Source organism: Leptopilina boulardi, unplaced genomic scaffold, assembly GCF_019393585.1.
Source record: "Leptopilina boulardi isolate dan_hultmark-lab unplaced genomic scaffold, ZJU_Lbou_2.1 LbouV2_269, whole genome shotgun sequence".
Classification (NCBI taxonomy): domain Eukaryota; kingdom Metazoa; phylum Arthropoda; class Insecta; order Hymenoptera; family Figitidae; genus Leptopilina; species Leptopilina boulardi.
In genome coordinates, this window is record NW_026137828.1 from 1,083,124 (window position 1) to 1,155,212 (window position 72,089).

At 31.0% G+C, this 72,089-nt stretch overlaps 2 protein-coding genes and 1 long non-coding RNA gene across 3 annotated transcripts; all 3 read left to right on the plus strand.

Moving 5' to 3' along the window:
• Nucleotides 1–15,327: 15,327 nt before the first annotated feature.
• Nucleotides 15,328–16,584, plus strand: LOC127281461 (uncharacterized). Its single transcript, XM_051305179.1, has one exon. The coding sequence runs from the start codon at nucleotides 15,328–15,330 to the stop codon at nucleotides 16,582–16,584; it is 1,257 nt and encodes a 418-aa protein (XP_051161136.1).
• An 18-nt stretch (nucleotides 16,585–16,602) lies between these two features.
• On the plus strand, nucleotides 16,603–38,154 carry LOC127281463 (uncharacterized). The gene is made up of 2 exons (XM_051305181.1): nucleotides 16,603–20,409; nucleotides 38,113–38,154. The coding sequence occupies exons 1-2, from the start codon at nucleotides 16,603–16,605 to the stop codon at nucleotides 38,152–38,154; spliced, it is 3,849 nt and encodes a 1,282-aa protein (XP_051161138.1).
• A 20,990-nt stretch (nucleotides 38,155–59,144) lies between these two features.
• On the plus strand, nucleotides 59,145–60,762 carry LOC127281442 (uncharacterized). Its single transcript, XR_007843015.1, has 3 exons — nucleotides 59,145–59,417; nucleotides 59,770–59,944; nucleotides 60,431–60,762. It is a non-coding gene; the product is annotated as an uncharacterized LOC127281442 (long non-coding RNA).
• Nucleotides 60,763–72,089: the final 11,327 nt, after the last annotated feature.

Genomic DNA, 72,089 nt, shown 5'->3' on the forward strand with positions numbered 1-72,089 from the left:
GTAAATTAACAACACCTTCTTTTTGCTCAGCGAAAAAATCACAATGTTCACCTTTATTTAACAAACATCACTCTTTATTTTTTCCTTTTTGAAAATAAAATAAATCTTTTATTGTTAATTATTTTCTATTGATATGACAAAACTTAGTATCATATATCACCTTTAATGGTGAAACTATTAAATTATACAAACTTTTAAAAAGATTTTGTTCATTTTTAACTGACATTAACTACTGATACCAATATACTGTTTGCAGATTTAAAATTTGAAACTGTAAAGTTTACTATAAATCATAATATCGTATATGATATGTAGAAAATGTGAAATATTCAACATATTTACGAACCATCAACCGTCATCTTTTCACTTCTTTCATTTCCGCTAGGTTTGTATCTATAGGTCCACCTCTTTTTACCCTTTTCGACACACTTGCCTGTCACGTCTCGTACATCACAATGACAGAGATTCGTCCTTCCAGAAGCACGTACATCCCATAATTTAAAACCGCACCACCCAGTTCTTGCTATATATATAAAAGATAGAAGATAATAGTTTTTTCCTGCTCTCGAGGAAAAGGCGATTCTTTTCCTTACTTAGATATGACTGAAATAATCTGTGGATTAATTCTCAAGTCAAATTACAATATCTCCTTTGCGGAATATCCATAATATAAAAATCGCATGAAATGTGAAGAATATGCGCCGCAAGGGAATTTAAATAATTTTTAAATATACTGACAAGTTGAAACGTGAATATTTTTAAAAATTTTTAAAAGAACAAACTCAAGGAATATTTAATGTAATGTTACATTACATGAATAAATTTAATTTAACATTAAAAATAATAGAAATATCAAAATGAAAATCAAGTTAATAGCTCATGCTCTTCTAATATCAATAGAGAAAGCAGTGAACGCTTGCATTTACGTCACTAGAAGTCATCGTGATGTAGGAAATTTATAATATGACGCAGGCTCGTGCTATTGTAGTATTGAGCCTATTAGATTAGGAGAGAGGAACAATTTCAAAATCGATCACGCCTCAACGATTTATAAGTGTAAGTTGCCAAAATTGATCGTGCAATCGTGAAACAGAATAATTTAGGTGCACGAAAATTACAACGCCCCTGCAGGAGAAAATTCAAAATATAATTGTTTGGATTGGATTCTCATGCGCCAGGTGTGATAAAAATGTGGTTAAATAGTTAAATTCGATTAAATTCTTCAATTAAAAATGAGTATTACAAACGAATTTCGTAAATTTTTAAAGTTTTCAATTTTAAATAAAAGATATTAAAATTAATTATTGTAAGATTGAAATGACATAGTGATTTAAATCCTCCTACTACTTATAACGAAGGTTAAATAGAATTATAAATCACATATAGATAAAAACATTCAATACAAACATACATTTTTAAATTAATTTATAAATAAATTAAAAACCAAGTAACTGTCCTTATTTTAGCATTGCTAAATAAATATTAAGAAAATTAAGAAATAGAAGGTGAAGAACCGCAATATAGAGTAAAAGATTTTAATTTTAATATAGTTTTGTTAATAAAATTCAATCACTTTGTAAATCAATGTGCATATTGAGCTGTCTAATTGATCAATATAAGGAGTGGCACATCGAAGTTGGATCACACCACTATCAAAAATTCTAAGTTTGCAAGAAGCAACTTAACGACAATTAAATTCATTATATTTTTCCCACTCCTATAGTTAATTAATAAAACCAATTGTTGATGAGAAATCGAGATCTTTCAAGTGACCCAATGGGAAACTGCCACGAGTAACCATTGGCGTATTAATTGGCCCAATGATGGGAGCCAATGACAAAACCATTGGCACCCAATAATGGACCATTATTGGTAAAGTCATGGTCATGGTCTGTTCACTGCTTATATACCAATCTAATAGCACCTCAACTGCGAGAAACAGTTATGATGTTCGCCCTCCCTGTGGCGTTGAGCGAACTAAAGTCCAGAGCTGAGCCATCAGCGCAGCGCGGGAACATTTGAAAAATTTGATTTTATTAGATATTTTATTTTATAATTTACGAATTATTAAGTATGACATTATGTTATTAATAATTATTTATGACATTAATTATTTATTAAGTTAATTATTTGTCATATTTAAAATATTTACTGAATACTGATTTTATCGATTGATTTATTGAATATTGATTGGAAATTTAAATTAAGTAAAAATTAAAATTAAATTTCCGATCATTCTGAATGATAATTACTACAGATGATAATTCTCTTTATATTACTTCGTGTCATTAAGTTATAATTTTATGCAATAAATAATAAAACTAAAAAATAAAATAATTGAAATTAATAAATTTTAAAATAATGTCAAAAGTAAATTAGAAATAAAAAGATCCGCTACAATATTTATTTATTTATAGAAAGAAATTTTTTTGATTAGATACACTTGAGAGGTTGCTATTTCCAATTATTAATTATTCGCAAATGAATTCGTCTTTTCTCCAATAAAGCTATATGCTGTAAGGAATTCCATCATGATTGGGTTTCCTGCAATTCTGGACTACAGACTTTTCAAATATTTGCCGATCAATATTGATTATTGGCTTTTAAAAAGTATGAATGATCATATATATATATATATATATATAATTCTTAAAGAAGTTAATGAAATTATTCAAATGATAGATATAATATTTAAATCAGTGATATTGAAATGCCGAAAGAAAACTTGAAACTGAATAGTATGAAACGAAAGAATTTTTTTTTCATTTTTCAATATATGAGGAGTTACAATATCAATTTTAAAAACTTTTATTTTTAGAAAATACAGAACATTTATGGTATTTATCGATTTCGCAAATTCCTCTTCGGAAATATCGGTATTTTTAATGGACATCATAAAAAAGCACCAATGGAGATTCTCGAGTTGTAAAGCTGCTGATTCAGGTTTGAATAGTACGAAACTCAATTTGCAGCTTCCGTAACTCTAAAACCTAAAGTACTAACAGCTAATTTATTGCTTTATAATATTTCCATAATACATACAACAACAGAATATAATATTATAATTATAACCAACATTTGTGAAGTAAATTATTATTATTATTATTATTATTATTAAACTATTCAATATTGTATAATATTTATGTTGTTAGATTAAGAATAAATTTTGTAAATGAAGACCATCCCATGTGTTACAAAACTCAAGAAAGAGAAAATATTTACTTTATAGACATACGGGGGAAATGTGAAGTTGATAAAATTTAAACAAGCAAGTTCAAGTTTCTCATCTTTGCTTTTCATAAATCGAACTCAGATTTGCATAGCGGGATATGTATGCACAAGATGACTTCACTTGTATGTTCAGCATAACCCAAGCGAATAAATTCTTTCCACTATTTGATACTTGAAAATTCATTTTTGAATATTCTTATCTTTATAATTTTAAAAGAATTGAATTAAACAACAAATTTAAATGGAAAACTATATATATAAAATTATTGTGAGAATAAATTTCCCTGAAAATTGTATTCCTATTTTATACAATTTGCATGTGAGAAAATTGAAGAATATTATTTTCTGAATAATGTAAAAATAAAGAGTAACGCTCAATGGATTTTTAAAGTAAAAAAAAGAAAAGAAATAACACAGCTAGGTGTTTAAGGCGATACTTATTTCATGCTTTCACGCGAACGAACATTTATTATCGTTGGGTGTTAAAACACAGTGGTGTTATCTAAAACAAAAACTTTTGCCTTCTTTGCTTCAAGTCCAGGGTTGATGTACTTTTTTTTTATTTGAGTATAGATATATGCATTATAAAAAAGTGTAATACTATATAAACGCGGAAATATTTATCATAATAACTGCTGTTCTCACAAACACTGAGAGTGTAGATTCCATGATTTTCAAAAATTAGAAATAGTTTGTAACACTTTTTTACATATATAAATTTTATCAAGATCTCTGATAAAAATATGATTAACTGATTTTTTAACATGTCATATATACATTTATAGTGATAAGCTCCATATTATTCAAATACCAGAGTATTTTAAATATCGTACTGTAAGTATTTTCCACATTTTAAAAAAGCAGTTGTTCCTGATTGTGTTTTTTTCCAAGCTCTATATCAATTACGTAAGCAATTCAGAATATTTGCATAATTTTACATAATTTACGTATTTTACGCAATTTGGTCAACAGACGCGTAGCATAGCTGAAGGAAAAAAGAAGGGATGAAATAAACACGGGAAAGTTCATTTTCAATCCAATAGATTAGGAAATATTTGTATAAAAATATATATATATATATGTATATTTCTGAGAGAATTTATTTTTTTATTTTAATATAATTTACAAATTGTCTTTTTATTAAAAATGTCATTCTTGAAATAGTGTGGTAAAAAAAAATTTGTGAACAATTTATATAATTCAAATCTTATATATATATATATATATATGATATATTATTTCATCCCTTATTTTATATTTACCATAGTATATTTATTTATCTTGATTTCTCATCTTTATAAATTAAAAAAAATAAGACTTATGTCAAAAGTATCAAATAATATTGGTGACAGATACAACTATAAGGGGGAAATGAAAAGACTCCCTTCCTCATTTGGAAATACATCCCAAAAGTCTCTCCCTTTTCTTGCCTTTTACATTCGGAAATCAACTATAAATCCCACTTTCATTAAATATCTTCCATGAGAATCACTATATCTGAACTTTAAAATTTAATGGATTCTTTAATAGTTACTTGCGTCGATTTTTTAACTTTTTTTTTTTGCTTAAAAAGCATTCTATTTAGTTGCACATTCGAACTTGGATTTAAATGACTTCAAACAAAGTTTACACACTCCGGAAAGAAAAAGAAAAATTATCTTCTCCTTCTTCTTTTTATTTTTTCTTTTCCGGTGGGAATTTTGTTGGGGAAAAAGAAAAAAAATATTCTTACCTCCCTCAATCATTTAACAAAAATAGCTGTTACAATTCTGATAAAAACAATATATGACCGGGAAAAAAGAAAGTTTGTAGTAATAAAAAATAATATTATTGTTTTGTGCCATTTATTTAAATTCAAATGAGAAACTAAAGCAATGAAAATTAAAAAAATTTGATCCACCGCAGGACAGATTTTACAATTGAATTTATAAACTATTGTTACATCCCGAGCGAAAGGCGAGGTTGAATTTAATTTTAATTAATAAAATCAATTCTAAAATTTTGGAGGAATGGTAGGCTGATTAAGACAAGTTTGGTAAAGCTTGAACATTTATTTTTCTGTGCAGATTCTCACAAAGAGGCTACGACATATATACAGTGTTCGCTCGCGTCGAGTCATAGCATGGAGGCAGAGACATGCGTATATATAGATATAGACACATGTAATGATATATATGAGTCAATGCTTCAATATAATATTAGAAATAATTATAATTTTGGATTATTAATTTTGAAAGATTAACAAAGCTTTGATCGGTCTAATACAAATTCTTTAGTTTCTTCGCTTTCTAAAATAATCGATAGCAGGATTTCCGTAGGTCATATCATCAGTTTTATTTGCATTAAAATCTGTGGAACATTCAGCTTCTGAAACAAATTCTTCGACCTGAAACGAAAAATTTATTTTGAGTTGAAATTTGTTGTTAAATAATATTTAATATACATTTTGTATTTTTTAAGGTGAGGTTATGTTCAATAGTAACCGAGTATAACTTAACGATAAATGATGAAATTGTCTGATCATCCATTCACTACACTTGCAATAGATTTCTCACTTTAACCAGATTCATTATTTAACAGCACTTTGTCATTTAAAAAAAAAAACTAATAATAAAAGCACGCTAGTTTGCGAGAATTCAAGATGACCACGATTATTCCATCAGTAATCGACAGAGAGTTTGCTTCTGCAACTGTACGGAATTGCGAACTAAACAAAACTGACAACAACAAAAATTCGTATTGTTGTTAAAACAACATACATTTGTGTTGACAACAATCCGAATTGAAATATTAACATTTCGTATTGTAATATCAACAAATCTACTGACAGCAATCCAAAAATTGTTTGCACCACAATCCCATTTTTCTTCGTGTATCTTAGCAATAGACGTATCAACCTCAGGAGTACCTCAGGGCTCTAATTTAGGTCCAATAATATTTGTTGTGTACATGAATGAGTTAGATTCAATAATTAGTAATGAGTTTTTGTTGTATGCTGATGATACGAAAGTATTTAGGCCAATTAATTGTCTTGATGACTGTGATGACCTTCAAAGAGATCTGCCGTCCCAACAAGAGTAGCAGTAACTACATTTTGGTTAAGTCACTTATTGGTGGCAGTGGCAGTGGCAAGTAGGTGACTCATCCTAAATGCAGATACGGTTATTCTTGTTGGGGCGGCAGAGATGTGAATAGATTAAATGAATGGTGCAACAATAATATTTTTCATCGAAATCAAAAAACGTGTTTTTATAAAGAAATTCAGTGCAGTGTAAAAATTTTTATTTTATTCGTAATAATTTCATTGCTTCAGTTATTTTGAAAAAAAAGAAAATTCATGATGCTACAATAAATTTGTGACATATTTATTGTCCAGAAGGTACATCATATGCATTTTTCGATTTATACGAAGTATATTTTTCAAAATGTAATGAAAATGGGAATTATGTATTCCGAGTGCTAGACCAGAAGGGAAATAATAGATGTTTTCATTTTAGATGTTTTGATTCGTTTAAACTGGAATAGTTTCCTTAACCTTGTATCATTTCTGCACAAGAAATGAAATGAAGTTTTACTTTTTATAAATCGGTTCGAAGCAGTGATTAGAAAAAGGTTAAAGGGACGAGGTCAAGTAAAAATAGCACAATTCCATAATGCAAGTGAGACTATTAGTCAGTTTATGCTGGAAGCTTCAGTTGAATTCATCTATTATAAGTGATTCTCCCGAAAAAATGTTTTTCATATAATCAAGTTTGACATACAAAATTATTTAAATTTAAAAAGAAGATTTTTATTTATTTTTCTAATATTATAGTGGGAATTTACAATATATATTGTGATTTTTAAGATGGAATGAAAAATTACAACAATCAATTTTGTGAAAAATATTTGTGCCTTTTTTGCAAACAGGTTTTAATTATTGGAAGTAATATTTTCAAATGTATTTGTATTGTTGAAGAAAAAACATTTCAATCCTTTCTTTCCGGATTCTCAAGAGGTCAGCTTGATGCTTGGAAGTATTTAAGAAAACTAGCGAAGGAAAGTTAGTTTTAGGTGCCATTTCCCGTTATCGCAACCAGCGATTTACGAGGTACTTTTGTTGGGAAAAATATTTGCTCGCTTCTTACTGAGAGTGAAAAATGGCGACCCATTGAGAAAATGTGTGTGACCAGTAGTGACCCCGCACCTTTAACTTATCTGACATTATCTTTCGACGTCACCAGTTCTTGTAAAAAAGTGACAGATTCCTTTCAGAGACCCAAAAAAAATCCCTACGTATGCGAGTCAGAGATTTCTGGCCATTTTTTTTCCTCAGACCTTAACTGACCTACTATATGTACTATCGTGTAAATTATATTTAACAATATTATCTCGTCTTTCCAAATTTAGCTAAATAATAATTTTTCATTACATCAATAATAAATTATAATTAATTTATAATAATAGGTATATCATAAAAAAGATACAATAAAGCTATAAAAGATTGACTTCATATTTTAAGTATAATTAAATCCCTCATATTTAGCAACTCTGAAAAGTGAAATTTGAAAGCTCTCTAAACAAATATTAATTCCCTTTGTTTAATCCTTTTCAAGTACTTTATTAATTATACAAACAAAAATATATATATATGTATAAAAGTTTTCCCTCTGCTTTATAAAATATTGCAAATATAATGTAATACAAATTAGGTTTGTAATGAAATTGATTTCTCAATTCAATATAGTCATTCAGAATTATAAACAAATTTATGGTACATAAAAAAAATAATGTTGAAACTAAAATAGAAATGCGTAAACTTCCTTGTATTGGCTTTTATGCCAGATGACAAATAAATTCATTCATACTCTTCTCTATCCAAACATAACTACACATAGAATTATTTAAATGACAATCAAATTTGAAGAGAAATGTTTAATTTCACACATCTTATACACAATCTCAGGCTCACCACACAACCATAATTTACAATTGAACAGTGTTAAGGCCCTTGCCTCTGCTAGTAATTGTTGATAAAGGAATAAATAATAATAAGTCTCCATAAATAATTTCAAGTTTCCGGAAACTTGAAATTATTTATGGAGACTCCCTTGTCTTTGTTGAAAACCCTTCTGGTTATAAATGAACAATAAACACTTCTTTTCTACAGCACTTTGTCACAGTTATAAATTTGACTAGCCATGGATCTCCAACTATTAACTGCGTCATGTCGTTGACTCAATAAGAAAAATTCTTATTCTTTAAGTTCAGTTACATTTTGTAAGAAGGAAAAATAAATAATATTTTTAGTTTTAATACATAGCATTATTCCAATATTAAACTCCTGCTCCTCTTTGAAGCATTCATAAGCTCTCAGTTCGGGGATAATTAATATATTATATAATTTCTTATTCTTATTTAATACATCGATTCTGAGAAGCAAATGAGTTCAAACATGTGGCTGATAAACTATAAACATAAATGTTTAGGGAAGTATCACCCACATTCTATTATCTCTAATACAAAAGAAACAATAGTATTGTCAAAATTTAAAGGGAGATTATATCCTTAATTTCTATTATTCAATATAATGAAACACGTGCTAACTATATCATCAGATAAGATTGTAAACATGTAGTAAAATTTATGAATAAAAATACGTTACTACACGGAAAAAACAAACTAACTATTTTAGCACCAAACTGCTTTATCCTTTATTAGTATGCGATTTCGTTTACCTATTAAAGTATGAAATAATGCTTTTTTAGTTTAAAGTAAGTCCATACTAAATAAGTATAATGGTTATACTCTTTTAGTAATAGTGACGTACTTTAAAAGCATAAAGTTGATGCCCGCGAAGTACGACATACAGTCTACCTAAAATAGCAAGAGCTTCTTCCTTTTTGGTGTATAAATTCTTGCAACCTGCGTTTTGGCCTATATCGATATATCAATGGTTGGAAGGAGAAGGAGGCGTGGCCAAAACGCAGGTTGCAAGAATTTATACACCAAAAAGGAAGAAGCTCTTGCTATTTTAGGTAGACTATATGTCGTACTTCGCGGGCATCAACTTTATGCTTTTAAAGTACGTCACTATTACTAAAAGAGTATAACCATTATACTTATTTAGTATGGACTTACTTTAAACTAAAAAAGCATTATTTCATACTTTAATAGGTAAACGAAATTGCATACTAATAAAGGATAAAGCAGTTTGGTGCTAAAATAGTTAGTTTGTTTTTTCCGTGTATTTATCTTTTTTTTTTTGCTTTTCCAAATTCTATATTATACTTATATATATTTATATTCTTCTCTTTTATTTTTAAATTATTTGTCGCTTTTCAAACTAAATGAGAGGAATCTTTCCCATAATTATTTAGTTTTTTCGCTTTTGTTATTAACTTTTCAAAATTCTTTTACTTGTTTAAACAATTGATTGTTTATCGTTTCAAACAATTTGATGCCAAAGAAAATAATGATAATAAATAAAAGAATTAGTTATTTTTATTTAAGTAATGAAAATAAACAATCAATCTGACAATATAGCTTTCTTTGTTTGTAAAAACGATTGTGAGTCCTTCCTTATTATCTCTCAGTTCTGAATAGAATAAAGTTTACTTTTAGTTTAATTTAGTAATTATAAATAAATAAAATAAATAAAAACACACCTTCACTTTGTGGTTACTTTGCTTGTCTATTAAATCGAAATATAGGTTTGTGGTTTATGAAAATCAGTTTAAAACTGTTCAGATAAAAGAGACAGAAACACGCATTTACTTGGCTTATAAAGTTGCGTCCCTACCCTTAATTTTCTGGGGTAAGTAAAATTCAAAATTTGCGAGTGTGTGAGTAAGGAATTTTAAATTCATTGAGCAAAAATCCGCGAGTTTCCCTCACCACTTTACGCAGGGCGCTTCTCCCATGTATTTCTTACCGCCAATTTCTCCCTCTATTTGGATTTTTCGCGGCGTCTATTTTTGGATAGCCAATTACATTTAAATTATTTTCTAAGGACAGAGATATATTTCTCTCTCTAATTCCGTTTCTAATGCTTGCCAAGAACAATGTCATTGTCTACCTGTCAATCACTTTCCTCTAACTGATTTTCATTTTCTAAAATCTTTAATTTCTCAAAAATTAATAATTTTAAAATTATTTAACTTTTACCATTAATTTTTAAATAATTTTTACTTTAAATTAACATATAATTTTATTTAATTATTATTAATTTCAACAATTTTTAAAATAATTTGTATTATTTTATTTTCTAAATATTTTAAAGAAAAAATATAAAATAAATTTATTCTTTAAATAATAATCTATAAATATTCTTTATTCATAAAAGAAATATTTAAATTAAATTAATAATTCTCTTAATTCGTATTTATATTTACCTTCTCTTTCTATTATTTTTTCTGTTTATATTTTCATTGTGTTATCTATAGATATCTTCTCTCTCTTTCTATTATTTTAAGGAATTCAATTTATCTAGTTTTAATTTTATTTCTTTGTGTGATTTTATTTTTAATATTTATTAATTTATAATTTTTAGATAATTTATGATTATTTTATATTAAAATTTTTGACTATTTTATCTTAGATAACAAATAAGTTTAAACAAACAGAAACAATGAATGAATATAAAGATTTACGATTTATAGTAGATTCTAAAATTTCCTAAAATTTCTATATTGAAAATTTGTACAATATCGGCTTTTACTACATTATTATATTCCTAATAGTCTTTATAATCTTTTTCTAAAATTTTAATATGAAATGAATATAATATAAAAATTATTATTTTTAAATTCTAAAATTTGCTGAATTTCGCAATCCGAAAATATTTACAATGAGCGGCTCTCAGTACATTATATTATTATATTCATTTAATTCGTGTTAATCTTGCTATGTTACTTCAACTAGAAAATTATAATTTAATAATTAAATTTCACCACATAAATCAATAATACTGTAAAATTTATAAAAGTACAAATGTGCTAAATGTAAATAATTTTCCGCAATGAATAACAATAAAAAATTACAAAAATTTATTACGCTGTTTATCAAATTAATTATTTAACAAACAAAATAATACTTCAAACGAAAATTTATAATTTAATTTATTAATTAAATATAATTGGATTTACAAATCTTTATGATTCACAAATTTAATTAAAAAACAAAATTTCAAATTCATCATCTATTTTATTCATTACTGCTAATAAAATGACATATCGACTAGTATAATTAAATTAATATGAATAAATAAAAATTTTAATTTATTAGGAAGAAAAACATGAATGAAAATTTTAATAAATTTCAATAAAGATTAAATGATGTAAAAGTCAATAAGAAATTTTATTGAAAAACTTTAACATCTTTAGTGTCAATTTTTACTAAAGATGTTAGTCGAAAGATTTTTCACAATTTTGCAGAGCAGAGAATTCAGTTTAAGTCATGTCAACATTTCCTGAAGTTTCACATCTAACATCTTCTAGTTGTAGTCGCTTTTAGTGAACCTGCTTGAGCTGTTTCCATCCGTCTCGTGATCTTTGAAGGCGATATACGTGGTTGCCATCTCTCTTACCCCTCGTCACAAGAAGGTCTACAATCCGTTGTCATTAACGTAGCTCATTCCAAGAGAAACGTGTGAACGAGCTTTAATAGCCGAATTTCATCATGAAAGTACGAGGGATAATTGGTTCACCAAGTCGCACCGAAATCACATACCACCAATTTCAACTCTTCGTCTCTATTGCGCTCTCTCACTCTTTCTCGCAAAGATTCTAACCGAAGGGATAAGTTATTTCCACAAATTCTGAAGTTTATGGTTAGATATAAAAGAGAAAATTGCGCGACTAGAGAGTAAGTAATTTCGTGACCTTTGACGTGCTTGTGTGTGCCAAAGGTAAATAAGTTTATTCTCTCATTACGACTTTGGTTCATGTTTTCTATTCAGAAAAAAAAGAGATTCTTTTTAGCGACACAATCAAGATCTCTTTATCGAAGTTGATACCTGTAATTTTTCTTTGGTTTATTTTATTCGACTTTCGAGAATACAACCATGATTAGGTCTTTCATGGAATTTAAAGAGGGTAGTTTACTACCTTTTTTTCATTACATCGTATTATCTGAAATATTAGTATTTATACTTGGTGTATATATATGTCGGCATTTAGACAACTCACATCCCCATCCTTCGATGTATATTTGTATGTGGATGATAATGAATATAATAATTAATTAATTAATTAACTAATTAAATGTAGAGAAACATTTTAAAAAAAGGGTCATATAATTATATAAATAAGTAGAATATTAATGCTTTTAAATTTGGAAATTGTTATAAATAAACTTGGTGTTTTTTAAAAAAATATTTTACAAACTTTTAATAGAATTTAATTTGCATATTAATTAGGATACTACGAGTAACTCTCTCTCTCTATATATATATATATATATATATATAGTACCATCCAGAAGTATCAGGCCGATTACACGTGACTCTCTGAAAAAACATGCCATCACTTTTTCAATCATATTTCTGCAACAAAAGGAGATACAAAAAAAAACTCAAAAACGGTTAGAAAGCTTATTAAATTTTGAATAAAATAAGCCATGTTTGAAGCCATTCCGTTAATAATTTTCTGAGTTGTAGAGTGAGAAAGATGGAAAAAATATTATCAAATTTTCTGATTTTGGTCTCTTGACTTCAACATTTTCAAAAATCTAGAAAAATTTAGATAAAAATTTTTTAAAAACACAGAAATCTTCGCTAGAATTTCAGCTTTAAAATAAATTGCACCTTAAAGACGTTCAAAGAGATACTTTTATTTCGATTAGAGAAACTGTATCTCTTCAATTCATCAGTGGTGGCCAATCGAACGAATTAGACCTTCCATTGAAAACGGATTCGACCAAATAGTCGAATCTGTTATAATCAAAATAACAGATTCATCCTATCAAGTTCCAACCTGTTTTCTCGGATCATGCTATCCAACATTTTTTACAGAGAATTTACCCATCGTATCCAATAAGCATATTGGTCTAAATGATGTGACCTTATCTAGAGGTTTATCTCTTTTCTCAAGAACAACCAAATTCTGCGTCCTCCAGTCACTAGAGAACGCTTCAGTCTTTAAGCATGTATTAAAGACATCGAGAGGAAGCGGTTACATCTTTCAAGATCTCGCTGATGGGTGTTCCGTTATTGCCTGGTGCTTTACAATTTTTCAATGTTTTCGCCGCCTTTTTTAGCTCTTCAAGCATAAGGAATTCCTCCCTTTATACTACAGTGAGTACAGTCCTCTAAGGCTCAATTCCACATAAAGGAATAACGTCCTTATAATTTTCTTGACCAGAATCGAAACATCTAAACCAGTTTTTTTGACTTCACACCAATTTCTTGGAGACAATCTTTAAAGCCATGGGTTCATTTCGGATTCATCGATAAGGTCCTTCCAACATCGACGTTGGCTATTTCGTTCAATTTGCTTCAAGATTTTACAGAGTACTGAATATATAATCCGTCTGTAATTCTTATCACTTTCAAGTGCTTGAAAAACTATTTCTATTTATAGTAGATTGAAATATAAGATGTAATCAATTCAAGCCACATTGACCAAGAAGCTGAATAATGTGCAAAAAAAGAAAACACCAACGTTTAAAAAAAAGGCAAAAAAGCAAGTAACAGAGGTCAAAAAATGTTTGCAAAACGAGACACAAGAGCAACAGAGTATCGAGTAGATCAAAACGTGAGATGAAACTGCAGAAAAGAAGAATAAATATAGATAGTCACTTTGTTGCTAGAACAATATATCTTAAAAATATACATTTGTTACTTCTCACAAAAAAATTAATAATAAAATAAAATTTAAATAATACAGAGAATAAATAAATATTCCATTGATTGATAATCGACATAAAGTCTGTTTAGGCGCATTAAAATATATTTGTAAAGTAATTTAAGATAATCCTCAAAACTTTACAATATTTTCTATATTTTGAATTTTAGTTTATAATATTCTGAATTTAAGATTTGTCACGTACAACTTAATACTTTTATTAGAATTTATAAGTTTTCAAATTGCTATAATCCTTATTGTAAATTTTGTCTGAAAAACATAGTCATTCAAAAAGGTAATAAACGATCTGGAGACTAAACTCTTGTAATTATCAACGCAGGTAACAAACCCTGTACACTAGGACCCTTCAGGTCGAAATTAAGAATTGAAGATAATCGACATTTTCCGTCTAACTTCGTGTATTTTCGTAAATACTGAGTTTACCAATTGTCACTTTCAGACTTAAACAGGTATAATTGTAAGACCAGTTGTCTGTTCACCACCGTCAAGCACTGTAGTCTAGAAAATATATTGTTTTTTACTTTTAAAATCCTGGTGTTATCTTTGACTTCACCTTATACGTCATAACTACTGATAATTATCAAATTAATTATCAAGACATTTACGCGTTTGACATTTGAATTAAAATCAAGATTATCGTAATTTATAAAATTCAAAATAAAGTCAATTTTTCGTGCATGTCGCCCTAACAAATGGTCCTTCGAGCCGGATTCTCTAACTACGCGACCGCGAAGTGGTGATAAGTGTGTGTCATTTCATACTTAAAGACAACTTAGACGTTTAATCGTAACCCGAATCAACTGTTTTATAAAACGAAAAAATAGAATTTCGTGGTGATACTTAACAGTGATTGTGTCTAAATTATACTCCTTTAATAATCGAAAAAGGATTACAAAGTCCAATCACTGAACATTTTAACATTTAATTAGTTAACATCTCAAATCATGTTTGTGGTGTATAACAAAACATTGGAACTTTTGACTCTTATATACGAACAGTGTAATTTCGGTACTTATACGCAGTTAAAAGTGTGAGTGCAAGTTAAAAGACACTGAACACAATCAATTGTGGAGCTGTTTTCTAAAAAATTATCAACAACCGAAGATCAACACAATCTAGTTCAACCTGGAGAGGATCTCTACCAACTGCCAAGGGCTGCCACCAACGCACAAGGATTTCTACAAAAGGTAGGCTTGTTATCGCTTTATCCAAAACTTTCCTCTGAATCTAATCCATTAATCCTCATTTCATAATGGCAGAAATCCAAGACAAAGTTAAATCCCTGATTAGAAAACGCTCAACTCACAAAGCACAAATTACTAATTATAAGAAATTTCTCGAAGAGTATAAAAAGCTTCCGACAAGCTTAATTAAATTAAACGTTCGTTTAGAAAAGTTCAAAGCTAGTTTTGAAAATTTTGATCAGGTTTCGGATGATCTTGAAACTCTTGACGAAGCTAGCAGTCATGACGTACAGAGATTTGAAATCGAAGAAGATTATATCAATATTTTAACAGAATTTGAGGAACTAAAAGCTGTTGCACAACCAAATACTCAAAGTGGTATCGCGAATATTTCAGGTTCCCAAGATGCGAATACAGCATCAAATTCTGCCTCACGAACAATGAAACGACGTGTCAAATTACCAGAAGCTTCACTTCCTAAATTTAGCGGAAAATATGAAGACTGGTTATCTTTCAAAGATGCCTTTACATCTATGATTCATGACCAGGAAGATTTAAGCAACGTTGAAAAACTCCAATATTTAAAATCGGCAGTAGTCGACGAAGCCGCGAATAAAATTAAGACATTGGCTATAACTGATGGTAATTATGACCGCGCGTGGAACTTGTTAAAGAGTGCATACGCAGATAAACGTTTAATTATTTCCAGACATCTCAGCCTCCTTCTTCGGCTTCCTAAACAAGAAAGAGAAACCGCGGAAGGGCTGAGACGTTTAGCAGACGAAACGCAACAGCATTTAGAGTCCTTAAAAACACTGGATATTAAAATCAGCGAAGAGATTGTTATTCAAATTTTAGAAGAAAAATTATTTAAAATCACAGCGGAGAAATGGGAGGAAACTCTGACACGCGATACTTTTCCAAAATTAGACGAAATGATAGAGTTTTTATATAAAGTTGCTTCTAGAGTCTCTAAACGCGAAAGAGATAACAATACTCAAAAATCAACTCAACCTTCTAACTCCGGTAAACCGTTAAACAATAAAAATACTAAAAATAAGTCGCCAGACGCGACAAGACAAGCTTTCGTTTCGAAAACCGAAAAAACTTGTTCAATTTGCCGTGAAGCAGGACATCCTGTATATAAATGTAACAAATTTCGAGCGTTAAGTGTTCCTAAGCGAATCCAAGCAGCCAAAGAAGCAACTCTTTGCTTGAATTGCTTAAGAAGTCACGGGGATAAACCTTGTAACTTTTCCAATTGTCTGATTTGCTCGGAACCTCACAATACGTTACTTCACGATTCAAAAACGCAAGGAAGTTGACAGCTAAATCCTACGGGTATGGAACATTTTAGTTTTGCAACTACAATTAATGTGCCGACTAGTCAACTAATCACTAGTGCGGTAATTAACGTTTATGACAGAAACAAACAATTAAAGATTGGTCGAGCATTGCTCGATACTTGTGCTACCGCAAATTTCATAACTGAAAACTTTTTAGATAAACTCAATTTACCTAAACAAAAATGTTCTATACCTATAGGAGCATTAAACGATTTATCAACGGTAACTAAGCACATCGTTAAATTAACCATACGTTCAAGATATAATGCGTTCGAAAAAACTATCACTTGTTTAAGTGTACCAGAAATTTCTAGATCTGTACCTAATGAATTTCTTAAACGAGAGTTATTCAATATCCCATCAAATCTGCCTCTGGCCGATCCAAATTTTAATAAACCTGCAGCAATCGATTTATTATTAGGTTCTGGTCCCACTTTATCAATGCTTTGTGTCGGACAAAATGATCTTTCAAAAAACGGAGAAGACCTTTGTATTCAAAAAACACGTGTAGGTTGGATCATAGGCGGAACACCTAATAGTAATCTAAAATTGCTAAAAACTAAATCAAAAAAGCTTAAACTTGATTGTCATTTAATAGAATTACGCGAAAGTCTCGTTCGATTCTGGGAAATAGAAGAAGGACAAGTCTCTCGACACTTTTCTGCGGAAGAATTAGAATGCGAAAAACACTTTCAGGAACACGTCAGTCGCGACCAATCCGGAAAATACGTTGTGGCACTGCCATTTAAAAAGGCCGAGGTAAATGTAGGAGAATCCTATCAAAAAGCTCTTAAACGTTTTAAATCTCTATTATTCAAATTCCATAAAAACCCTGATCTAAAAACTCAATATACGGAAGTGATCGACGAATACATCTCGTTAAATCACATGACGAAAGTTAATGAGGTAGACAAAACTGATGGTTTCTACTTGCCACACCTGGCAGTAATTAAAGAAACTAGTTTATCTACCAAATTACGGGTAGTCTTTGATGCGTCGGCTAAAACCAACAATGGTCTGTCCTTGAATGACGAGCTTATGGTCGGCCCTACGATTCAGCAGGATATTATTTCTTTACTTTTGAAATTTCGAATTCATAAATATGTTATCACTGCTGACGTAGAGAAAATGTACCGACAAATTCTCGTACGCAAAGAGGATCGAAAGTACCAGAGGTTACTCTGGGGAACGGAAAACAGCGTAGATACTTACGAATTAAATACGGTTACTTTTGGACTCGCATGTGCTCCGTTTCTCGCTATACGTTGTCTGCAGCAACTCGCTGAAGACGAAGGCGAAAGATTTCCCACAACAGCAAACATATTAAAAAATGATGTTTACGTTGACAATCTTCTCTCGGGATCCGATACGATTGAAGGGGCAATAAAAATTAGAGAAGAAATGATTACTCTACTTAAACTCGCAGGTTTTAATTTACGGCAATGGGGTTCAAACGATCCACGAATATTACACGGTTTGCCAGAAAGTAGCATAATTCCAAATTTTCAATTAGATAAAGATCAACCTGTTAAAACATTAGGTGTATTTTGGAACGCAAAGAAAGATTCCATTACTTTCACTGCACATCCGATAAATCTATCTGTTGTCAAGACAAAACGTACGATCTTATCTGAAATTGCAAAATTTTTTGACCCATTAGGACTTGTAGGACCCATTGTTCTGTATGCAAAAATAATAATACAAAAAATTTGGCAATCGAAATTAGAGTGGGATGAATCTGTCACTTCCAGTATATTTACATCATGGTCAGAATTTTGTGATCAGCTCTTGTTGGTCAACAATCTGTCCTTTGATAGAAAAATAATATTGGATGATGCAACCAACGTTCAAATGCATGGGTTTTGCGATGCAAGTGAAGCCGGTTATGGGGCTTGCATATATATTCGTTCGACAGATTCTTCCAATAGAACAATCGCAAAACTATTTTATGCGAAATCAAAGGTCGCACCGATAAAGACCGTGTCGTTACCACGTCTCGAATTATGTGGTGCTCTACTTTTAGCACGTTTAGCAAGGCAAGTCACTTCAATAATAAAAGTTGATTTTGAAAAAACTGTTTTCTGGACGGACTCTACTATTGCTTTAAGCTGGATTCAAACCTCCCCACATTTACTAAAAACGTTTGTTGCCAATCGCGTCGCTGACATACACAGAGTGTCAAACTCTAATCAATGGCGACACATCCGATCAAACGACAATCCAGCAGATGCGTTATCTCGAGGTCAACTGCCTCGCGATTTTTTAAATAATTCTCAATGGATTAATGGCCCATCGTGGCTCATCTTAAATGAATCTCATTGGCCCATCTTACAGCCCAATCAATTAGGCGAAATCCCAGAACGGAAAAAAGCCACTTGCTTAACAATTACACGGCTTGATTCGAATTTTTTGCAATCATTTTCTTCATACGATAAACTCATTCGTATAGTTGCATATTGTTTACGATTTAAACATCAAAAACTATACAAAGGTCTTCTTAAGGTAGAAGAATTGGCCGCTGCTGAAAAAACAATCATAAAATTAATTCAATCTCGAGAATTTAGCAAAGATATCATTAACTTAAAACAAGGAAATGATGTCAATAAAAAAAGTAAATTGTTATTACTGAATCCTTTTATAGATAATGAGGGTATTTTACGCGTTGGAGGAAGACTAAACAATTCCTCATTACCTTCATATCAAAAGCAGCCAATTCTACTTCCTCGATCACATCACATTACAACCTTGATTGTCAACAAACTACATTTAAATAATTTCCATTCTGGTTGTCAATCAACTCTTTACGCATTGCGTCGAAAGTTTTGGATACCTGATGGACGTAATCAGGTACGCAAGATTATACGTACTTGCGTAAGATGTTTCCGAGCAAATCCGAATATAACTGAATACAAAATGGGTAATTTACCCAGCGTGAGGCTAACAAAAGCTCGACCATTTCAAAACGTCGGAGTCGATTATTGCGGTCACTTTTATATTAAAGAGAAAAAATTTAGAAATCGTGGTCGGATAAAAGTGTATGTCGCGGTCTTTGTTTGTCTTGTCGTGAAAGCGATACATCTTGAAGTTGTGAGTGATTTGACGACAGAAGGTTTTCTCGGTGCTTTAAAACGTTTTGTTGCACGAAGGGGAAAACCTTCTAATATTTATTCCGATAATGGAAAAAACTTTATCGGAGCAAATAACGAATTGAAAGATCTTTTTGCTCTTTTAAATTCCGAAAATCATAAAATCCAATGCGTTAATTTTGCCAACAAGCGAAAAATCAAATGGCATTTTATTCCTCCTCTTTCTCCGCACTTTGGGGGAATATGGGAATCAGCGGTCAAGAGTTTCAAGCATCATTTAAAACGTGTAATCACAGATCAGTTGCTTACATTTGAAGAAATTAATACATTAGTTATTGAAATAGAAGCTGTGCTTAATTCCCGCCCACTCACTCCTATTTCCTCAGATCCTAACGACCTCCTAGTCCTCACACCTGGTCATTTCCTGATCGGCGATGCATTAACAAGTCTTCCAGAAGAAGATTTCCAGGACACGCCCACAAATAAGCTATCCACCTGGCAACACCTCCAAAAGCTTCGACAACACTTTTGGGGTCGATGGTCAAAAGAGTATTTAAATAACCTAAATACTCGTGTCAAATGGGCGGATGGTAATCACCAAATCAAGGAAGGAACAGTAGTGGTCATCAAGGAAGATAATTTACCACCGATGCAATGGGCCTTGGGACGAGTTACTGAGACTCATCCTGGAGAAGACGGAATAATTAGAGTTGTTACTGTAAAAACATCGAATAGTCTATTTAAAAGAAATATTAAAAGACTTTCTCCTTTGCCAATAATTGAAAATTCTATCTCTCATAAAAAATAAAATAAAAATTGTTGTTCGCACTACCTCTCAACGGGGGGAGAATGTTTAGGCGCATTAAAATATATTTGTAAAGTAATTTAAGATAATCCTCAAAACTTTACAATATTTTCTATATTTTGAATTTTAGTTTATAATATTCTGAATTTAAGATTTGTCACGTACAACTTAATACTTTTATTAGAATTTATAAGTTTTCAAATTGCTATAATCCTTATTGTAAATTTTGTCTGAAAAACATAGTCATTCAAAAAGGTAATAAACGATCTGGAGACTAAACTCTTGTAATTATCAACGCAGGTAACAAACCCTGTACACTAGGACCCTTCAGGTCGAAATTAAGAATTGAAGATAATCGACATTTTCCGTCTAACTTCGTGTATTTTCGTAAATACTGAGTTTACCAATTGTCACTTTCAGACTTAAACAGGTATAATTGTAAGACCAGTTGTCTGTTCACCACCGTCAAGCACTGTAGTCTAGAAAATATATTGTTTTTTACTTTTAAAATCCTGGTGTTATCTTTGACTTCACCTTATACGTCATAACTACTGATAATTATCAAATTAATTATCAAGACATTTACGCGTTTGACATTTGAATTAAAATCAAGATTATCGTAATTTATAAAATTCAAAATAAAGTCAATTTTTCGTGCATGTCGCCCTAACAAAGTCGTACGTGACATTTACTCTTTTACAAACGATACGTGCTTTTTGGACTTTTGTCAAAGATACGTGATGTTTGACCGACACATCCACAGTAATATACAATTTTTGTTAAGACATATAAATCCTGGTACAAATAGTAGTCGTTCAATATTCCGTTGCATCTTTAATTGAATGTTTAATCGTTGAGTGATCCTTCAAATATTAATAAAATTCATTTATCATGTTTCATTTTGAAAATTGGTTCGAGTTAAGAAAATTATTTCACACTTAAAAACTTTAATTTCTTTTGTTGCGCAAATTTGTAAATTTCATTCAAGAAATTAATAACTCAACTTTAAATTTATATTAACTAGCGATGTATTCCTAGCTCGCTAACGCTCGCTCGGTTAAAATTGTACTTATTGTTGTTTACTTATTGTAGTTTATGTATATTATATATATAATTTATGTTTTAAATTAATATCTTATTAATATTGTATAAAATTTATCTTAAAATTGAAAAAAGATGTTACATAAAAATAGTTTGTAAGATTTTCTAGAAGCATATATGCAAAGTATTTTGATTTATTTGAAAATAATTGAAAATAGATTTTTCAAGGACGGTGTCGAGGTCACGGGGTCGGTGTCGTTTTTCGAAATTTGTTAACTTAATATAATAGAAGATGTTTCGTTTTAAATTAAGAAATATTAAAATTATTAAGTTAAAAACATTTGATTTTAATGACACTTAAAATTAGACACAATATTATAGGTTACTAACTAAAAATTGAAAAAACAACAATAAATAATAAAAAATAATAATAAAAAATTGAAAAAATCAAAAAATTCTTAAAAAATTGCAAAATAACCCTTTTTCGGGATAAAATTGCAAAATAACCCTTTTTCGGGTTAAAATTGAAAAATAACCCTTTTTCGGGTTAAAATTGAAAAAAGATGTTACATAAAAATAGTTTGTAAGATTTTCTACAAGCATATATGCAAAGTATTTTGATTTATTTGAAAATAATTGAAAATAGATTTTTCAAGGACGGTGTCGAGGTCACGGGGTCGGTGTCGTTTTTCGAAATTTGTAAACTTAATATAATAGTAGATTTTTAAGTAGATTTATAAATTAATGTTAATTTTGAGAAAAATCATCAATGTGTTTAACTTTATAGTTGATTTTTGTATTTTAAACATAAGATATTTTGCTGAAGATTATATGCATTTCGTAATTTAATAATTTTTTTTAAATATTTTTAGAAACATTTTCGAATGATTTTGGGTAAAAATTAAAACAGAAAAACAAGAGATTTTAATTAATTAACTGCTTTAACGAGTTTTGCATATCAATTGATCTATTCTATATACAGTTTCCATTAATAATAATATACCACACAATTCTACGCATAGAATAATTTCATCTAATTTACATATTTAATTATTCGTTAAAATTTTAACAAGAAAGTCGTATTCTAATTTAGTAAATACGTCGGTTGTTATCAGTTTAGCCAAAGACTCAGCTGCTGTTTTCGAATTCGCGCGTTTCAAATCGCTGGCTTAGATAACAGCATGTAAAATGGATAGCTTACATAGCGAACCCTATTTTAGATAAGACAAATGTTGTCCTAAACTTATACATAAAATATACGTACTAAAATTTACATTTGACAAATTTTATCAATTTTTAAATATATATATATATATTTCAATATCCAATATTTATTTTTTCTTATAACTGAAAAAAAATCTACAAAAAATATTCAGAATTTTATAAATAAAAATTTATGTTTTCTATAATTAAATTTTTTAATGGAGGTAATTAATATTTTTCAATTGATTTATCGTGAATTATTTAAAAAGTTGGTTTTTCGAACAGAAAAGTTTGAATTGATCACGAATTTTAATGGTCTTCGGTATTTTTAAAAAATTTACTCCATTGATCAAAATAGTTAATTATATATAGGTGGCTGTGATTTAGACATATCTAGCTTATTTTACGACAGTTTTGCAAAGATACTAAATCACACTGTATTCATATTTATATTATTTTTATTATTTGAACACATTTTTTTTTTGATATTCTCGTAGATTGCATTTTGTTTATGTTACAAATGTATAATACAATGATCGCATACATATATCATTGAAACAAAAAAAAAAGTGATCCACAATCAGTGTATTTTATGTTTGAAAAATAAAGAGACAAGCTAGAGAAAAGAGAGAACATGTGCAAGGGAAAAGGAAAATTATAGACTCTGAACGTTTCCCTGTACCCAGAGAGGGAGAGAGAATGAGGGTTTGCCGATAATGCAATTATGTTCTGGTACTCCATGCAGTGTCCTGTTGAAAATGAATTGACGGTAATTTTTACACTAGGAAAAATGGTTTTGCTTAATGAAGCGAAAAGTTGGTAGCGAATTGGCCAAATTAACTTTTTCACTTGTTTCCAAATCGTTGCTTTTCGTGTTACACAAAGACCACGTTGAAAAAAAAAAATTCTCCTATATATATTTTTTCAAATGAACGAAACGAGGTTACACAAAAAGTTGATCAAAGTAACTACATTTTGTTACCATTTACATTTTATTTTTAAAATTTAATATAATATAGAGGAAAATTAATATTTTACAAAAATTAAAGATAATATTTTCTACTACATTATTTACCTTTTTTTTAAAAAAAAATTGTAATTCTTTTAATTTTTTTTTTAATCTTTTCTTTCTTTTATTCTTTTATGCATTGCAGGTTGCGAAATTTTGAAAATAGCATTTTATATAACATGTACTATATAAAAAAAATAGTGAATAAAAAAAAAGTAACTATATTTTGATGCAACTTTTTATAACAATTGTATTCTCTAGACTTATTGTTTAAAATTTAAAACGTTTTTTTTTTGTGAAATTCACTGATTGGTTGAAAAAAATTTTTTTGGAGATAATAAAATAGAAGAGCAGAGAGAAAATTGAGAATTTAATGGATTGTTATAAAAGTTGAACTTTTACTCTACAATATGCTGTCGACAATAGTATAATATATACAATAGGATTTCCGTCTTTAAACTGAAATGCGTTTTGTGTGTTCAAATAGTGATTGTATTTTTTTTTTTAAATGAACTCTGTAATTTTCTTTTTTTATTATCCATTTCATTGTAACTATCCATCTTCAATAGTGGAGAGAAAGTTTTAAACCAATTAGTATTATATCATTATCTGCTCTTTATATTAAAAAAAAATATATATATATATGTATATGTGTATGCTTAAGTAGCTTATATTTATCTGTTCAATTTATTTTCATGTTTCAGGTAAGTGCATTCAAAGAAACTTTATTGCAGCAAAATAATAAAATAATTCAATAAGTAAGTAATGACACAGCTTCTTTAAGTATTCAAAACTAATTTATAAGGAAGACGTAGTAGTAGATTCATTTCATTGAAATCTCCAAATTAGCATTCCATTTCATTCAGTTTGAAGGGAATTATCAATTCCAAACTTGAATCCTCTGCAAATAAATTATACCGTTACTTTTTTTTTTATTTTTATCTCTGAACAATTTTTTTTTTTTTTGTTTATCCTCATCTTTTATAATACTTCTTTTAAAATGGGTTTTATGAAAATTCTATCCAATTTAGTAATGACTTGTATATTGAACGGAACTTATAAAGGAACATTTATTAAGATTGAATAAAATGAATAAAAAAAAGTACAAATAGATTTTGTAATAAGGGGTAGTGAGAGGAGATCTTCTTTTAAAAAAATGATAGAATCAATATTCGAAAAATATTTAACTATTGCAAATATAATTTGATATATTGTATATGTATCAAAAGATATGGAATATTGTTTATCGAAATGGAAGATCAGTAATATCTACATGAAAGAGGCGATAAACTTAATCGCAAAATAAATAAAAAGATAAATAGCAAGCCAGAGGGGTAAGATGGCATGAAGGAAATTGAAAGCCTTAGTGACTTTGCAGTATAATGATCCCAGTCTATCTGAATGGTAAACGTATTTTAGAAATCGATGAAAACCCATTTTCTACACATACCTTTCGACTATTCTATTTTCAGTAATCAAATTTGATTAGGGTACTCTACTTTTGTTAGAAAGCTAGCAGATGTACGCTGTCATCACAATCATATAGAAATTCTGCAAATAAATTATTCTAGATTCTTCCTATAAGGATATATATGAGAGATTCTTTTTCAATCGCCCCAGCCCAAAAAGTCAATGTTCTGGGATTGGCTTCATACTTTGGTAAATTGTTGTCCTATATGATAGTAATAAATCCCTAAAATATAAATTAATTAAAAAAATATTTGTAGAAAGTAGAGGGGGTTGAAGTTTTGACGTTAAGGGTAACATTGTCATTTTCAAATCCGTTTAACTATGACAAAAGTTAATGGATTTTAATTTATCTATAATGAATTTTATTGCATTTTTCACGTACTTTTCAAAAATGTATACGAAATTAAAAAAAAAAATTTTTAACCCCTTTTTTGTCAAAATCAACCCTTATTTTTCGATTTTCACCCCTTCGGGTATTTTTTTTTTTTATTTTCATTGGAAAGCTGAGGTTTTTTCCGATGAGCTATGTAAATATGAAAATGGGACAACAATAATTTTGTGAGAAACAGAATATTAAAGTAGGCGGTGCCGATAAGGGTGCCGTTAAGGGTAACATTGTCATTTTCAAATCTGTATAACTATGACAAAAGTTAATGGATTTTAATTTATCTATAATGAATTTTATTGCATTTTTCACGTACTTTTCAAAAATGTATACAAAATTTAAAAAAAAAAATTTTTGACCCCTTTTTTTTCAAAATCAACCCTTATTTTTCGATTTTCACCCCTTCGGGAATTTTTTTTTGTTTTTTTTTTATTTTCATTGGAAAGCTGAGGTTTTTTCCCATGAGCTATGTAAATATGAAAATGGGACAACAATAATTTTGTGAGAAACATAATATTAAATTAGGCGGTGCCTATCTAAATCCTCAAAGATGATCTCCAGGTACACCCCTTATCGGCACCGCCTACTTTAATATTCTGTTACTCACAAAATTATTGTTGTCCCATTTTCATATTTACATAGCTCATCGGAAAAAACCTCAGCTTTCCAATGAAAATAAAAAAAAAAAAAAAAAAAATACCCGAAGGGGTGAAAATCGAAAAATAAGGGTTGATTTTGACAAAAAAGGGGTTAAAAATTTTTTTTTTTAATTTCGTATACATTTTTGAAAAGTACGTGAAAAATGCAATAAAATTCATTATAGATAAATTAAAATCCATTAACTTTTGTCATAGTTAAACGGATTTGAAAATGACAATGTTACCCTTAACGTCAAAACTTCAACCCCCTCTACTTTCTACAAATATTTTTTTAATTAATTTATATTTTAGGGATTTATTACTATCATATAGGACAACAATTTACCAAAGTATGAAGCCAATCCCAGAACATTGACTTTTTGGGCTGGGGCGATTGAAAAAGAATCTCTCATATATATAAAGGGAAAATTCTCAAGGGACAACTTAATCAGTTTTCTTCCCTTTAACCCTCAATTCATTTTAAATAAAAATTATGTGCGGAGGAAGATGAATTTTGAATTTAAAGTTAGTGTAAAAATTCAATTTAACAAAAACGAAAAACTTTTCGGAAACAGTTTTTAAGTGAGTTTGGTAAAAAAGTTCTAAAAAAAATTTTATATCATATTTATCAAAATAATCCCTTGATATAACTGTATTTTTTAACATTCTTTTAATGAATAAATGACCTTTCATTTTTATCAAAAGCAAATTGTAAATTAATGGTAATATTTTATTGTTTAATTGCCATCCTTTTGGTGGTTTCATATTATCGAATTGTCACACTCTGATGGTGTATTTCTGTGGAACGGAAAATTTATTTGCATCGTACAAAAACGGCGATTTCGAGCGAATCGGAGAAATATTATGGTAGCACACCGAAAATAAATAGTCGCGGGCAAAGTGCAATACGAGTATGGGAGTTGGAAAATGGCTTGGTTAGAAAAGTGTGAGTGTGTGTGTGTGTGTTAGAGAGAGAAATGGTGTGCTATTGTTTTCCCACAACGCTACTAAAAATAGTGTGCACTTTCTAACCTCTCTGTAGATTTGCCTACATTCAACACGCTGCTGCTGCTGCCCTCTACCTATTCATTGAAACGACGACAGTTACTGACTCGTTCACCTGTTGATTGAAATTCCATCGAGACTCAGATCAAAGAGACGCAAAGCCATTTCGAAACGAAACTGTTCCCAGGAGTATTAGTGCCAATTTTATGGTTAGAAGACGAGGACCATTCTCTTTTCCAATGGTGTCTCTCTTTCTTTCTTAAAATATTTGCCATTTATTTCTTTTCTTTCAAAATTTAAATCTACTAGATGATCAAACTGAAATTTCGAATAACTTTACGATTCTAAAATAATTCACATTACCCTCACATTTATTTAAATATGCGATCTGAATTAATTGAAATATAACAATTAATCAGAAAAGGTTGAATAACGGAAAAAAGTACCATTTTGTGGGCACTACAAATGATTTGTGTGTTGTTTTTTCGGTGATAAGAATTCTGATCTCAATACAAGTTTTTAAGGATCTAGGTTGCTTTGATTGGTTCCCTTTGGAAAAAAAACCCCCAAGAAGATGGATTTAATACAAATTTTACAATTTGCAGTGTTGCCTCGCTAAATCTGAGTGAGATTATAAAAGACAGGCAATTAGACTTGAAGACTAATTATCCTAATCCTAAGTAAGTAGGGAATTTTAAAGCATCCGTGAAAAATATTTATTATAGCTTTCACTAAATCGTAGCAGAATTCAGTTATAAATATTAACAATAATAATAAATATAATAATAATTTTTTCCAAGTTATTTTATGTAAAAAAATAAATAAAACTTTTTTGCGGGACAACATACATTAAAATCTGGAGTACACAAAGAATTAATTAACAGATTTTTCAAGACAGTGGAAATTTGATTTGCATTAAATATCGCAGAGAACTCTTTACCTCCCTACATATCCATGGTATTATATATATGCTTTATTTAATAAAAAAAATATTGGTTCATAAAGGAAAAGTAATGTAAAAATTTTTATTACCAATTGGCATGAATTCCGTAAAAGCATCCGCAACTCGCAACAAAGATATAAAATACATTGAACATTTCCATATAAGAAAAATTTCTTTTAATGACACTATTGGCGATTATATATAATTATAAACTTTATGTAACCACAGATATTTTAATTGCTTCTAAAAACTGAATGGAAAGGAAGTAAGTGGATTAATCTTTTGCTAAAAAATAATAAGTGGTTGCAAATAGGTTTAACATATCAAATTATTTAGTAATAAAATTATTTACCAATTTTTTGAATTAAGATCACCATAATCTTAAACTTTCATGAAAATTGCCTTTCTCAACCAATAAATATGCAAATGTCGTTGAAAACTTATATGATATTGTAATAAAATTAAAAGGGCACAAAATATATTTCATTAAAGATGTACACTGAAAAATTTGTTTTGTTTTAAATATTTGCAAAAATAAATTTTAATTAGTTACAAATTTCATTTGTTCTTAAATAAATACCGAAAATGATTATAATGCAAAAAGAGAACGGTTATCCAAATTAACTAATATTGCATTTTAAAGTTTAACCTACTCGCAAGTATAAATAAGTGCCATTAATTAATTTAAAAAGAAATAGGAGATCATTATCGATAATATTGAAATATTAAAATATTTTTCCTAATTCTCAGTTAAAATGTAATTATAATATCTAATATAATTGTTGAAATCCCTTTCTTATACATGTCTATATACACTATAATAGTTGTCTGCGATAATTGCTGCTGTCATTATCACTTACATTCGCACCATTAACTCGAACAAGTTATTATCCTCACAAGTGTACTCGAACAACGTGAATACTGTTTGATATTACCACCACTAGAATATTCAGTTCAATTAGATATTCCGCATCTCAAATAGCGCATGTGTTGCAAATTCATAAATCATTAAATTATATATATATATTATATAAAATATGAAATTCTTTAAAAATCGTCATCAATAAATTTCATACGAAAAATATAACACAATTTATTTTGATTAAATGTCTATTGTTTAAATTTTGTAAATTTCAAATAATTTAGTTATAGATGGAAAAGGTAAAATTCTTCTCGTATATTTGACAAGATTTTTGAGAGTATAATTTGTAACGATTATGTTACTTTACAAAAAATATATATTTTAAAAATAATAATTATTTAAGGGTAGGCATACCATCCCTAATTTTGACTCACTTAAATTTAAATTATTAAACGAGGTTATATTTTTTTTCTTGCATCATTTGGGTCAAAGTTTGTGTATGAGTTCCAGCCTTATACTTTCGTATCTATTGCATTTCTTTAATACGTGCTCTGGTGAGTCCGGCTAACCACAACTAAAAAATTCTTCTTCCGTTATAATTTTGAATCTGCTCTTGAAAGTCTTAAAGTTACTATGTCCAGTGATGAATTGCGATGTTCAGCGAGTAGGTCGTATCCAACTGCTATTCATCCTGGTCTTAATATAAGGAAAATACTTATATGTTTATATGTCCTTTTCAGAAGTGTTCCAGCACTCCTGTTATTTCCCAGACGGGAAGAGTATACTTGTTTTCTAGAGGATCATTGTAATGATTTTATTTTGTCTTCAGTTAAGTCGTCAAACCGAAAGCTATTTTCTCGAAAAGCGAAAGTTCTGCTCTGGCGTATGTGTTGTAATTGCATGTTTGTCTGTCACATTCCAGATTGATGGGAAGATTTCCCGTCAAACCATATAGGTAGATAATAGAAAAAAAATTATCCATACCGTAGATAATTCCAATTTTCACAGGGATATTGCCACCGATTCACATTTTGTAAATATTTTTATCGTGCCGTTTTTATGAGCATCATAGATTCATCAGAAGTGGATCTAAATCTAACCATTATTTATTATTTATAAACTGAAAAGTTTTCGCACTATTAAATTATCTACTTTTATCTTAAAATTTCAGGTTTATAGTTTCATCTAATCGGTTTGGTCGTTAAGGTTCTTATATAATATATATCTCTAAGAAAACTCGAACTCATTTTCAAGCGAGTGGGGATTAATCAATGGAATTTTTAATTCAACAAAGAGTTGCTGAAGAAACTTTTTTTTTAAATTCACGTGAATGGAGAACAGGCGATTAGACTTAATAGCGTAGAAGCGTTAATCGTGCGGATCTTCGTTTCATTAGTTTGCTTGCATAATAATCAAGCTTTTTTATGTTGGAAAACTTTGTGTTTTTTCTCAAGTAATTTAAAACAGCGACTATTTAATATGCATATTCAATGATTGTTGTTTCTTGGAGTATATAATTCAGTTCTTTAACTGAAGTAAAAGAAAAGAAAGTCTACACTTCAGCATTGTATAGAGAAATGTAAATTTTTATTGAAACACATATATAATATAAAAATTTATATAAAAGTGGAATAAAATAATTGAAATATAGTGTGATGCAGCACTTTGTCGCGAGCAAATATTTAATAATAATATAATTTAAAAGTAATAAAGGTACCGTTAACAGAGTTAGACCCCCTGTCCGAATTTTGTTATCACATGATTCCTTTCATAAAAAAATATCATAAAATTTAAAAAAAATTTACTTAACAATGATTATCCATTGGAATTTACCAAAAAATGAATTTAATTGTAAACAATCTAATAATTTGGATTTTATTTATCATCAACTTCCGAATGTAATAATAATAATTAAATAATAAATGTAACAAAATTTGTTAAAATAATTCTCATCTTTCTTTTATTTCATTTACCTTATTAAAAAAAAAGATCTTCGCTGTTTAAAGAATGTAAATTATCAAGACATTAATTTCGCGTGCCATGCTTTCATCGGAAATTATCATGATCGTGTACCTTCATTAATTTTCTTTGCCTCCTTACCTTGGAAGCTTGCAAACTTTCTGCCTTTATAAACACTTTATATTTCTGACACTTATTTTCTTAACTTTTATTTAGTACAAAATTTTATAAAAACGATTGATATTAATAATCAAAAACAACAATAATAATTATTATTTAAATATTTATGAATATTTGACATGAAATAATAATAAGTTTTGTTTCAAATTAATGAAATTTTGCAATTTTGAAGTGTAAAAGGATTAACAGAACTGTAAACAACGTTGCTTCTTCTGTCCGACCTTTCAAGGCGAACTAAATGTTTCAGTGACAGTTTAATTTTCAAAGCACAACATAGATAGCAAAGGGAATTTCCTAGTGCGAGTAATAATACTTAGTAAAGCTTTAGTAAAGCTTTATATGAATAAATCATTTAATTTGAACATACATATCCAAAAAAAAGAATCCTATTCATATAAAATAGCCCATTCAACAAATTTTGTTTTGTAAAACAAGTCAGCATAATTTTATTTTATATTAAATAATGTCAATCATTTACGCGAATATCTAAATTAAGAGAAAGCGATTAAAACATAAAATATTTGTTGGGGAAATTTTATTTTGGCGTTTAAAAACTTAAAAATTTACGCGTGAGTAGTAACTGTTTAATTCATGAACTAAAACGTATAATAGAAAATTTTTTTTTATAATAAAACAAGAATTGTATAAAAGCAATATTAAAAAAAAACGAAAATATTCCAATTCACGTCTATTAATCGAGAATTGAAAAAAAAGACGTTGTATTCGGAAAATTCTATCGTCTATCTTGGGGAAATAATGAAAAGCGACTTGGCAATGCCTCATTTCCTTATTTCACAATGACGCACGATCCGTTCTTTGAAAGTCTATCAATGCGCAGCTGTTATATCTAAAATCTGCAATTAAGGGAACGTTTCTACCTCAGTTGCCGAGCCAATGGGTCGTTTAAGGTTCCGGGTGAAAAACGGAAGATGAGTAAAGTCCACAGAGGAATATAGGTACAAGAAATTCTCGAAGGCGCCATCTCCGATTCGTTGGGGAATTGTAGTTTTCTTTTTGAGAAGCAGCCAGCAATTTCTCTCTCTCTCTCTTTTTTCCCTTTGTCATTCCACTCTCTATTCCTTCGAGTGCTGTGAAAATAAGCTCGTTATCGTCAGAGAATACTTGTATGCTGGTAACACCATAGCCAGAAATAGAATATGATTTCCTGCAGCTTTTAACTATCTAGGGGTCAAATCGTAATTAACTTTTTTGCTTATGCAAAAATTGTCTGGATCTGATCTTAGAGATTACTAATTAATATTATTTTAAAATTACTATCAATTTATTATATTTTTGTTTATCAAGAGATAGAAAAACCGAAGGTTATTTAAATTTTCACGCGTTAATTGGAGATTGCTCTCGGCTGTAATATACAGAAAGATGTGGGAACATTGCCGAACTCCCCTTGTAAGTTGTTTAATATATTTATTCAGAATTGTTTTCTATTAATTCTTTAATTAAGCACAGCTTATTTCTTTTGTTTGCTGATGACCTTAAATTATACAAAGCAATAACTTGTGATCAAGATGCTCTTGATCTTCAATCAGATCTTAATCAACTAAATAAATGGTCATCAAATAATAAACTTTTTCTTAATATAAAAAAATGCAATATAATTTCATTCAGTAAACTACAAGTAATAAAAAAGTATCATTACACTAATGGTAGTGACATTCTTTCGAGAGTGTCCATGATACGCGACCTGGGAGTTACACTAGACTCCGAGTTAGATATTGGAACACATATTCTAAATGTTGTCAATAACGCGACTAGAGTTTTGGGCTTTGTTACTAGAAATGCATTGCGATTTAAAAATATTTTAGCGTTGAAGGTTTTATATTTTTCATTAGTTAGACCAATAATTGAATTTGCTTAGTTGATTTTTTCACCTTATCAAGAATACCCAATGATAGCTCTAGGACGGATTCAAAATAAATTTATGCGTTTTGTTGCTAGACAGACGGAGATACCATTCAATAGGTTTAGTCATGATTATACTGAATTGAGACGGATTTTGGGCATTCCTTTATTAAGAAATAGATTTTTATTTACAGATTTACTTTTTTTGTTTAAAATTATTAATGGTATCATAAACTACCCTCCACTCTTGTCTTTGCTTCGTTACATTCCGTTCCGTTATATTATAAACGAGACCGGCCGCGCGCTTGTGCACGCGTGTTAATTTTCTATAATTTAATCACATAAAATTTTAAACGAATCATAAAATTTATTTATTTATTTTAAATGTATAATTTTGTATATATACATAATTTTTAACAATATTTTATGTTTGTTCACTTCCAAGAAAAATTTGAGAGATTCCCAAGACCGAATTCGTGAAAATGCAACATATAATTGACCACGATTAAATATATCTTTGCGTAGATCAAGTCAATCATTTCAAAAGTTTGCTTATCGAATTAGTAAACTGATAATTTCAATTAAATATCACAATAACAAAGAAAAAGAATACAATACACAATACATTTTTCATGCCCAGTTCATAACTTGTTTAACACAAAAACTGAAATCACTGTAAAAATACAAAAAATTATTCTTAATAGTGAAATCACTGTAATCACTAACAATTAGTTACAAATTATCACTCAATTTTTTCTCACCAAAAAAAATTATCATGTATACTGAAATCACTATAACAATTAATTACAACTAATACTCTCAATTTTTTCTCACCAAAAAAATTATCATAAATACTGAAAACACTGTAATCAATAACAATTAATTACAAACTAAATTCTTCATTTTTTCTCACCACAAAAAATTTTCCTGAATACTGAAAACACTGTAATCACTCACAATGACTAACAAACTAAAACAAAAATACACAATTTTTTCAGTAGTGCTATCATGTGCCTACCATCACCAAATGCACAGGCTCATCCCCTCTATCATGTTTATTCTATTTATGCACCTTCATTTCTACAAATGTTTCAATTAAAAATAATTTTTTTTAAACACAAATGACCTTGAAAAAATATAATTTATGCATATGTTGTATAAATATAATTCTTTTTATCTTTCGTGATTATATATCCTGGAAACTATAATTGAATCAACATGATATGAAAAAACAATGGTAAAAGCACACCTTAAGAAAATATTTAAATCAAGGTAGCTACCTAACCTTGACAAAAGCGAATCGCACCAATTTATAAGTTTCTTTATATTTTAAATGGATTCACATATTTATTTGTAAAATATTTATTTAAAAAAATTTTAGCTTTATGTTATTTAATGTTTCATGAAAAATATTAATTTTTTTAAAAAATATTAAATTTTATTTTCAAATTAGAAAAATTAATTAATCAAAATTAAGAAGAATTCGCAAAATAACCAATAAAGAAAGGTGTCTACACTTGAAATTAGCTTCAAGTATCTGATGAAAGTATGTTGTCAGTTTTGACCAATCACACTTCATAATTTTGAATTCTACCAATAAGGATAGGTGTCGACACTTGAAGTTAGGCAATTACATGTCTCGTTTTTAAGATAGGAATAAATAAATAAATATTATAAAATTAAAAAAAAACCGTTTTAACAAATTACAAACTTTAAATTTAATTAAATTACTAATTTTTTTATTTTTAATATTTCAATAAATCTTCCAATCCAATTAAAAAAACGGTAAAATATAAACTGTTTTTTCGAAAATATGTCCGACAGCTATTTCTTGACCAATGTGTCGTTTTCCTATAAAGATATAAATCTTAAGCTAGAAGGTAAGAAAATTCCTGTAGTCAGTAATGAATTTTCACTGGTCAATTTGTCTTCTTCTCGCAGCATTTGTGCAGTATGAACAACTTCCTTTTATCTTGGCAAGTTTCCCGGGGCGATAGGTAGTCTTGATAGAAAATTTTGATTCTTCCATTTTTTACCAAGACTTAGTTATGTTTAAAACCTAACAGTAAAATTTTAATCTTTAACAAATAACAATTCCTTTTTAATTGCTACTAAAAAAGTTGATATTTTTTTTGTAAATAATCACATGACTTTAAATTTTTCTAAATTCCTTTTTAATTGTATTCTCATTCGCGATGTTGTTCTACAAGTACACTTATTATGACGTACTTAAATAGATTTAATTTTGACATTTTCTCATAACAAGATTTCTCGTAAAATCACGGGAAATTGTCTAACTTTTGAAATAAAATATGAATATGCGGATATCGTTACATTATCTGTAAAGAGGAGAGTTTAATCGTAAAATATTTTATTACAAAATAATTTCAGAGATTTGTGGCTTCTATATTCAAGAATATTAAATGTAGTTTAAATTGACTTTATAATTATTATAATATCATAACTCGACTTTTAAAAATGTCATTAAATATTCTTAAAGTAAAAAAGTAATAAGTTAAAAGTAGAATGCTTATATTAAATTTATTTCTTTATCTTAAAAACTTTCTTAGATATTTGAAAAATATTTTTTTAACTTTAAAAGATTGTAATTTTAATTGCCTTTTTAAATTTTGAAATTTAACAAAAAAAAAGAAGTAGAAAAGAAGCTTTATCGAATAAGTAAACATTATGAAAATTCATGTATTTTTAAATAAAGATTGTCACATAAAGTTGTAGCAGTTTCAACAAATAAGAGGAATTTTATATACTAAAAATTTTAACCAGTAAAAATAAAGTTTCCTTGCGAGAGTTAAGGAAGAACCTGAAATAAATCCATGAGAGAGTTTAAAGAATGTCTCTAAGGAGCGACATTTCCTGGAATGCGAGTTAAACTGTGCTCTCTGTGCAAATATTAACAACATTACTGAATTACTTACATTGGTGGATTTATAAAGATCACAATTTACGATCTTTATAAAAAGCTTATCTAAGTTTTTAAAAACTTGAAAAACTCTCAATTTTTTTCTAAAAAACATTCAAAAATTTTGTCATGTATACTAGATTTGTCTGTCATGATTCGCAATATAATTTAATCAATGACGTAAACTTCTCATAATTAAAACCAAGTTTGCTAATAGATTAATTAATATGTTTACAATTCTATGTTCATTAAATGAGAAATTCGCACACCAGATTAGTCTAAGATCACGCAAATGTTCCTTCCTAAGTAGACTATAAGTCTTAATCTTATAACCATGATGAATAATTCAACTCAATTGAGAGACAGTGATTACAAAATACTTTAGAATATTTAGAGATAATTTGTGTAAGCAATACCATTTTACAAGATTATTTAAATTAGATTGTAGTTCATAAAAGTCATCAGCAATGTAAATGATCTTAAATAATTTAAGGTCATCAGCATACAAGATATAATTTAAAGTTTATAGCTGTTATTTGAGAATTTTTTTTCCCGTGTACTATAATAACGTCACTTTTTCAAAATTTTAAATATCTACATTGCAAACTCTGTGTGATGGAAAAATTTTATCCATTGGTTTATTTCCCTTTATTTCACAGAGAGAAAAGTTTATTTAAAAATAAATAAAATGAAAGAGACATGATACGTCCCTGCTGAGAAAAGCTTAGCATACGGACTGGTTCGGCACGTTTATTGATTCACGTATACAGAATTACTGACAGGCTTTGTACATTTGAGGTGAGGTCGTTATTTTGTATATACCAGGTTCTTGCGAAACTCTTTTTCTCTTCCTCAAGAGCTGATCTCAAGATTTCGTATCGTCCATTTCCTACGATGTAGTTGGGATTCTTCTTCCCGCCGAACTTCTCCGTTATACATAAGAATCTGCTTGTGCTCTTTTCACAATATACACATTTGTGACCGGGTTCTCCGCTCTTAAAATACTTATTAGCCGATCTGTCCTCACGTGAAAAGATTACCGGTAAACTCCGCGAAGTAGCTCCGCGGAATTTCCGCAGAGCAGCTCCGCGGATTTTCCGCGAAATTTCCGAAAATTTTTTTTTTGCATAATAATATATTTATGTTATTATTTAAAATAATATAAAATTAAATTGTGTATATTCTACTTAAAATTACTTTTTAATTTTTAGTTAACAAGTGAGAGAAGACTTTGACACTACTTTTGTTAACAAAAAATTGAAAACTATAAAAATAGGTTTACGGTTATAGCCGGTAAAGATGTATGTATTTTTCTTTTCTATTTAAAAAAGTAATCCCAAAATTGATATCAGATTATTGCATTAAAGAAAGTTAAATATATAATAGCTGATTAAATAGTTTTTTACTTGTATTTATCCTTTTTATAAGACAATAATAAAATTCATTTCATATAAAAATTTTATTAATAAAAAAATAAAAATGCATTTGCCATATAATACTGATTTCTATTTATTTAATAAAATTTATTTCACTCATTATATATTTTAATTTTTAGTAGGGTTAAATTAGGTTACAATTAAAACTTTCAGAAAATAACTTTATAATCTAAATACAGGTTATAAGCTCTTAAAAAGGTTTGGAGAAAGAAATGATTTCCCTGTCGTTACCGTTACTTATTGGTGGCTTCGTAGTATGAAAATTTTATACGACATGTTTAACTTCCCCAAAAAATTGTATTCTTGCTGCTGCCTAGTTCTTGAGTGACATCGATTTGTTATTCTTCTAATGCTTCGTATTTTCATCATGTCTTGAAATGTTAAAATCCTTAAAAAAAATCCTTACCGATTGTAACCACGAAACTATCCTAAAGGTTATCAATATTTTTTTTTCAAAAAATTGACGTGTCTAACAGTAAATCTTGTCTCAGTTGTTAACTAAAGTATAAAACGTAATTTAAATAGAATGTATTGAATTTAATATTATATTACTTTAAATAATAACATAAATATATTATTATGCAAAAAAAAAATTGCGGAAATTTCGCGGAAAATCCGCGGAGCTACTTCGCGGAGTTTACCGGTAATCTTTTCACGTGGGGTCAAAACCGCATTATAATCTCTTCTCTTGTGTCCATACTTCAGACACTGATGACACCTAAGAACCATCACTATCTTCCAGACTGAGCAAAATATAAAACTTTATTTATGTGAAACAATTTCTCCAACCTGTCCACTTCTTCTTGGTCGTTAACTACAACTGTGAGTTTTATTACTCAAGGTTTAAGTCTATCAAACCTACTTATCGATTGATTTTTTATTCCTAAGTAAAGCAATATCCAAGTTGCTGATTTCAAGTGTTACTTTTCGATCTACGGAATGCACTTTACCCATGTAAAGTAAATCCAATATTGTCTGTATTTTGCACCATACAAAGTATAGTCCCTATTGTTGATCCTGCCGTTGATTTCTGCTCCGCCCTAGACTGCTGCAGCTTCGGCGCATACGTTGCCTGAATGTCTCTCTTCTTTGGAATTGCTTTCTCATTTTTTCCGTCGACCTTATATTGCCTCTGAACTGCCAAGATTTTCCAGTTATTCTAAAGCCGCGTTTTTACATTTCATTTCATTTCGTATATCATTTCTGAAATTACCAGGCTAACAGTACTTAAGCTGCTGCTGATAAGACACTTTCGACACCTTCCTCCTATTACGATAATCAATGTTTTGCAAGTAGTAGAATATTCTAAAGAAATAGGTTCCTGGTCTGCTCACAAAGAGATCTGTAATTAATAAATTAAAATCCATTCTTCCTGTTTGGAATGTCTCAAAATAGAAAGCATCATCACCACAAGTTGAACATCTTATATATACACATATTACCGGCAAAACCCGATTTGCCTAGGCATTTCGGGTTTAACCTATGATTTTAGGAAATACCAGAATTTCCTAGAGGTTCATATACATTTTCCGAATTGCCTAGGCAATTCGGGTTTTGCCTAGGTAAATCGTGTTATGACGAGATCATTTTAGGCAAATTGAAAATTAAATTAAATTTAATAGTATTGAGTCATGTATTGATGTAAACAAATAGTAAATGATCAATTCTTCCCTGTTGAAAATTCCTATGTGAGAACACATATGGGATCCCATCCAGGATCTCTTGTGAGTTCTTATGTGGGTTCCCATACAGGTTCACACATAAGATCCTGTATGAAAAGGTTCCTGGGATGAACTTGCGTGAGATCAAGCGCACGATCTTATGTCTCTGTAAAAGCAATAACACAGGATCCCATGAGGTTTCCTGTGTAGGTTCCTATATGAACAACACGATAAATAGGAACACACATGGGATCTTATCCGAGATCTTGTATGAGTTCTTACATAGGTTCTCACATATAAGAAGATTAATAGCATATATATAAAAGCATTCTATAAAATCTTATTAAGCTGCTATTAATCTTCTTATATGTGAGAACCTATGTAAGAACTCATACAAGATCTCGGATAAGATCCCATGTGTGTTCCTATTTATCGTGTTGTTCATATAGGAACCTACACAGGAAACCTCATGGGATCCTGTGTTATTGCTTTTACAGAGACATAAGATCGTGCGCTTGATCTCACGCAAGTTCATCCCAGGAACCTTTTCATACAGGATCTTATGTGTGAACCTGTACGGGAACCCACATAAGAACTCACAAGAGATCCTGGATGGGATCCCATATGTGTTCTCACATAGGAATTTTCAACAGGGTTCATAGCTGGAATATACAGTATATTGTTCACTATAGTAATTAGTGTCTCTTCTGACTTGAATTTGTACACATCTTTCGAAATGAGTAACGAAATTTCTATACAGAAATGGAAACGTGAGTTTTTTTCTGCAGTTAATAAATCTGCAAATTACAAAGTAATTAATCAAGCAGAATATGACGAGATTTTAGCTGATATAAAAAGTGCAAAATTAAGTGAATCAAAAAGTAGTCTTCAGTACCGAAGGTTGAAGAGATACGACATTTTAGAAGTTGTGGGCGTGATGTGAAGTTAAATATTATGTAGCATTAGAAGAAACATTCGATACTTTGCAATCTGCACATATCGGGACTGGTCATGGAGGACGTGATCGTTTAATAAGTGAAACCTCAAAAAAATACGCCAATATAACTCGCGAAATTATTTCAACTTTTTTGTCGATGTGCGAAACATGTCAAAGTCAAGTCAGAGGAGACACTAATAACTATAGTGAACAATATATATATATTCCAGCTATGAAAAATTGATCATTTACTCTTTGTTTACATCAATACATGACTCAATACCATTAAATTTAATTTAATTTTCAATTTGCCTAAAACGACCTCGGCATAACCCGATTTACCTAGGTAAAACCCGAATTGCCTAGGACTTGGGGAAATTATTGTCCTACCTAATAGTAAAATATGCCCAAAAAAATTTTGGCAGGTATGTTTTTTGAAGATTTTCTCATGCTCTTTCCACTGGTGAATTTCGTTTCTTTAAATTTTTTGAATTTTGACCTTGATTTTCTATAACTAAACATAAATTTGCTATTTTTACTAAAAACGGTGCGTTTTTTTTTAAATAAATAATTGCAAACGAAAGCTGGAGTGGGATTGCGAATAGCAACAGTGCTACGAAGATTTCTATACCTAGCGATTTGAAGCTACATTCACTTAACAAATTTTTTTGTTACTGGGTAACTTAAACAAATTGTATCAGTTTCACAGATTAAGGTTAGCACAATTATTTCGCTGGTAAAATTCAAAGATAGAAATTATAGTATGAGTACTTTTTGAAGTGGAAAGTATGAAATTAAAAATTATGGATTCAGATTAAATTTATTCGAATAATCAAAATGTTTAATCAAATAAATTTTTGTAAATTATTTTATTTGAAACTAACAGTTGGCAAACATGAAGTTAGAGAATTGAGGACACCAATGCAATAACCAGACGGACGCTCGGACCGGCCGCGCTGAAGCCAGTCCACGAATGAAAAAGTCGAAAAAATTAAAATTCAAAATTTTGATTTTTGAAATATACTACGTTGTAGAAAATAAAACGGCGCATCTTTTTTTCCTTTAACTTTTTTTTGTAGAATGAATAGTTTTGACAATAATTGCAAAAAACTAAATATTTTCAATCAACAAATTTTATTGAATTTTTAAACACAAATCGTTCCAGTTCCGACAAATATTAATGAATTTACTTCAAATTTAGTATACCCACGCATTTAGGTCTAGAAAAGACGATAGCATGATGAAAAAGTTAAAAACCGTAAATTATTTAATTATTTATTAATTTAAATAATAACTTACCTGTACTCTCGTTTTCCTATCTTTGCCGACAAAAAGTCTGTGGGGAACTTTTTCGTTGAAAAAACTTCCAGTGAGACATTTGTTCCTCACATATCGAAGAAGTTTTTGTGGAAAAATTCAGATCGATTTATTCAAAACTGACGAAGATACACAATTTTTAATGAAACACACGCAACGCCAATCAAAATAACTCCGCGATCTACGATCCAACACTGCCAGACGGCATTGTCGTCAGTTTTGAATAAATCGATCTGAATTTTTCCACAAAACTTCTTCGATATGTGAGGAACAAATGTCTCACTGGAAGTTTTTTCAACGAAAAAGTTCCCCACAGACTTTTTGTCGGCAATGATAGGAAAACGAGAGTACAGGTAAGTTATTATTTAAATTAATAAATAATTAAATAATTTACGGATTTTAACTTTTTCATCATGCTATCGTCTTCTCTAGACCTAAATGCGTGGGTATACCAAATTTGAAGTAAATTCAGTAATATTTGTCCGAACTGGAACGATTTGTGTTTAAAAATTCAATAACATTTGTTGATTGAAAATATTTAGTTTTTTGCAATTATTGTCAAAACTATTCATTCTACAAAAAAAAGTTAAAGGAAAAAAAGATGCGCCGTTTTATTTTCTACAAAGTAGTATATTTCAAAAATCAAAATTTTGAATTTTAATTTTTTCGACTTTTTCATTCGAGGATTTGTTTCAGCGCGGCCGGTCCGACCGTCCGTCTGGTTATTGCATTGGTGTCCTAAATTGATTCCACCTTCATGTTGTATTTGTTTGCTACGTAGATTAAATCTTTTAGGAAATTGACATGAATTCTATGTCAAAGGTCTTATCCAGTGAGGTTATGTTTTTAACCCTAAATAGCGAAAAGCACTACGTAGCAACTAGCGCTATTCGTAATTCCACTACTGAGGTTTTTTCCGATCTGTATATAAATTTTCAGAATGCCGATTATTTTGTTTTCGGGATATTAAATATCAAAGATTTTATGTCCGCGCGGACATAAAACGGTCAGGGAAAACTGATAAAATTGACCCCCTTTATCTCCCCAAAAATTTCAAAAAAGTCAAAAATTTTTTTGGGGATATTTTACTATTAGGTAGTACAACAATTTCCCCAAATTTCACTTTTTTTCGAGAAATCAATTTTTTAACTCAGGACATTACACGTAAAATGCCTCTAATGTATGACTCAGATAACGAAATTCTTTGTACATTATAAGCCGTACAATCGAGCATTAAGTTAAGGAGACAGTCTGAATACAAGTTAGAACACGCTTCACATTTTCCATTTGGTTGAAATTTAATTGTAGTGTTTTTTAAGAAAATTCTTGGTGAAATATTGTTGATAAGTCTACATTGCGCTATTACTTTGATTTAATACAATGGTATAGTTTAAGATTCAGATACAATTGACGTAGTTTGGTGAAAAAAAAGTTGCATTATGATTTTCGTTTTTAAAACCAGTTGCATTAATGATTTTTTGTATTTGTAAAAATCAGTTGTGTTCATTTTTTTTTTATTTTTGTTAGTTTAATAATTTCGTGTGTATTCTCTTTTGTACTAATGATCTTTTTCACTGAAGTTTATAATAAATAAATAAGTTATACATTGTAATCAACTGTTTATTTTTATTTGATAATTTTCTGAATATAAATTATCTCATATAGGGACAATCTTTCAACAAATATCTATTCCACATTGGAAATAAATATAATATGTGTAGAATCTGTTATCCCAAGGTATATTACGTCGATGTCTAATTAGTTTAATATGTTCAATTATTGTTTCACAAAATGATGTCACGTAAATTTGAATTAGTAAACAAATGTTAATTGTTGAATGTAATGTCATTGAATGGTGTTGCGGTATATTTAATTATATTAAATTGAACTATATATATATGTACATTTTGCAATATTGTATACCTGTCATTTATTATACGAAAACGTTAAATTATTCAATAAATAACTCATACCTTGTAATTAAAATAACCGAAGCATTTACATAACACGATCGTTATTTGACAAACATTGATGAATTTATAAAATGACAAAATCAATTCTATCTTCAATCAAATTTTACCAATTATTGCAATTTCTTTTTCATATCTTTTAAATTAAAAGAAATTTAATATCTTTATATAACAACTAAAAATTTGTTTTTATTCTTGTCTATCAAAAATATTTTCATTCTCATATGTATAACTTTTGTATAGAGTTTGTTGAACTAAGTTTTTGTGTCTAAAGAATATCTGCGAGAATATGAAGGATGAAAAGAAGAAATCAAGTGAATTCCAAAAGAGGGATGAATCGTGCTAGGTGCGAGAGTTCAAAAAAGATATGGATTCTTTTTTTTTTTTTTTTTTTGACAAAAAAGTTATGAATTTTGACGTGCGGGCTTTTGATGAAGGTCAACCGAAAGACAAGAAATAAATCATATATTACGATGTTTGTACTTGTGGGTTTTATATCGTATTTCTATACTCAACTCACGTTTCTGATCTGTCGAGACCCTGGCGAATGGGCAAAATAGCTCACTGAATCGTGAAATGTTTCTGAGGCCGTCAAGTCCGTCGAAGTGACGAATATCTATCGTTGGAGTATTGGCGCGTGGCGTGGCTCAAATTGATCAAAGTTCAACGTTTTTCACAAATATCCATCGATATATACATATATGTTGTACATTGACTGTCATTGGTTCCGATAGCGTAACGATAGTAACAAATCACGTGCACAATTTTTACGAGAATTCAAAACTCTCTTGACATAATGATAGATGATTTTTTTTCTTTAAATGGATTGCACTGAATATTGAAAAATAATTATATTGCACAATGGGAGGGATATGAATTACATGATATAATTTTAGGATCTTTAGTTCAAAATCCTACGTTTCATGATGATGATTAAAAGAAAGTAATAATGATGACTAGTATTAGTAAATCATTTAAATAATTTCTAGGATGTCAATATAAAAGTAAGAATTATTTATCATCAACTAAACAATAAGGGCAAAGTCTCACGATATGATGGCAAATATAATAAGATAATAATAATAAAATTTACAATTTTTATATTCAAATATTATATTTTTTAATGGAAAAGAATCCAATATCCTATTTAAAAGTCTTTTTTCATGTTGATATTACAGTTATATATAATAAAACTGGAAAATTAATAACTCATCATTATGATAAAAAGTTTTTATATTTGAAAATAAAATTCTACCTTGTTATAATCGTTATTGTTTCGAAATATGAATCGAGCAATCCAATCTAAAACTTTTTGTTACAAACTCAATATAATATCACTCAAAAATATAAATACAATAATTCTCTCATATTAATAAATATTAATTATTTTTCATATTGATAAAAAAATCTGAATAAACAAATTTTGAATTTATCAAAAAGCTGCCCTATTGAAATATATGTATTAACAATTTTATTGTATTTACTGTTTTGTGTAAAATAAAAATAAGTTGAAAATTTAAAATGGTTAAATACAAAAAACGAAATGGAAAACTTTTTTTGCCACTTTATATTTAATAGTATTTTGAAAAAATAAGAGAGAGGGAGAGAGAGACCAAGTTTTTAAGTGTTATGAAGTCTGATGAAGAAATTATTCGTCAGTTATAACTTTCTAGAATGTGACAAGAAACTTGTAACCACAAATATTATACCAATTTGCAAGATGTTCCATTTTCCAACCCTCCTTTAGAATGAACTTTACCTCCCTGGCACATACTTTGCGATAATCCCACTAGCACTCCAGTTTGCACATTTTAGAAACAGTTTGTGCAATTTAGAGGGACCTTGACTTCTAACGATTACCATTAAAGAGGTGAAGGAGCAAGCCAAACGGGGAGAGAGAGAGAAGATCCCTTCAGTTTTACTAATATTCCAACGTCTAAATTTCCTTTGAAATTTATCTATTTTTATTAAAAAAAAAAAAAATTAATAAAATTATTACATAAAATAATTTTTTGAAAAATTACATTCAAAAATAATTTTTATTTTCTCATTAATGCATGTAAAATCATTTTATTACTAATTATTATCTATTATAGATACAAAACAAGTAATAAATTTATTTTTATCTTATTAATCATTTCGTATAATTTCATATGTAATTTAATTAATTTCAAATATTGTGAATTAGAAATTCTAAATTAATATCCATAGTAATAATATATTGGTTTCCTGATATAATAAATTTAAATTGAGATTGTAACAATATATTGATATTAATATTGCATATAACAAAAAAGAATTAAAATCATAATTAGATGTCCACAGGTATCAAATCAAAGTTTATCAATTAAATATAAATATCTAAACTAAATATAGGTTACTTAATATTTTTTGTTTTTTGTACAAATAGTCTTTTTTTCTCCTATGTTGAAATAAATAAATGATACATTAATTCCTTTTATTGTTGAAGATTTCTCTCCATAATTTAGCATATCCTTGGGAATAAAAAAAGGACCTATCGATACTTACCGCAAGGTCATCCATTAAATTACGCATGACCGTATTCTGTATACGCAAGGGTGGAAGATTTAATCCTAAGAGACGATACCTTGTTTCATCCCTTTTCTTCACAAAGATATATATTTCAATGTCAACACCGAAAAAAAATTACACGTTAAAAGGTATCTCTTAAATATTTTCTTTAGTTATCTTATTCCAGTCCTTTTTCACTTATGTTCGCACCTATTGTAATTTTTATAGATAATTTTATTCATTAAATTTTCAAAAAATAATCATTGCTATTCATTTACAATTTAATATAATTATTTAGGTTTATCTTTTTAAATTTACTTTATATCACAAAAAAATGGGAATAAAAGAAAAAAAAATTGAAAAGGAAAAAGAGAATTAATTTATCACTTTATTAGTTAAAATGTAACACTCCTAATTGTTGGCTTCACGCCTTTAAAGTATAATCAATACCGACAACACACTCTCTCGTTTGAAGCTGATGTGAGTGGTGTAGGCACTTTCCAACATGTTTGAGAATGACACGCCGTATATTATAGAAACTGAATTTTTTCATTCAAAAATAAATTTTTCACATTCGTTATTATTGTTTTAATATTTAATTTATTACCTACTGAATGAACATGTAACGTATGTAATGAACATATATACGTAGAAGAAAATGTGATTATAGTTAAAGTTTATTAAAAATGAATTTTGATGAATAGAATAAAACATTAGATTTTATTTTACAATTCAAATTCACTAAAATAGTTGAATAAAATAATAAAAATAGAAGAAGACACTGAATTGAAAATCAAAGTAAAAACATCTAAATTCTATTCCAGAAGATTATTATATGCTGGATTTATCGAGAATTTTATTTATTTTTATTATGTTAGAATTTTGTTAATTTTTTTGTAAATTAACGTTAGAGAATTAATTCTTAGAAGTTTTAGAGTAACTTGGTCTGTCGTCTCATCAAACAACTATCTTCATGACAAACCGCTCCTAAAGCGTAGAATATACGGGTGATTCAGCTGAAAGTATTTTGATGTTCGTCACGTTAAAATTACAAACCAAGTTCGCTTCTAATAGTTAAAAAATCTCCCATAGACCGACTATTTAATTCTAGTCTATAGGAGTTTTTCTATTAACTTCTACAAAAGTACTATTTGGTTTGCTTTCGTAACCAGTTCGAATACATGAACTGGAAACGGGCCATAAGAGGAACATATTCAAGCCATACTTCACCAAGTAAATGGTACTTTAACAGTTTCTGAGAATCTGAAACTAGTTTTGCGTTTATATACCCAACTTTTTTCTTATTTCGACTCTACTTAAGAATTTGCTTATAAAAGAAAATAGTTCATTGACAGCAGGCGCCAGAAATTGTAGTTATCTTTTAGGAAATAAAACAGTTTTTTTAAAAAGAGATTTTTATAGAAGATGTATGTATAAGCTTATAAATCGACATAGGAGCAATTTTTAATAATAATAATAATATCTTTATTTTGTTCCAGGCAAACCATAAAAACAATAATTAAAATACAGAATAATAATTACAAATAAAAAAATTCAATAATAATAATTAATAGGTCTTTTTTTTAAATAAAACCTACATACTTGAAAAACAGATATGAACCAACCATAGTAAAATGTGAACAATCAAGTCAAACTTTACATATAGACCAATCATAAAATAGTTAGAACCAACAAAAAGTAAAAATTAAACACAGATATGCCATTATACATTAAAATTAATCTGATTTTAAAATACATGAAGAAAGAACAAGAATAATGTCATATAAATATATAAAATCATATAACAATATTTATGTATGACCATCCAATAAATACTTTGAAAGTTTCGATTTAAAACAATCAAGACTAATCGCGTTTGTAATTGAGCCAGAAAGAGAGTTCCATAAAGAGACTGCATTAGCAATAAAAGATTTTTCATAAAGTTCTGTTCGACAAAGAGGCATCCTTGGAACGTCAGGACATCTGAGCTCCCTGGAGGTAAAAAAAAAACTTCTCAAACAAGTACTGTGGTTTTTTAGTTTTTAAAGTGATATGCGTTAAACAACCAATTAGCAGAAGACTTTTTTTACACTTAGCCATCACAGTCTCTCCTCAAAAGGAGATATACGTTCATTTTCCTTAAATCAAAAATGAATCTAATGCATGAATTAAGGAGTTTCTTTAGCTTATAGTTAAGTTCATCATTTATATCATCATAAACTGCACAACAATAGTCAAACTCAGGTAATATTAGATTAGAGACCAATTGAGTTTTTAGTTTAATAGTAAGTGATTTTTTATTTGATTTATAAACTGTTGCAATGTTGCATAAACATTTCTGCAAATATGTTTATGTTCTGCATGTTTATCCCAAGATAGATTTGGTCTAAAGAATACTCCTAGATTTTTTACTCATTGCACAAAAGAAATAATAGTATTATCTATTTCAATAGGGGGAAATGTACTTAAACCAATATTATTAACATACCAAGAAGAACCCACTATCATTGCATATGTTTTAATAAGATTTACTTTAAGATTATTTGATTTTGCCCAATTGCAAATGGCATTAATGTCCTCTTTGATCAGTTTTAAATTCTCACTTAACCCATCCAGACTAGAGTGTCTATAGATCTGCAGATCATCAACGTAATGCATGTGTTTAGAATTACTAAGAACACTCCTCAAATCACTTGTGAACAGCAAGAATAATAGGGGACCCAAAACAGAGCCTTGAGGTACATCTGTTCCAATCAAACATATCACCCTCAGGACTAACAACCAACTGCATTCTAGCTGAAAGATAAGATGCAAACCACTTCAGAACTGAACTTCAAAAACCCATAGATTTTAATTTTAATAAGGCTACTATGAGGCTGGCTACACCGAGAGCCAATCAAGAGGGTTAAATTTAATCCTCTGTCGTACTAAACAAGTGGACTAAATTTTGCGTCTGCGCAGAATGTTTGTGTAATCTGCGACCATGGTTGCGATAGTGACAGGTTAGAAAAGTTCGCTGGCACACAAACATTCTGCGCAGACGCAAAATTTAGTCCACTTGTTTAGTACGACAAATGATTAAATTTCTTCTTCTTCTTCTTCCTCTTCTTAAATGACTAGAGCCTTAGCCAACTTTCAGAACAATAAACTTAGAAGACGAAAAAGATCTAGAATACACTATATGCTACACTGTTGGTAATACAGGTTAGACAACAGCAAAGTAAATCCAGCTTATAGGAAATTTGAGATTGAATCAAATATATTGTTCGCTTGGAAACGGACAAGTCGAGTACAAAGAAAATGAATTTGCCATACGTTGAAATCATTCATGAGTCATAATAAATTCTCATGAGAAGAATACATGCGAGAATTGAATTCAAAGCATATAGGGCATACATTGATATATATATATATATATATATATATATAATTGATCTCAATAACAATTTCTAACTTTCTATCAGAAAAATAAAACAATGAAAGGTTAAAGTAAGACTACTGAAGTCGAGCTCCCTCTGGATAAAACGATGAGACACAAACTGAGATTGAGTGAGAAACATCAATTGTACTAAGGCGGGAAAATGTTCACACCGGGTTTCAAACACCTTAAATATACTTAAACCTTGAACAAGAGGTATACAGTTAAGATATTAAACTGTCGAAGACCACAACACTGCAAGGTGACACCGCAGATATACAAAAGATGTTTAGATAGTTCCACAAAGCATTATAAACAGCAGAGGTCATAGCACGATAACAGTGAGTCACTTCAAACTCAGATACAACCAGTAAAATTCATGAAAAGTCACACGGAACAGAATAAAATAATAAAATGGATCCTCAGGGTGACACAAAAAATTTGGATATTTCACAAAATGGTTACGATGGGCAAGGGTAGAAGTCACACTCGCTTATAGAACAAAACTCAGAAAAATCAGGATTAGAACAAACTTCGAAGAACACCTTGGAGAGCACCTGGTAGAACGAACGGTTTAAAAAAAAGGTTAAAAAGTTGCTTTTAAAAGCAGAACAAATCATATATATTCGCAGCACAGAACTTGACTAAAAATGAACTAAAACTTGTTTGAACAAATCAAAGGTAGAACAAAATCAATGTTAAATGCATGGAGTGTCGGAACAAATTCCGTTCGGTCACTACCGCTGCCAAGTTAGAACCCTCAGGATTAAATTTAATTGGCTCTAGGTGTAGCCAGCCTTTATGTCGAAGGCCTTGCTAAAATCAAAGAATATAATAATAGTCACGTTTTTATCAGGTTGTTGTAAATTCTTGAGAGAACCTTACTTACCTTTGTACCCGTACCTTGCCATTTATAACTCTTTTTACGTCTTGTTCCTATAACTTTCTTAATCGTGATCATACTCACCCCTATTTCCTGACCTATCATTTCTGTCTCGGACTCTGTTCGAGATCATGATATTTCGCTCTCTCGATTCCCTAGCTTATCTAATTCTCTACGGCATTTGTCGAATAGTTTCGATTTAATTGCCAAATTCTTCAGTGTATCTAAAACCACCTGTCTATCCATACAAATACTGATGTTTTCACCAAATCTTCCTTTCTCAAGAGATAAACGTCAAGTTCCGTCTGTCAAACCATGGCATAATTACCTAACGGTAATGCTTCTTTGATATGGCTAATACCTTAACTTGTGCCACACTGTATCTTAGAACAATCTATGTACCATACTTCACCACCAAGTGGAAAACTTTTGAGGTCTCCTTCTCCCTTCTTGGGATGGTAATTCATCTCCTCTTTCAACACTGCTAGTTCCTGTAATTTCGCTTTCACTTTGTCTCATTACATCGAGAGTTTCTTCAATCTAGCGATGATTGGTTATCTGTTTCCGCCAAGACAAATCCATGTTGAAGAAACTTATCTGTAATCTCCAATGGTCAGTCGATTCTCACTGGTCTAGCACTTTCTTTTTTCAAACCTTAGCAAACCAATTCTTATGAGTTGTGTAAATTTCATCCGTAAATGTTAAATAAACGGTGTTTTATTTTCATTAACTATATCTTTCCGCCAGTTTTTCCTATTTTTCTTACAGGATCAGAAGGATTAATTTTCCTAAAAAACGTTTTCTAAGAAAAAATGGTGAATTTATTATTCAAATTTTGTTTTTATATTGTGATTAAAACTAACAGTTTTCCAAGGGTAGAAAAATGCAAGATGCACATTATCATTTACCATTTTTGAAGATTGTCAATTTCTGGCTCCGCTAAATGCAAAGTTTGGATTTAACATGACTGCCTATTGATAGAGCAACTTGTCGGAAACAATTCTCGTTGTGAATCTCTATATTGACGTAACTTTTGGCATGGTCTATATATACATATATGCATTATATATGTATATTCTCCTCTTAGTTGACTTATCTTCTAGCATCGTCAAAACTTTCTAATAATAGTCGACTGTTGTTACAGATTCTGGTCACGATGGGTTCAATGAGAACACGTGCTAGTTTCCATTTCCATCAATGTGAAATTTATCGAAATTGGAACGTGTCGTAAAATCAACACACGTTCCCCCAAAATATATATGTTTGTAATCCATAAATTCAACAGTTAGAGAATGTGTTATATAAAAATAAGTAAATTTATTGTTATTATAATTGTTCATTTTCACCGTTTTTGACACTAGTTGTAATATACATATCACCATCATGTACTACTGATTATATACAATTAGTAATGTGAACATTACTAAATTATTCTTGAAACCAATTCTGCCAATGGAAACCGATGCTCGTAAATAATATTAAAATTTTATCATTCTTTGACAAAAATGTTGTTTTGATTCGATTTGCATAATTAAATGGGAATGCAAAGAGAGGGAGAGTGAGAGAGAGAGAGTTAAGGGTGAATTATTTAACGTCGGACGTTCGTGGTTTGATGAGAAGGACAGCTTTAACCGACTTTTAAATAATTTTTGTTTTATATATGGCCTTGCGTAAACTTGATTCATTATTATTTATTTCCTGATTTTGAAATTGGTGGTCTGAATGAATCGAAATAATTCAAAAAATAGATTTGTACTCTTCAAATATATTAAATACTTAAATGTTATTATTTAATTTTTCAAAAAGCGTATCAAGAAAATATAAATTGAACATTTATAATTCTGTGATAACTTTCAAAGACCTAACACAATCTGTCAAAGAATTCCCATAAGATGATATTTGAAATTTATACCTTGAAAATTTTGACGTTTCGGTTAAGTGAAGTTCTTCGACTCGATTATATATATTGGACAGCCACTGAAATTCTAACGTTGAAATATGTATCATGTTTCTCAGATGATATACCTAGTAATATTTTTGTCTTTATGTGCATATATTTAAAAACTAATAATTTAAAAGCAAGTAAATTAAAAATTTCGTAATTATTTTATGTTTCTCATTGTCCTTCTGCATTAAGGTAGGCCTCATCTAAAGTTTTTTGAGTGGCTGCGAGCTAGCTACGAGTTTCTTTAATAAATTATTGTCATTAATATTTAATAATCAATTTTTCTATTACTATATAAGCTCCTTTCAGCTTTAGATAATTTGACATAAATATTTATGTTAATGAAATAAAAAATCCTTTTTTTATATTACTTAGGTGAATTTAATATTATTATAATCATTGTAAGTATCTACAATATTAGTAAGTGTCTATTATACACTGAAGATTGTATCACGTGGCATGGAATTAACGCAGATTAGCTGCAAATTAAACGGCTGATCCTTCTTGATAATGTGCTGGTAATTAACCTACTACTACGAATAATATAGCGTCATTTAATTATATCACTCTATACTCTCACAATTCATAAATCCAAGCATTTGTTTTTTAATACTATATTAATTTTAATTAACTGCTAATTCAAGAAAATAATGGCACAAGTATCGAATTTATTTTTTATATTTTTTTAACAAATGTAAACAGGAAATTAATTATTTAAACTGTAATTACGAAAAAATAAATTGTCATTGTGAGATGACCACAGGGCTTGAGAATGTTACTTACATTACTTATTATATCACTCTATACTCTCACAATTCATAAATCCAAGCATTTGTTTTTTAATACTATTTCAAAATGTTTTTGTTTATAAATTTCTGTAAAAGTTTCACAGTGGGAAATTACCAGGAATAAACCAATATTGGATGCCAATAATGGTCCATAAATTAAGCCAATAGTCTAGTACTTTCATTTGCCAATATGATTCTTGACAAATCATTGGCCCCAAATATTGGTAGTCTAAATATTGGTCAAATGTTTAGGCAGTGGTGAATTTCCCATTAGATGCTATTTTATGAGGAATAGATTTTGAAGTAAACTTGATCCATCATAACATGAGTGAATCCAAATAATAAAAATATGTTCAATTAATGATCAATTTCATAGTTCTACATTAACATAAAATGTAAATATCAAATAAAATTTGGTATGCAATAATTTATAATTTATATGATAGAGAGAATCAACACAATAAAAACACGAATAATAATTCAAAGTTAAATTGAGCTCTTTAATTATAATCAGTTCACCTGCTTCCTCATATACATAAAATTTAAATTATAAGAATAATCCCGACAAGTCACCGGTATCATATACTATCACCTATCTATAGACTTCGATACAGGTTGATGTTCTTTCTCTCCTTAAGTATTGACAGAAATTAAGAATTTCTTCCTGTCAATATCAATGGTAATCGAGACGAAGAATATCTTCCGGTATCGCGCTAATGTCTATCACCCTGAGCAAAATCAGTCATTCGTCACACTGGCTTGCATACATCCAACTCACACTCAATATACAATATTGTGAAATACTTGTACTACTGATGATCATGTACGGAGATGATGCAAGTCGATTTCTTTGAAATCCTTTGACAAGTTGATCTGATAACCCACTTCCTTTAATAAAATGCGGTTATGTAATGCGATGCGTCCCTCGAAAAACACACGTGGCTGGTCGGAAATTGAACACCAAATTATTAAATCTTTAGTCTCAGGTGACACAAGTAATAATCTTTGATGACTAGATTATTCCATTAAATTATTAATCACAGACTACACAATAGGGCACAGTTGGAACACGTGGATCCACGATTAAAGCGTATGAGAAAAATGGTGGCGGCCCGATAATATTCAATAAAGACCCACTTGCTGGTAGAAATTGCGAGTTAAAATTTCGTATATACCATATTAAAGTATTGATAGTTCAAGACAAAATTTAGAAGTGTTGCCTATCGTCATTTACGTTGAGGATTGCCCCTCTTTCTTGTCACCTTATGATTAGGTCCCATGCCTAATTGGTCACCTCACCTTCTTACATATCTATGAATCTGCGCTATGCCCCTCGCAGAAAAACTCTCCTTAATGCTCAGCGACCATGGTTATTACATAATTTTGTACCAATGACTAGGTAAGATTAGTAAAACTATGATCACTTACCACAAAGACGTTCAAGAACTCGATGATAGTCCATTTTTCATCACAAATTTTTTAATGATCGATTGCACGTTTAATTACTAACATCTTTACAGTTCCTAAATTTCCTTAACCTAGAGAAAGAAATAAACTTTAGGGAATCATAAAATTAAGAACTATTTAAAGCATGAGACATATACGAGGACATATCTTCAGTGTATGAGACAAAGTATACCAGGTCAGTTAAGATTTACTCAAATTACAGAAGTTGATTCAGGCGCAGACACGTGTTGATTCTGCAATAATACCATCAAGAAAAGGTCAACGACGTCGTTGAATCGATCGTTAAGCCGGTAAAATTTCTCCTCTTTTCACATATGGTTTCCACCTACAGTTGTTAATTACATGAATCTTTTGTTTTTGGTGTGGAGATTCTTTCGTGATATTGAAGATTAATGGTCGATTGATCAAGACAACGAATTCTGCTGAAGACTTGCTAGTCTTATTATAATTGTAAAAAAACAGAAAATTTGTTATAACTAAGAAAATTGATTATGTTTTATTGTAATATTCATAAACTTAAAATTTGTTTGATTGATTTCTCAAAAGAAAGAAACAGACTAAGCAGTTTAGGTATTCAGCGAATACAAGAAAGACTGAACTATTTAAGCATTTAGCGAAAACAAAAATAACTGAACTACTTAGACATTCAGCTAGAATGTAAAGAGTTAAACTGTCTTGGCATTCAACCTTCATAAAAATCATTTATTGTGATAATTAATGAGTGGAAATAAACTAAATAGTATAGACAATTAATTTGCATATGAAAGTAATTTTGTTTGAATAATTTTAAGAATTAGGAGTTTGTTCCACAGCGTATTAAATACTTAAGTTTGTTAGGAAACAATAGATGACGTCATTAATCTTAAACAGGAAAGGCTTGGTGATAATATTAAAGAATTCAGGTAAACGCAAACGATAAAGAAGAGAAGAAAATTTTCCACGTGAAGAAAATTGTATTAGTTATAGTATATTTTGTATAACTTTCTAAGAACCATTTGCAAAATATATTATGCCTAATATCTGTTACAAAAATTGTGTTTTATTTTTTGTTCTTTCATACAAGAATTTTAATATCAGTAGTAACCAAAAATTAAAGTCTCAGGGGCATTAATAAATCGTAAAATGAAAATAGAACAAAAGATGCATCTACTATATGCAGAACGTACTTTTTGAAATTCAAGCTGCGAATTAGATTGATGAAATCCTTGTAGACATGCGAGACTCTTTTGCGATTTGGTTTTCCTCTTTTAGAATCAGCACACGCGTTTCAATTTCTTCAATTTCCAAACGGAAATTCTGGAACTGGCTTTTTCGTTCGTCCCCTTTTCCACATTTCCTCAATTTCTCCTACTCTATATTACTAACCAAACCAAACCCTGAAAATCTCTATAGTCTAAAGTAATTTATTGAAAAGTTCATTCACTGTTTCGAATACCGCGTGCTTTAAAAACTATTGTTGTGTCAAAAAAAAAAATTTTTTTTTTGAACAATGAAAACAAATTATTTATTTATGTTCTAAAAACATTCACATTTTTAATTTAAACGCAACTTTTAATTAATTTAAGACAATAAATTGGCTAATGTATATAGCAAAATCAAATAAGAGGTAGTTGGATATTTGATAAAAGTTAAAATATTTTCTCCTCTAAAATCCAATTAAATTACATTTTCATTGTTGAAAAATTCTCACTTGGGGGATCGTTAAATTCGTTTATTTATAAATGCGGTATAAATCCAATAATCCTTGATATTGTTTTACAAAAAAAAAAATTGTAAAACTTGGGAATTGTAATTTATTAATCAACATACAAATTTTTCTAAAGAATACTATATTTCTTTTTTTTTGAAATAAAAATATTTTTTATGCTCAGTTTTTAATGAATTCAATTAAAAAAAATTAAAACTCCCTAAAAAGTATTTTTTTTTATAAATTTTTAATAAATTTTGTACAGCTGAAGATTTGAAATTGACAGAGGAATACTCAACAACTTAATGCAATTACATATATTGCGAGTGTGGGTATGCGATGAGCTTATGTGCTTTGACTTTGGCTTCTAATACTAATTTTCCTCTGAGCTTACTATTCCTTTTCCTGGCCCTTTTCTCTCTCTCTCTCTCTCTCTCTCATTCACTTAGTTAGGTGTTACTCCATATTCTGTCTGCTGCTTTCACTAAGCACTTGAACTCAAGCGTTGGCAAAACGAGGGAGTGGTTTGGGATGAATATCCATTTGCAGTGACAAAAGGGAGCTGAGCTCTATCTGTCTATTGTTCTTTTTTTATCTCTTTCCTGACACCACATACTCTGTGAACTCTATCCAACCACTTTTCACTTCCTATATTATTATTGTTCTATAGGAGATGCATATTTTAATTTTCACGTGACAGCATATAATTAATAAGCGATAAATAATCCATATATAAAATTAAAAGTATTTTTAGTTTAATATAATTAATTAATTAAAGCTGAATAATTATTTTATTATTTATGTATGTTTTCCTGTTTTTATTCAGTTAGTTATTAAAGTAATTATTAAAGTTAACCTTTTAAAGCAAACATTTTTTATAGAAATGAAAAGAAATTTAGTTTAAAATTGTAATAAATTAATTGAAATTTTTTTATAATAATCAATTAAAAATTAAATGCAATCACAATAATTAAATACAAATTAACAGAAATATTCGTTATACAATATAATCATTTTTGGTATGTGACACAAATAATAATTTTTAAATTGTAACTTTAATTCAATTTTGAATATTAATTAATTTTTGGAAATTCAAAATAGAATTTGAAAGGCTATTTTGTGTTATTCTGATATCATCCCTGTGTATACGAAATATTTGCGATAATACTGAATATATATATATGAACGTAAATCATATTATTGCACAAACAAAATTTGCTCTTTATTATTAAACTCCTCTAATTTTCCTAGGCGTGATTCAATTATTGCTCTAATTCTGTTATTAAAACCACTCATCAGAAAGGTGTGATAACCGAAGTAGATTATTATTGATACACACACACATAGATAAGCAGAGAAATAGAGTGTTCTAATATTGTCTAATTATTATTTAAGCAAAATTTATTACTCTCGATTCAATATATTAATAATTGCTTTTTAATTGACATTGTTGTTATTCATGAAGAAAATCAAATATTTTAAATGAAATAAAAAAAATCCAATTTAATTTGTGTTGAAATGTTGGATTTATTAATTAACATTATTCTTACTGTTATAATAAATTTATTTTTATTTAAGGTTTAAAGTTTATATTTGAGTTATATTTTCTATTTTCTGACTTTTCGTTTATTGTAATTTTCGTTAAATTAAAATTTTCGTTGATAGAGAAGTACGGTCTATTTTGACGCCGGAAGATCCCTTAGGTCAATTTAACATTTATTATTTTATGAACACCTGCTCATTTATTACTATTAGTTATCTTCACTTTTGTTAAGGCCAGGTCAGGAGAAGGACAGTACATGTAGCGGTAGAGAAGGGATAGGACTAATTACGTTAGAAATAATATGGGAAAGAAAGAGCAGTATTACTTTTGATAGTGAGGTGAAAAGGACCAGAAGAGTCCGGGAAGTGAATTTGAAGGAAGAAGTCTAAGAGAAGACTAGGGTTCAGTGTAATCAGTGATCAGTGTCGACAATGTAAGTAGAATACAATTTTTAATAAACTATGAATAATACGGTACAAGGTCCGTATATGTAAAGAGAAGTCGATCGTTGCCTTATTGTGATAAGGCGATCTGGACCTTTTTAATAATGACAGGATTACTCCTGGCATTGCCACCGAGGAGCTGGTCACTGAAAATCTAATTGAACAATATTTGAGAATTCATTAAAGATTTTTAAGGATTGCTAGTCATTTTCGTAATTTCTATTTTGAAATTAAGGGAAATAGTGCTTTCATTTTATTTGAAGTAATTGAGAGTTACTTGCAAGAAAAATAGATTAATTGTATAATTCGGTAGTATTTGAGCCATTGACTATACCTCGCGCTTAATCGCAAGGACTCGTACGTATTCGGCTTCTGATTCGAACGGAATCGCACGGACTCGTTGATATTCACAAATTAAAAAGTCAATAATAATAATTAGTGTAAATAATTTTATATTATTTCTACAACAATTCTTACTGCATGACTTAGGATTTTACTGGAATCTACGAGATTCGTTCGGATTCGCATAATATTCGACAAATTCGAACGTCCTTTTCAATAATCGTCGGTAATCTCCACTTAAAATACAATATATTCAGAATCAAGAAATTTACATTTTTTATGTTAATTGATGAATATTTGGAAGATACCTAGTATACTCTCTACATTACAAATCGGGTATTCGATAGTGAACAGCCCCTCGATTGCCACATTGCCAGAAATAAAATCATTTGAATTTAAATAATATGAAGTTTCAACTTTGTTATGTATGTACATATATTTATATATATATATATAAATGTGTTGTAATAGTATACACTAATCATAAATAAAGAATTAACAATGTTCAAGTATAATTTCCTTTCATTAACCTTCCAGTCACATTTCTACCACTTGCTTTCAAATGGCTCCGGTTAATAACACTTATCTGTCTATCAAATTGATATAAGGCTTTCATAAAAATTTCTGAATTTTGCCAAAAATAAGAGGCTCATGATTCTATTAATGTTCATCCTTAGTTTATTAGATATACCTTTTTCTTGTCTCATTTACTAGGAAATCAGCCCCTCCATATCTTATCGGGAAGATGTCAATTTGAACTTTCCTTTTCCCATCGTTCCCCCTTTTTTTATGTACAGTAAAACGTACAAATGCCTTCCACTTGAAGTTGCTGCTAGAAAATGAATATTTGCGGTTAGTCTTGTATTTTCGTACTCTTTGCCGACAGATCTGCCAAATGATCAGGTGTCATCAATGGTCATCACTAGAAAAGTTTGTTTTGATCGGTTGGTTTTTTCGATAGCGGCTTTTGTAAATTCTTCAATGTTTTAGAAATAATTCCGAGTGTTAAAATAATTAAATGTGTTCGGGAATTAAATGTTAAAGTGATTGATAAAAGGATTATGCAATCAATTGCAGGTGAGTAACACTTTCAAACAACATGTAGGTTAGAAAAATGTAAACAATAACACAAATGATGTTTTTATATTTGGAAAATAAAACCAATAATTCTCTTATGATTTCAGTATTTTCCCCGTCAATTAAATGTGGAACTTTGTTTACATACTGAAATAATTATTTTTTATCACTAATTTTTAATTATTTGTCTTTTACAGTAAAACTGTGATTTAGACAATTTTGTTAAAAACAGGCTTTTTTCTTTTCGATTTTAAGATTTCTTTTTCCTCTCATTTTATTTTTTCTTCGGTTTTTACTCGTCGATTTACGGAAATCAGATTTATAACGACAATTTTGTGTTTTGAATTTTTAGTTATTATACGAAAGACAGCAACTACGAACAGAGGAGACATTATAAAGAGGAATTCAACAATCTTTGTCCGGAATATAAACAATTATAAAAATACGTTAACAGTAAAAGTCGATATTATAAGTGGCAGCAGCAATATAATATAGTGAAAGCTCAGGGGAATTTTCAAGAACTCAAGGTAATTGTTTGAAATATTTTTTGCTAAATAGATAAAGTAAAATATTTTTTATATTTTGTTTGAGCCAATTTATATTTCCCCCAGAGTCCTTGTCGGATATTTATTAGTAAAATTTGATAATTCATGGAAATAATTTTTGTAAAATCACTCAATTTCTAATTCATCTTTTAGAGCTTACTTATAATTTATAAGAACTTACAAGCAGAAAAAAACGTAAAATTTGTGTTTGATGCACAAAAACATTTTATATAAATTTTCTTGATTTTTTTCGATTTTTAACGGTATTGGATTCTTAAAAAAGATGAAAAAAATTCAAACTTCGGGAATTATTTAAAGTTAACAGATTTACCTTCGTTTCAAAACTAATTTAAAAGACAATGAAAAATTGTAGATTTCTTTGTAAATTATTACAGATTTATGAATTTTGTTTCTCCCAATTGAATTTTAATTCTCAAAAAGTATATTACAAAATTTTTTACATTTCAGATAAAAATAAAAATTTTTAAAGATTACAATATGAATAACGATCCGGTCTTCAAGCAACGTAACACGAGACACGATTATTTGCATGGAAAATTGACTCACTTAAAGAATTTGGTCGAAGAATTTGATACGAAGCATTTCGGTGTTAATGGTAACAAGACAAGATTTTGAAGAAGAAAAATATTTGTTTAATTGAAAATTGTTGGATAGAAAATTAATTTGGCTTAATATATAAAATATGAAAAAAATTTAATAAACATTAATAGATTTAAAGAAGTTAATTTCAGAAATAAATAAAAAAAGAACAATAAACGAAATTAAACACAAGAAAATACTAAACAAAAATAATGTTACAAATAAATTTCCTTTCATTAAAGAAAATATTAATATATTGATAATATATTTTTTTAAGTTAGAAAAATGTTAATTATTTTTAATAAAAATTTGATTAACAAAATTAATCTGGTTTCAATTTATAATGACGATTAAATAAAAAATGTCTCGTGCCTCTAATAATTATATTGATTTTTTATTGAAGTTATAATGAATAGTAACAATAATTAATAATAACAATTAATTTTAATAAATTTTAATTTCTTTAATTTAATTAATTTGAAAAAAATATAATGAATTTTTCTTAATTTTGGGGTGGCGCAACGTTTGTATGAGGTTATTAATGACGGTTGTCCACTCCTCCCTCGTGAAACTTACATCCCCTTTCTTCTTTCACTGAACGTAAGCTATAAAAAGAAATTTTTTGATAATTATCATTATTATCACAAGTGGAAAGATTCAATGGAACGTGCTAATTAGAAATTCCGTTAGAATTTCGATTTTCATTAGAAGTTTTTTCCTTTTTTTGTAAAAAGTATTTGTTTTTTACATAATTATATTGAAATTTCTCTTTTCAATAACCTTTCGACAATTGCCAATAAGAATTCACATGAAAATTTCAAAGAGCACTTTTCTATAAATCTATCCAGGTAAGTAGATTTAGAAATTTAAGGTAATTTTTTACCTATAGTTAGAGACGAACATAACATTAAATTTTTTATCAAATTTTATATCACTTTTGACCTAAAGGTCAATAAGATCAAGGGGAAAAACAAGTTCGCAGATAGTTCAAAAATTTTGAACAAAGTGTTTTTTTCGCCTCCAATACTTTGCCATACATGGCCCATAGTTCGACCATAGTCCAAAAATTTTGAAAAAAGTGTTTTCCTCCCCTCCCATACTTTGCCATACTTGGTCCATAGTTCAAAAATTTTGAGAAAAGTGTTTTTCTCGCCTCCCATACTCCGCCATACTTGGCCCATAGTTCGCCCACAGTTCAAAAATTTTGAGAAAAGTGTTTTTCTCGCCTCCTATACTCCGCCATACTTGGCCCATAGTTCGCCCATAGTTAAAAAATTTTGAGAAAAGTATTTTTCTCGCCTCCCATACTCCGCCATACTTGGCCCATAGTTCGCCCATAGTCCAAAAATTTTGAAAAACGTGTTTTTCTCGCCTCCCATACTCCGCCATACTTGGCCCATAGTTCGCCCATAGTTCAAAAAATTGGAAAAAAGTGTTTTCCTCCCCTCCCATACTTTGCCATACTTGGCCCATAGTTCGCCTATAGTCCAAAAATTTTGAAAAACGTGTTTTTCTCGCCTCCAATACTCCGCCATACTTGGCCCATAGTTCGCCCATAGTTCAAAAATTTAGACAAAAGTGTTTTCCTCCCCTCCCATACTTTGCCATACTTGGCCCATTGTTCGCCCATAGTTCAAAAATTTTGAGAAAAGTGTTTTTCTCGCCTCCAATACTCCGCCATGCTTGGCCCACAGTTCGCCCATAGTTCAAAAATTTAGAAAAAAGTGTTTTCCTCCCATCCCATAGTTTGCCATACTTGGCCTACAGATTGCCCATAGTTTACAAAAGTTTGAGAAAAGTGATTTTCTCGCCTCCCATACTCTGCCATACTTGACCCATAGTTCGCCCATAGTTCAAAAAAAAAGAAAAAAGTGTTTTCCTCCCCTCCCATACTTTGCCATACTTGGCCCATAGTTCGCCTATAGTCCAAAAATTTTGAAAAACGTGTTTTTCTCGCCTCCCATACACCGCCATACTTGGCCCATTGTTCGCCCATAGTTCAAAAATTTTGAGAAAAGTGTTTTTCTCGCCTCCAATACTCCGCCATGCTTGGCCCATAGTTCGCCCATAGTTCAAAAATTTAGAAAAAAGTGTTATCCTCCCATCCCATAGTTTGCCATACTTTGCCCATAGATTGCCCATAGTTTACAAAAGCTTGAGAAAAGTGATTTTCACGCCTCCCATACTCTGCCCTACTTGACCCATAGTTCGCCCATGGTTCAAAAATTTTGAAAAAAGTTTATTTCTCGCTGCCCATACTCCGCCATATTTGGCCCACACTTCGCCCATAGTTCAAAAAGTTTGAAATAAGTGTTTTTCTCGCCTCCCATAGTTTGCCAATACTTGGCCCATAGTTCGCCCATACTTCAAAAAATTGGAAAAAAGTGTATTTCTCGCTTCCCATACTCCGCCATACTTGGCCCATAGTTCGCCTATAGTCCAAAAATTTTGAAAAACGTGTTTTTCTCGCCTCCCATACTCCGCCATACTTGACCCATTGTTCGCCCATAGTTCAAAAATTTTGAGAAAATTGTTTTTCTCGCCTCCAATACTCCGCCATACTTGGCCCATAGTTAGCCCATAGTTCAAAAATTTATAAAAAAGTGTTTTCCTCCCATCCCATAGTTTGCCATACTTGGCCCATAGATTGCCCATAGTTTACAAAAGTTTGAGAAAAGTGATTTTCTCGCCTCCCATACTCTGCCATACTTGACCCATAGTTCGCCCATGGTTCAAAAATTTTGAAAAAAGTTTATTTCTCGCTGCCCATACTCCGCCATATTTGGCCCACACTTCGCCCATAGTTCAAAAATTTTGAAATAAGTGTTTTTCTCGCCTCCCATAGTTTGCCAATACTTGGCCCATAGTTCGCCCATACTTCAAAAATTTTAAAAAAAGTGTATTTCTCGCTTCCCATACTCCGCCATACTTGGCACATAGTTCGCCCATAGCCCAAAAATTTTGAAAAACGTGTCTTTCTCGCCTCCCACACTCTGCCATACTTGGCCCATAGTTCGCCCATAGTTCAAAAAGTTTGAAAAAAGTCTTTTTCTCTCCTCCCATACTCTGCCATACTTGACCCATAGTTCGCCCATGGTTCAAAAATTTTGAAAAAAGTTTATTTCTCGCTGCCCATACTCCGCCATATTTGGGCCACACTTCGCCCATAGTTCAAAAAGTTTGAAATAAGTGTTTTTCTCGCCTCCCATAGTTTGCCATACTTGGCCCATAGTTCGCCAATACTTCAAAAAATTGGAAAAAAGTGTATTTCTCGCTTCCCGTACTCCGCCATACTTGGCCCATAGTTCGCCTATAGTCCAAAAATTTTGAAAAACGTGTTTTTCTCGCCTCCCATACTCCGCCATACCTGGCCCATAGTTCGCCCATAGTTCAAAAAAATGGAAAAAAGTGTTTTCCTCCCCTCCCATACTTTACCATACTTGGCCCATAGTTCGCCCATAGTTCAAAAATTTAGACAAAAGTGTTTTCCTCCCCTCCCATACTTTGCCATACTTGGCCCATAGTTTGCCCATAGTTCACAAAAGTTTGAGAAAAGCCATTTTCTCGCCTCCAATACTCCGCCATGCTTGGTCCATAGTTCGCCCATAGTTCAAAAATTTAGCAAAAAGTGTTTTCCTCCCATCCCATCCTTTGCCATACTTGGTCCATAGTTAGCCCATAGTTCAAAAATTTAGAAAAAAGTATTTTCCTCGCCTCTCATACTCCACCATACTTGGCCCACACTTCGCCACATAGTTCAGAAATTTGGAAAAAAGTGTTTTCCTGCCCTCCCATACTTTGCCATACTTGGCCCATAATTTGCCCATAGTTCAAAAATTTAGAAAAAAGTGTTTTCCTCCCCTCCCATCCTTTGCCATACTTGGTCCATAGTTAGCCCATAGTTCAAAAAGTTTGAAAAAAGTGTTTTTCTCTCCTCCCATACTCTGCCATACTTGACCCATAGTTCGCCCATGGTTCAAAAATTTTGAAAAAAGTTTATTTCTCGCTGCCCATACTCCGCCATATTTGGCACATAGTTCGCCCACAGTTCAGAAATTGAAAAAAGTGTTTTCCTCCCCTCCCATACTTTGCCATACTTGGCCCATAGTTCGCCCATAGTCCAAAAATTTTGAAAAACGAGCTTTCTCGCCTCCCATAGTTTGCCATACTTGGCCCATAGTTCGCCCATAGTTCAAAAAGTTTGAAAAAAGTGTTTTTCTCGCCTCCCATACTCCGCCATACTTGGCCCATAGTTCGCCCATAGTTCAAAAAGTTTGAAAAAAGTGTTTTTCCCGCCTCCCATACTCCGCCATACTTGGCCCATAGTTCGCCCATAGTTAAAGAATTTTGAGAAAAGTGTTTTTCTCCCCTCCAATACTCCGCCATACTTGGCCCATAGTTCAAAAATTTAGAAAAAAGTGTTTTCCTCCCCTCCTATAGTTTGCCATACTTGGCTCATAGTTTGCCCATAGTTCAGAAAAGTTTGAGAAAAGTGATATTCTCGCCTCCGATACTCCGCCATACTTGGCCCATATTTCGCCCACAGTTCAGAAATTTGGAAAAAAGTGTTTTCCTCCCCTCCCATACTTTGCCATACTTGGCCCATAGTTCGCCCATACTTCAAAAATTTTGAAAAAAGTGTTTTTCCCGCTTCCCATAGTTTGCTATACTTGGCCCATAGTTCGCCCATATTTCAAACATTTTTTTTTAAAAAAGTGTTTTTCTCGCCTCCCATACTCCGCCATACTTGACCCATAGTTCGCCCATAGTTCAAAAAGTTTGAAAAAAGTGTTTTTCTCGCCTCCCATACTCCGCCATACTTGGCCCATAGTTCGCCCATAGTTCAAGAATTTTGAGAAAAGTGTTTTTCTCCCCTCCAATACTCCGCCATACTTGGCCCATAGTTCAAAAATTTAGAAAAATGTGTTTTCCTCCCCTCCCATAGTTTGCCATACTTGGCCCATAGTTTGCCCATAGTTCAGAAAAGTTTGCGAAAAGTGATATTCTCGCCTCCGATACTCCGCCATACTTGGCCCACACTTCGCCCATAGTTCAAAAATTTTGAAAAAAGTGTATTTCTCGCTGCCCATACTCCGCCATATTTGGCCCACACTTCGCCCATAGTTCAAAAAATTGGAAAATAGTGTTTTCCTCGGCTCCAATACTTTGCCATACTTGGCCCATAGTTCGCCCACAGTTCAGAAATTGAAAAAAGTGTTTTCCTCCCCTCCCATACTTTGCCATACTTGGCCCATAGTTCGCCCATAGTCCAAAAATTTTGAAAAAAGTGTTTTTCTCGCCTCCCATACTCCGCCATACTTGACCCATAGTTCGCCCATGGTTCAAAAATTTTGAAAAAAGTTTATTTCTCGCTGCCCATACTCCGCCATATTTGGCCCATAGTTCGCCCACAGTTCAGAAATTGAAAAAAGTGTTTTCCTCCCCTCCTATACTTTGCCATACTTGGCCCATAGTTCGCCCATAGTCCCAAAATTTTGAAAAACGAGCTTTCTCGCCTCCCATAGTTTGCCATACTTGGCCCATAGTTCGCCCATACTTCAAAAATTTTGAAAAACTTGTCTTTCTCGCCTCCCATACTCTGCCATACTTGGCCCATAGTTTGCCCATAGTTCAAAAAGTTTGAAAAAAGTGTTTTTCTCGCCTCCCATACTCCGCCATACTTGGCCCATAGTTCGCCCATAGTTCAAAAAGTTTGAAAAAAGTGTTTTTCCCGCCTCCCATACTCCGCCATACTTGGCCCATAGTTCGCCCATAGTTCAAGAATTTTGAGAAAAGTGTTTTTCTCCCCTCCAATACTCCGCCATACTTGGCCCATAGTTCAAAAATTTAGAAAAAAGTGTTTTCCTCCCCTCCTATAGTTTGCCATACTTGGCCCATAGTTTGCCCATAGTTCAGAAAAGTTTGAGAAAAGTGATATTCTCGCCTCCGATACTCCGCCATACTTGGCCCATAGTTCGCCCACAGTTCAGAAATTTGAAAAAAAGTGTTTTCCTCCCCTCTCATACTTTGCCATACTTGGCCCATTGTTCGCCCATAGTTCAAAAATTTTGAAAAAAGTGTTTTTCCCGCTTCCCATAGTTTGCTATACTTGGCCCATAGTTCGCCCATATTTCAAACATTTTTTTTAAAAAAGTGTTTTTCTCGCCTCCCATACTCCGCCATACTTGACCCATAGTTCGCCCATAGTTCAAAAATTTTGAAAAAAGTGTATTTCTCGCTGCCCATACTCCGCCATATTTGGCCCACACTTCGACCATAGTTCAAAAATTTGAAAAAAAGTGTTTTCCTCCCCTCCCATAGTTTGCCATACTTGGCCCATAGTTCGCCCATATTTCAAAAATTTGGAAAAAAGTGTTTTCTTCGCCTCCCATACTTTGCCATTCATGGCCCATAGTTCGCCAATAGTCCAAAAATTTTGAAAAACGTGTCTTTCTCGCCTCCCATACTTTGCCATACTTGGCCCATAGTTCGCCCATAGTTCAAAAAGTTTGAAAAAAGTGTATTTCTCGCCTCCCATACTCTGCCATACTTGGGCCATAGTTCGCCCATAGTTCAAAAAGTTTGAAAAAAGTGTTTTTCTCGCCTCCCATACTCCGCCATACTTGGCCCATAGTTCGCCCATAGTTCAAAAATTTTGAAAAAAGTTTATTTCTCGCTGCCCATACTCCGCCATACTTGGCCCATAGTTCGCCCATAGTTCAAAAATTTTGAAAAAAGTTTATTTCTCGCTGCCCATACTCCGCCATACTTGGCCCATAGTTCGCCCATAGTTCAAAAATTTTGAAAAAAGTTTATTTCTCGCTGCCCATACTCCGCCATACTTGGCCCATAGTTCGCCCATAGTCCAAAAATTTTGAAAAACGTGTCTTTCTCGCCTCCCATAGTTCGCCATACTTGGCACATAGTTCGCCCATAATTCAAAAATTTTTAGAAAAGTGTATTTCTCTCCTCCCATACACCGCCATACTTAGCCCATAGTTCGCCCATAGTTCAAAAATTTTGAAAAAAGTTTATTTCTCGCTGCCCATACTCCGCCATACTTGGCCCATAGTTCGCCCATAGTTCAAAAAGTTTGAAAAAAGTGTTTTTCTCGCCTCCCATACTCCGCCATACTTGGCCCATAGTTCGCCCATAGTTCAAAAAGTTTGAAAAAAGTGTTTTTCCCGCCTCCCATACTCCGCCATACTTGGCCCATAGTTCGCCCATAGTTAAAGAATTTTGAGAAAAGTGTTTTTCTCCCCTCCAATACTCCGCCATACTTGGCCCATAGTTCAAAAATTTAGAAAAAAGTGTTTTCCTCCCCTCCTATAGTTTGCCATACTTGGCTCATAGTTTGCCCATAGTTCAGAAAAGTTTGAGAAAAGTGATATTCTCGCCTCCGATACTCCGCCATACTTGGCCCATATTTCGCCCACAGTTCAGAAATTTGGAAAAAAGTGTTTTCCTCCCCTCCCATACTTTGCCATACTTGGCCCATAGTTCGCCCATACTTCAAAAATTTTGAAAAAAGTGTTTTTCCCGCTTCCCATAGTTTGCTATACTTGGCCCATAGTTCGCCCACATTTCAAACATTTTTTTTTAAAAAAGTGTTTTTCTCGCCTCCCATACTCCGCCATACTTGACCCATAGTTCGCCCATAGTTCAAAAAGTTTGAAAAAAGTGTTTTTCTCGCCTCCCATACTCCGCCATACTTGGCCCATAGTTCGCCCATAGTTCAAGAATTTTGAGAAAAGTGTTTTTCTCCCCTCCAATACTCCGCCATACTTGGCCCATAGTTCAAAAATTTAGAAAAATGTGTTTTCCTCCCCTCCCATAGTTTGCCATACTTGGCCCATAGTTTGCCCATAGTTCAGAAAAGTTTGCGAAAAGTGATATTCTCGCCTCCGATACTCCGCCATACTTGGCCCACACTTCGCCCATAGTTCAAAAATTTTGAAAAAAGTGTATTTCTCGCTGCCCATACTCCGCCATATTTGGCCCACACTTCGCCCATAGTTCAAAAAATTGGAAAATAGTGTTTTCCTCGGCTCCAATACTTTGCCATACTTGGCCCATAGTTCGCCCACAGTTCAGAAATTGAAAAAAGTGTTTTCCTCCCCTCCCATACTTTGCCATACTTGGCCCATAGTTCGCCCATAGTCCAAAAATTTTGAAAAAAGTGTTTTTCTCGCCTCCCATACTCCGCCATACTTGACCCATAGTTCGCCCATGGTTCAAAAATTTTGAAAAAAGTTTATTTCTCGCTGCCCATACTCCGCCATATTTGGCCCATAGTTCGCCCACAGTTCAGAAATTGAAAAAAGTGTTTTCCTCCCCTCCTATACTTTGCCATACTTGGCCCATAGTTCGCCCATAGTCCCAAAATTTTGAAAAACGAGCTTTCTCGCCTCCCATAGTTTGCCATACTTGGCCCATAGTTCGCCCATACTTCAAAAATTTTGAAAAACTTGTCTTTCTCGCCTCCCATACTCTGCCATACTTGGCCCATAGTTTGCCCATAGTTCAAAAAGTTTGAAAAAAGTGTTTTTCTCGCCTCCCATACTCCGCCATACTTGGCCCATAGTTCAAAAATTTAGAAAAAAGTGTTTTCCTCCCCTCCTATAGTTTGCCATACTTGGCCCATAGTTTGCCCATAGTTCAGAAAAGTTTGAGAAAAGTGATATTCTCGCCTCCGATACTCCGCCATACTTGGCCCATAGTTCGCCCACAGTTCAGAAATTTGAAAAAAAGTGTTTTCCTCCCCTCTCATACTTTGCCATACTTGGCCCATTGTTCGCCCATAGTTCAAAAATTTTGAAAAAAGTGTTTTTCCCGCTTCCCATAGTTTGCTATACTTGGCCCATAGTTCGCCCATATTTCAAACATTTTTTTTAAAAAAGTGTTTTTCTCGCCTCCCATACTCCGCCATACTTGACCCATAGTTCGCCCATAGTTCAAAAATTTTGAAAAAAGTGTATTTCTCGCTGCCCATACTCCGCCATATTTGGCCCACACTTCGACCATAGTTCAAAAATTTGAAAAAAAGTGTTTTCCTCCCCTCCCATAGTTTGCCATACTTGGCCCATAGTTCGCCCATATTTCAAAAATTTGGAAAAAAGTGTTTTCTTCGCCTCCCATACTTTGCCATTCATGGCCCATAGTTCGCCAATAGTCCAAAAATTTTGAAAAACGTGTCTTTCTCGCCTCCCATACTTTGCCATACTTGGCCCATAGTTCGCCCATAGTTCAAAAAGTTTGAAAAAAGTGTATTTCTCGCCTCCCATACTCTGCCATACTTGGGCCATAGTTCGCCCATAGTTCAAAAAGTTTGAAAAAAGTGTTTTTCTCGCCTCCCATACTCCGCCATACTTGGCCCATAGTTCGCCCATAGTTCAAAAATTTTGAAAAAAGTTTATTTCTCGCTGCCCATACTCCGCCATACTTGGCCCATAGTTCGCCCATAGTTCAAAAATTTTGAAAAAAGTTTATTTCTCGCTGCCCATACTCCGCCATACTTGGCCCATAGTTCGCCCATAGTTCAAAAATTTTGAAAAAAGTTTATTTCTCGCTGCCCATACTCCGCCATACTTGGCCCATAGTTCGCCCATAGTCCAAAAATTTTGAAAAACGTGTCTTTCTCGCCTCCCATAGTTCGCCATACTTGGCACATAGTTCGCCCATAATTCAAAAATTTTTAGAAAAGTGTATTTCTCTCCTCCCATACACCGCCATACTTAGCCCATAGTTCGCCCATAGTTCAAAAAGTTTGAAAAAAGTGTTTTTCTCGCCTCCCATACTCCGCCATACTTGGCCCATAGTTCGCCCATAGTTCAAAAATTTTGAAAAAAGTTTATTTCTCGCTGCCCATACTCCGCCATACTTGGCCCATAGTTCGCCCATAGTTCAAAAAGTTTGAAAAAAGTGTTTTTCTCGCCTCCCATACTCCGCCATACTTGGCCCATAGTTCGCCCATAGTTCAAAAAGTTTGAAAAAAGTGTTTTTCCCGCCTCCCATACTCCGCCATACTTGGCCCATAGTTCGCCCATAGTTAAAGAATTTTGAGAAAAGTGTTTTTCTCCCCTCCAATACTCCGCCATACTTGGCCCATAGTTCAAAAATTTAGAAAAAAGTGTTTTCCTCCCCTCCTATAGTTTGCCATACTTGGCTCATAGTTTGCCCATAGTTCAGAAAAGTTTGAGAAAAGTGATATTCTCGCCTCCGATACTCCGCCATACTTGGCCCATATTTCGCCCACAGTTCAGAAATTTGGAAAAAAGTGTTTTCCTCCCCTCCCATACTTTGCCATACTTGGCCCATAGTTCGCCCATACTTCAAAAATTTTGAAAAAAGTGTTTTTCCCGCTTCCCATAGTTTGCTATACTTGGCCCATAGTTCGCCCACATTTCAAACATTTTTTTTTAAAAAAGTGTTTTTCTCGCCTCCCATACTCCGCCATACTTGACCCATAGTTCGCCCATAGTTCAAAAAGTTTGAAAAAAGTGTTTTTCTCGCCTCCCATACTCCGCCATACTTGGCCCATAGTTCGCCCATAGTTCAAGAATTTTGAGAAAAGTGTTTTTCTCCCCTCCAATACTCCGCCATACTTGGCCCATAGTTCAAAAATTTAGAAAAATGTGTTTTCCTCCCCTCCCATAGTTTGCCATACTTGGCCCATAGTTTGCCCATAGTTCAGAAAAGTTTGCGAAAAGTGATATTCTCGCCTCCGATACTCCGCCATACTTGGCCCACACTTCGCCCATAGTTCAAAAATTTTGAAAAAAGTGTATTTCTCGCTGCCCATACTCCGCCATATTTGGCCCACACTTCGCCCATAGTTCAAAAAATTGGAAAATAGTGTTTTCCTCGGCTCCAATACTTTGCCATACTTGGCCCATAGTTCGCCCACAGTTCAGAAATTGAAAAAAGTGTTTTCCTCCCCTCCCATACTTTGCCATACTTGGCCCATAGTTCGCCCATAGTCCAAAAATTTTGAAAAAAGTGTTTTTCTCGCCTCCCATACTCCGCCATACTTGACCCATAGTTCGCCCATGGTTCAAAAATTTTGAAAAAAGTTTATTTCTCGCTGCCCATACTCCGCCATATTTGGCCCATAGTTCGCCCACAGTTCAGAAATTGAAAAAAGTGTTTTCCTCCCCTCCTATACTTTGCCATACTTGGCCCATAGTTCGCCCATAGTCCCAAAATTTTGAAAAACGAGCTTTCTCGCCTCCCATAGTTTGCCATACTTGGCCCATAGTTCGCCCATACTTCAAAAATTTTGAAAAACTTGTCTTTCTCGCCTCCCATACTCTGCCATACTTGGCCCATAGTTTGCCCATAGTTCAAAAAGTTTGAAAAAAGTGTTTTTCTCGCCTCCCATACTCCGCCATACTTGGCCCATAGTTCGCCCATAGTTCAAAAAGTTTGAAAAAAGTGTTTTTCCCGCCTCCCATACTCCGCCATACTTGGCCCATAGTTCGCCCATAGTTCAAGAATTTTGAGAAAAGTGTTTTTCTCCCCTCCAATA

Bases quoted from the DNA above. Each gene is read 5' to 3' on its own strand.
- LOC127281461 (XM_051305179.1), top strand. From the start codon at position 15,328: ATGGCAGAAATCCAAGACAAAGTTAAATCCCTGATTAGAAAACGCTCA.
- LOC127281463 (XM_051305181.1), top strand. From the start codon at position 16,603: ATGGAACATTTTAGTTTTGCAACTACAATTAATGTGCCGACTAGTCAA. The intron at 20,410-38,112 runs GTAAAAACATCG...TCCATACTTCAG, and splicing joins GAATAATTAGAGTTGTTACT to ACACTGATGACACCTAAGAA.